Source organism: Pleurodeles waltl, chromosome 6, assembly GCF_031143425.1.
Source record: "Pleurodeles waltl isolate 20211129_DDA chromosome 6, aPleWal1.hap1.20221129, whole genome shotgun sequence".
In the NCBI taxonomy this organism is placed as follows: domain Eukaryota; kingdom Metazoa; phylum Chordata; class Amphibia; order Caudata; family Salamandridae; genus Pleurodeles; species Pleurodeles waltl.
In genome coordinates this window covers 1,034,606,607-1,034,678,695 of record NC_090445.1, presented here as the reverse complement: position 1 = coordinate 1,034,678,695, position 72,089 = coordinate 1,034,606,607, and the positions used below count along the sequence as shown (strand labels likewise).

The 72,089-nt window shown below is 47.7% G+C and overlaps 1 long non-coding RNA gene across 1 annotated transcript; it reads left to right on the top strand.

The window, feature by feature from the left end:
* The first annotated feature begins 12,311 nt into the window (after positions 1-12,311).
* On the top strand, positions 12,312-43,392 carry LOC138300515 (uncharacterized). Its single transcript, XR_011204955.1, has 4 exons — positions 12,312-12,371; positions 21,951-22,019; positions 33,275-33,343; positions 40,391-43,392. It is a non-coding gene; the product is annotated as an uncharacterized lncRNA (long non-coding RNA).
* The last annotated feature ends 28,697 nt before the right edge of the window (positions 43,393-72,089 follow it).

The following is a 72,089-nucleotide window of genomic DNA, read 5'->3' as shown; positions in this document are numbered from 1 at the left end:
ACATTTGTACTCCAGTTGGCCTCTGTGGATGGTAATGTATCATGAAACATCATAGCCTCTGTGCAGACGTAAATGGGTGGTATTCAACACACTACTCATCTTTATCATTTGAAAAAGTGTTACTCAGAGTTTTGAACAGTCAGGGTCCTCATATGTGTTGACTTTTCATGGACATTATCTGAGGTTGCTGGTTTTGATGGAGGCCATTTACACCATCATACACTATGGTCCTGGTCCACTGTCACACTTTTAAGTTTAGGCATTAATGAAGGTCAGACAACGGAAGAAGGGCCAAGATTTGCCTATTCATGGGCACTGTCACAAATCTGATGCAAATGACAGTCAGATGATGCACTACTATGTATTTGAGTATACATTGATGAGGCTAATGACAAATTATTGTCTGAGGTACAAAAGGTATTGGACAGCATGTGTGGTCCATAGGTGGACCCTAGGTATCTGTAGAGTGACCCACGGACAGGTGCCAGTCAGGCTGACAGGATGCTGGGTCAATCAGGTGTAAGCTCTTTCAGCAATCACAGGATCACGTGTTCTGACTAGGACTGGTCAGAGGGAGCATTAGACAGTTGAGATGTCACACTGTGTATGTCCTGTGTTGCTTTGAAGGTGATACATGAACCCTGATAAAGTGTTACACGGCAACATTAGTGTCAAAGCTTAATGATGTAATGGCTCACATTCAAACATGTATGCAGTAGGAGGCATCTGCAGGGACAGGGCATGTACATTTGGGTGGTGTGCATGGAGGGGATCACAGGTGTGGCCTCCATCTGTGTCTCACTAGTCCTGTCAGATGGGATTAGCTGATAAATAGCCTACAGTACCTTTCACAGAAGAATCAATCTACAGGTGATACCAGGCCTTATGAACTCCAAGGCAGTATATTATATGAGCTGTGTTCCATGCAGTGAGATGGTAGTATGACAATGGTCGGAATAGTAAAGGGTGTGGCACACTGGATGACTCTTGTGAGTGTGTGTGTGTAAATGAGGGAATCTGAGTGTACACAAATCGGACTTCCAGGGACCTCTTCAGACAGGTGGGGTGTGAGCAGCTGCAAGTGTGTGTATTGTTTTTAGAAAAGGCCTGACATGTAGATGGGATGTGATGTGCTGGATGCTTGTCATAGGTGTAGCACTTGTGCTGTGTATGTTCTGCTTATGTGTAACTCTAGTGACAGATAGTCCTTGCAATGATAGTAAGTAGTTGGAATTACTGTTGGCAAGAGTCTAGTACTACATTCCTGTTCCTGAAGCATTAGCATGTGAACTGGCTGATGCATGAGGCCTGTTTTCCCCTAGTTGAGTGATGGTGTTTTAGTTGTGTGCCATCTGCTGCGATGATCCATGTTTCCTACATGTATGTGAGTCATATGTGTGGTCCTCAGCTATTGCCCTTCAAAGGTGAACTGTACAGGATGTCTGTCATTTACATGGTGTGTGTATTTGACCATTGTATGGTGGCCATTACATTTGTTGTGTATATTTTTTGTGTGATGATTGTTATGTCATTATTGCTCAATGAGACGACATTCTTCTTCAGCTATTTCAAACTAAAGGTGGGCAGAAATGAATAGGTCAAACCATGATGTGGTGTTTGTTATCTGTGTTTATTTCCAATTGTGCATTAAGTGGTGATAGTGAAAATTAAGAAAATAAATTATTTACAATCTGTTGGCGCCTACGCACTCCAGCAGCCGTGTTTGGTTGTTCCCCCTCCTGTTGCAGGCCAGCATCCTCCTCTTCGTCGTCTTCAGGCATGTATGGGTCTCGTTCGAGGAGGGGAATGTTCCTTTTTACACAAATGTTGTGCAATATGGCACAAGTGAGTATGATCCTACAGACCATCTCTGGGGAATATAGTAGGCTACCGCCAGTGTTGTCAAGGCAGCGGAACCTTGACTTTAGGATCCCAAAGGTCCGCTCGACAATGCTGCGTGTCCTCTTATGGGCCTCTGCAGCACTAGTCGGGTTCCCAAATGGTGTCATTAGCCACGGCTGGATGCCATACCCCTGATCAGCTGAAAGAGAAACACAGAATGGGATCATGTAGATGTAGCTGGCACTATTGAAAAGACCTTTAATGGCAGTAGTTGTCTTGTGTTGTCTGTGACTCTTTTGTGTACTAATGTGACAACCTTTACTTGTAGGCTATACCTTCTGCATTGTGTTTTTTCCTTGGCTGAGCAAGTGTTTGTCTGCTAACCGTTTGTCAGCAGTATGTTTTGGAAATTGCAATAGAGTGTGTCCTCCCTAGCATTGTGACTTGTGATACAGGTGTCCGTGTGTCTTCACTGGGGGTGAGATGATAGTTCCATGCAGAGTTAAAATTGAAAGTGTTGTTAACACGTTCATATCAAAGTACCCTGGACATCCCATCCCTTTGAAACTTATGCAATGTATTCATGTAAAGGTTATTGTGACACTTACAATTTGCAAGGTGACATTTAGGCAACCACACTCATTGATGTCTTCACATTAAGCTGTAGAGTAAATTCCAATGTGTGACAGGTTCAATGGTGAGTTAAGAAACATGGCTAGTGATGTGAGGACCTCAGCGTGTTCCTGTCTAGGTGTTGCTGTTGTGGTGTATGTGTTGTGTGTCCTAGAGGGTTGCTGTGCAGTGCGTATATATGTAGGTTTCTGTACTTACCAACAAGTATTCCATTGCCATACCGTCCATCCTGGAAGTGTTGGTTGATGGTGCTGTGACGGAAGATGAATGAGTCATGTACACTCCCAGGATATTTAGCCACGATGTTGCTGATCAATCCCTGGTGATCGACTATGGCCTGCACGTTGATTGAATGTGTGTGCTTCCTGTTGCGGTAGAGGTGTTCTGTTGCAGCAGGTGGCACAAGGCGTATGTGTTTGCAGTCGATTGCACCAAGGACGTGTGGGAAGCCACTGATGGCGCAGAACCCCTGTTTAGTTTCCTGCTGCTTCTGCAGTGTGTTAGGGAAGCAGATGTGGAGGGGTGTCAGGCGAATGATGGCATCCAGTACTTTTGGCAGAAATGCGGAGAATGATGGTTGTGATATTCCGCCAACCAGGGCACCAGTTGTTTGAAAGGAGCCACTTGCCAGCAGGTGTAGTACGGCAAGCAGCTTTGTTTCTGTTGGGATAGTGCGGGGTGTCACCAAAGTGGGGGCCAACTGCTGTTCAATGTTTCGCAGCAGCTGCTGAATGGCCTGCCAGTTCAACCGGTACCTCTGTATGATGTCGTGTTCCCTGAGGCCATGCAGGGTTGTTCTTGGGTGGAATATCCTCTCCTGCCTTCTGCGCTGCCTTTGGGGTCCCTGCTGTTGTTGTTGTAGCTGCTGTTGTTGCTGCAGGGCTCTGCGTCTACGTGCACGCTGGATAAAAATCACCTCCATGTCTCCCTGTTGCTGCTCTGCTGCTCTGTTGTTTGTTCTGTGTGTTCTGATTCAATAAAGGTGTGTTTGCCCCATTTTAACGCCTGCCCTGACCCAGGCGTTAAATTTTGACGCACATCGGGCTTTGCGTCATTTTTTTGCTCCGCCTCCCGGCCGAGAGTCATTTTTGCCCGGAAGCATAAATACGACGCACGGCCGAGTGCGTCGTTTTTTGGACGGGAACGCCTACCCTGCATATCATTAACGCAGGGCGGGTTGCCGCATCCAGAAAATGGCGCACACGGTGGAGTTTTGTCGTCCGCGGGCTCGGGCGTCAGGGTTTAAATATGGGGCAACGTTTGCGCTGATTGAATCGGCGCAAACGGAGTATAAATATGCCCCTAAGAGACAACAATTATTTGTTTTTGCGTTCTTTCTTTCTTCCCCGTCTTACTAACCCACACTAAGTGAGTGCTGTGACAACAACAGGCTCCGAAATAAAACACACAGAGAAGCTATAAGTCATTTAAGAAAGCACTCAAACACCGTGATGAGAATCTGAGCACCTTTTTTTTTTGTATTCTTTCATTTCCGCCACCCACCACTCCGCACCTTCCCTCCTAACACTTAGACAAACCATAAGAGCAACTCACTTACCTTGTCCTCTTTTCTGGTAATTTTGTTTCCTGAGCACCAACCCCTGCTGACCACTCCGGACGCCGGAGAGTCTCCAATCAAAGCAGAAGATCCCCTAAATAAAAAAAAAGAAGAAAGAAAAGAATAAGAAACAGAAGGACTAAAAAAGAAAAGGAAGAACAGAGAGATCTAAGGCTAACAACCAAAGGAGAAGAGAAAAAAGACTGTTTAGGACATTTAAGATTACAGATTACGCTAACATACTAATAAAAAAATGTTTTTACAAAAAGTATTGGGGTTCTTCCAGAGTTATTCCCATTTCCTCTTCAGTAACGCTACTCCCCACCCTCTACACACACACTCGGCCATGCAGGGTTATTTTTGGCACACCCGAGGTACATTTTCACGCTAACAGTTTTAATGTGTGTTTAAAACTACATGAAGACTCTTTTTGCTTTTTAATTGATAACTTGACTTGTGTATTGTGGATTTTTGTCATTTTGGTCTTGTTTTGTTTAGATGACTATTCTCTAGTTTTCTAAACCTGTGTTGTGTCATTTTGTAGCGTTTTCATTAAGTTACTGAGTGTGTTGGTACAAATACTTTACACCTAGCACTCTGAAGTTAAGCCTACTGCTCGTGCCAAGCTACCAAGGGAGTTAGCAGGGATTAGCTGAGGGTGATTCTCTTTTACCCTGACTAGAGTGAGGGTCCTTGCTTGGACAGGGGGTAACCTGACTGCCAACCAAAGACCCCATTTCTAACAAATAAGCACTTGCCAACTGGGGTAAAGGCATTTCAGCATATATAGTGTAAGGGCGTAAGAACAATGGCACTGAGGTGTGACAGGCCTCAGTGCCCTCTCATAGTCGAAAACCCAGCAGCCGGCCTATAGTCCAATGGGGGTCAAAAGTGGGGGGTTGGTGTGGGGCCCGCAGAGAGCCTGTTTCCTTAGAGTAACTCAGAGACACAAAACCTAAATAAACTGAATCACCCATTCTGCCAAATGTTTAACTTCAATCAATATACACCATTAAATAACATTAATGCTTTGAAGCTTTGAAGAGGTTAAAATAATAAAACTTGTTTTGGGCAGTGTACTGAATGATGCAGTTTTGCTGTTTTTTTTTAACATTATAAATAACAGGTGTTATTGTTGCCCAATTCAATGGTACTAAATTGCTGAAGGTTAAAAGTCAAGTTTGCTTTGCCAAGTCTCAACTTCGTTTCGTGCTCATCTCTTAAATTATCGGGTGGCTGTTGGATGGGAAGGGATATTATATACATAAACTCTTGGAGTAAATAGACTGCTATAAAATCTGCCAGCATAAGTATACTATTCAATAAGGAAATCAGAATATGAAATTCGTACTTAAGGTAGTTTGAAGTTAGTGATTACATTGTTTTATTATTTCATAAACGAAGCATATATTTCTATTTGAATATTTAGAATATTACAATAGTATATTCATGTGTTTATATTCATTGTTTTCAGTGCCTACTCTTTTATTAAGGAAAGGGAAGAACCTGAACACAACTTAAAAAAATATTTTATTTTGAGTATTTGTAGCATACTTTAAATAGGTCACATCCTCCCAGGTTCAAAAATAAATGTGTTAAATTTGCATATGACAAGTGAAGTTGGGCGTCATTGCTTTCCCCTTGGCTGTTATTGGAAAGCTTTCAGAAAAGCTATTAATAGATTCAGCACATTTAAATAAAGAACAACATGCTTTATAATTGACATGTGATGTAATGTCAAGAATCCGTGTTAATGTATCAAAAAAACTGCATAAAAACCGATGACCTAACCGTCCTTGAGCGTATTCCGATAAGCATCATGCTCATACATGTATGGCACCTGTCGGGTTATATCTAACGTGCACCATGAATATGTTTTGCATGGCATTTTATTCAAGATTTGTAATGTACTGTCTGGTGCCCAGAGGCACCTTCCGGGTCCGTATTTTGATCGGATAAACAAGATGATCAGATGTGAGACGCAGAGGAGCACATCGGTTTTGACACATTTGCTAAATGTAGGTCGCTTATCAGATGATCGTGAAAGAAAGTCAACGTTGAATAAAAATAACTTTTTCTATGGCGTTTCACATCACACTTCTGACGCTTCTTAGTAATTTAAAAAGCTGGTGTTACTATTACCTAATATAATGTTCCTATTTTACCAGCCGTATGTGGCCTGCAGATCATGTCGGGTTATAAAGCCATATTGTGGACTTTCACTCATGTAGACATTTGTATCGAGTGACAGACTTGTGCGTTCATTCAGAGCATGGTGGGCGGTCTGCCAGGGTCGCCGCTGTATTGTGAGCTCCTTGTCTCCCTAGCAGGAATCTTACTATTCTTACAACAGTTTCGGTGCAACAGTTGTGCAGAAGGCAGACTGGTTTTATGACAGGGCGCCATATTGTTATTACCCCTCTCGGCAAACTCTTTTTGAGTTTCAAAACATTTATCAAAGAAGGATAAAAAGATCACTGACCCTACACGAAGGGATCAATGATTTTTCTGCTCACGTCTGTCATGCCTCAAGTAGTAGTCCCAGACAGGGATATCCGGTAAAGGCATAACCTTGCCAGGCTGGGAAATCAAGTTACAAATTACCTTCGCTAATGTTGTGTAGTGTAATGGTTTTTATCAGTCGCAGACTTAAACACGCAGGCCCGTATTTATACTTTTTGACGCTAAACTGCGCTAACGCAGTTTAGCGTCAAAAAGTTTTGCGCCGGCTAACGCCATTCTGAATCGCCATGCGGGCGCCGTATTTATTGAAGGGCGTTAGCCGCCGCTAACAGACCGGTGCTGCCTGGTGTGCGTGGAAAAAAACCACGTACACCAGGCAGCGCCGGCGTTGGGGAAAATGGCGTTAGGGCGTCTTAAAATGGTGCAAGTCAGGTTGACGCCAAAAAATCGCCTCCACCCGATTTGCGCCATTTTTAACGACGCCCAGACGCCATTTACATGACTCCTGTCTTAGTAAAGACAGGAGTCATGCCCCCTTGCCCAATGGCCATGCCCAGGGGACTTATGTCCCCTGGGCATGGTCATTGGGCATTGAGGCATGTAGGGGGGCACAAATCAGGCCCCCCTATGCCAAAAAAAATATAAAAAAATTAAAAAATTATACTTACCTGAACTTACCTGAATGTCCCTGGGATGGGTCCCTCCATCCTTGGGTGTCCTCCTGGGGTGGGCAAGGGTGGCAGGGGGGGTCCCTGGGGGCATGGGAGGGCAGCTGTGAGCTCATTTTGAGCCCACAGGTCCCTTAACGCCTGCCCTGACCCAGGCGCTAAAATCCGGCGCAAATGCGGGGTTTTTTGCCCCGCCTACTCCCGGGCGTGATTTTTGCCCGGGAGTATAAATACGACGCATTTGCGTCGCAGTCATTTTTTTAGACGGGAACGCCTACCTTGCATCTCATTAACGCAAGGAAGGCATTCACGCAAAAAATGACGCTCTTTCCTCATACTTTGGCGCTAGACGCGTCTAACGCCAAAGTATAAATATGGCGTTAGTTTTGCACCGAATTTGCGTCGAAAAAAACGACGCAAATTCGGCGCAAACGGAGTATAAATATGCCCCGCAATGCTTGAAGAGTATTGATCCAAGGCATCAAATGATGGAGGGAGGACGATCCAAAATTCCAATCTTTATATTGTTTACTTTTGTAACGGCATGATTTCATGCAAACAGCAAAAACTCTGCAGCCAGGCCTGAGAACAGGAGCAACTTACATGCCAACTCAGTGCGAAGTGATAAATGGGCTTCTCACACTAGTTCTTACTTATTCATATGCAGGACTCAGATGCACTGAGAACTGTATCTGGTCTCAGAATAATGTTAATAATGTGAGGAAATACAGCAGTAGAAAACATACAAAATGGGCACCTGGTCAGTACATGACTTTCCTCTGGTTGTATGCCATGACCATGGGAGGGCTTTGATAAAAATGTCTCTGATGGGCCCATGGCTAAAAGGTAGAAGGCATAGGAAAAGAAAGGTATTTGCAGTAAAGCAATTAATGAGGATGAAATGTTTGATTTTTTTTTAGGATGATGTGGTTTTATAAAATTATTTCCCCAAATGTATACAAAAATACATTTTAAAAACGCACTCGCGCTGAATGCTTACATTAATCATTTTGTTGCATTTTCTGTCTTAAATTTTGATAACTTCTAATTGTAAACATACCTATCTTTTTCCCTTTTTAAGGATCAGGGCGGTCATTCTGACCGTACCGCCGCCCGCCATGCGGTCACCGCCATTTGGCCGCCCCGCGGTCAAAAGACCGCGGAGGCCATTCTGGCTTTCCTGCTGGGCCGGCAAAGGAGCGCCCGCCGGCCCAGCGGGAAAGGCCCTGCAACACAGATGCCGGCTCCGAATGGAGCCGGCGGTGTTGCAGGGGTGCGACGGGTGCAGTTGCACCCGTCGCGATTTTCACTGTCTGCTATGCAGACAGTGAAAATCATGCTGGGGCCCTGTGAGGGGGCCCCTGCACTGCCCATGCCAGTGGCATGGGCAGTGCAGGGGCTCCCAGGGGCCCCACGACACCCGTTCCCGCCCTCCTGTTCCTGGCGGTAAAAACCGCCAGAAACAGGGTGGCGGGAAGGGGGTCGGAATCTCCAAGGCAGCGCTGCTTGCAGCGCCGCCATGGAGATTCAGCCCAGACAGGGGAAATCCGGCGGGAAACCGTCGGATCCCCTTTTCTGACCGCGGCGGTCAGAATGGGCAGGAAAGCACCGCCAGCCTGTTGGCGGTGCTTTCCGTCGTTCACGGCCCTTGCGGGTTTTACCGCCAGGGTCGGAATGACCCCCATATGTTTACCGTGCTATATATAGTGATGTCCTTTGCCCTGAGGAATCATCTGTTCTCTATAAAATATTCAATTAAAATAAAGTAAATGAACTGTGTAATGTTGTGAAGAAGGAAATAAATGAGAGACAACGACTGGGATTACAACTGTGTAGAAACAAGCACATTTCACCAAATCAGGTCACAATGAAGAAGAGTCACAGGCACATATTTATACTTTTTGACGCAAAACTGCGCTAACGCAGTTTTGCGCCAAAAAAATTAGCGCCGGCTAACACCATTCTGATGCGCCATGCAGGCGCCGTATTTATTGAATGGCGTTAGCCGGCGTTAGCCGACCGGCGCTGCCTGGTGTGCGTGAAAAAAAACCACGTACACCAGGCAGCGCCGGCGTAGGGAAAAATGGCGTTTGGGCGTCTAAAAATGGGGCAAGTCAGGCTGAGGCAAAAAAATCGTCTTAACCCGATTTGCGCCATTTTTTTACGACGCCCATCCCCCATTGAAATGACTCCTGTCTTAGCAAAGACAGGAGTCATGCCCCCTTGCCCAATGGCCATGCCCAGGGGACTTCTGTCCCCTGGGCATGGTCATTGGGCATAGTGGCATGTAGGGGGGCACAAATCAGGCCCCCCTATGCCACAAAAAAATAAAATAAAAATACTTACCTGGACTTACCTTAATGTCCCTGGGGTGGGTCCCTCCATCCTTGGGTGTCCTCCTGGGGTGGGCAAGGGTGGCAGGGGGTGTCCCTGGGGGCAGGGGAGGGCACCTCTGGGCTCATTCTGAGCCCACAGGTCCCTTAACGCCTGCCCTGACCCAGGCGCTAAAATCCGGCGCAAATGCGGGTTTTTTAGACCCACCCACTCCCGGGCGTCATTTTTGCCCGGGAGTATAAATCCGACGCAATAGCATCGGAGTCATTTTTTAAGACGGGAACGCCTACCTTGCATATCATTAACGCAAGGAAGGTGTTCACGCAAAAAAATGACGCTAATTCCAGGAACTTTGGCGCTAGACGCGTCTAACGCCAAAGTATAAATATGGAGTTAGTTTTGCGTTGAATTTGCGTTGAAAAAAACGACGCAAATTCGGCGCAAACGGAGTATAAATATGCCCCACAGTTTCTAAACATCTGCTGTTGTACAAGTTGTGAAAATATTTTTGTGGTTGGAGCTGTGGTTTGTGTAAGGAAATGCCTCTTTTTGCATGTTCACCCCCACTTTTGTGGACTGATTCTGTTGGTTTTTTAGATGTGAGACTTCATTGAGGCCTGCTAACCAGATCTCAGTGCCAGTGTTCTGTCCCTATACAAACTGCATGTTGAATTGGGTACACCCATTTGGCAAGGACTGACTTACTTCTAAGTCCCTAGTGTATGGTACACAAGGAATTTAAGGCAGATTGTCCACTCACAGCTGCAGCCCTGGCTGTGCCACATTGTGTGTGAGAAGGTACAAAATGGCCCCAACTTGCACTGCTGACTGGAAGGGCAATATTTTCATTGCCAATTTGACTTTGCCATGTACTCCAATAGCAAACCCACCCTATCCCTTAACATTATATGTAACTCCCCTCTACAAATGTCCATAGTGCAGAAAGCTGTATTTTGTTAAGTACCCCAGCACCCACTCTGGAAGCCGTTGCAACCTGGATGAGAGAAAGCTGCCTCAAGCTCAACTCCGACAAGACTGAGCTCATCATCTTCGGAAACACCACCTCAGCTTAGGACGACTCCTGAATGAGGATGCCCACAAATGAGGCATCATCAGTGACTCCTCCTAATCCATGACCCACCAGGTAAAGTCAGTCGCCTACTCCTGCTGGCTCACACTCTGCAAACTTTGGAAGATCTTCAGATGGATCCCAGCAGACTGCCACAGGACAGTTACTCATGCCTTAGTCACATTCAAGCTTGACTCTGGCAACACACTCTTTACCTCGACTAGAAACATAAAAAAACTACAACTCATCCAGAATACCGCTGCCAGACTCATCCTGGACCTCCCACGCCGAGAAAATATCTCTCAACACCTGAGGACCCTCCACTGGCTCCCGGTCAAGAAACAAATCACCTTCAAGCTACTTATCCACACATACAAGGTCATACGCAACGCAGGACCAGCCAACCTGAACCACCGCATTTCCTTCCACACCTCCGCCAGATTTCTCTGCTCTGCCCAGCTGGCCCTGACCACCATCCCTCGCATTCGTAAAACCACAGCCGGAGGACAATCCTTCACCTATGTCGCAGCATAGAGCTGGAACAACCTCTTCTGCACCTTAGACAAAGACCATCGCTCATCAACTTCATGAAGAACCTCAATACGTGACTCTTTAGATGAGGTCCCTCCCCCCCAGCACCTTGAGACACTCACGGGTGAGTAGACACGCTTTACAAAAACTGCTTGATTGATTGAAGACAAATTCTTTGACATCTCTTAAGAGCAACACATCCAAATTGTTGTTTTGCTGTGGATAGTTTTATCGCTGTAGGCATAAAAGTGACCATATGTGATGTCATTTTGCCATTCCTGGAAACATTATGACTATGCCTACAATAGTTGAGGCCCATTATTTACACATATTGAATATTTTGGTAATGTCCTTACCATCCATGGCATAATACTCATCCATAACTGATGTGCTGAGTGCATTATTGGTAAAATTACGTCCTAACACCAGCCATTCCTTTGCTTTTATATATGCATTTGTGATGTTCTTGAAATTGTAGCTGTGCATTTCACAAGGTTTGCACTCAGAATTGTGTTCTTCCTGAACTATTTTGCTACCAATATGGCTATCATTACTTCATGATGCTGCTAAATGTATATGCAAGGCAGACGCTGTCAATGTGTAACAGCCGTGCAATTTAGTAGTTGGTAAAATTGGCAAACTGTTAGTTCTGAACCACTGAACAATACATGTATTTACAAAAATATATGCAAAGCTGATAATTGAGAAACAATTTATGAACAATTTGGAAGGGATATTGTAGAATTCTTGTGGCGAGGATTACCCGAGGCATTTATGGCATAGAAAAATAAGCACTTCCTAGGATACCCCTACTGCTACCTGGGGTCTGCCCATGTAATATTGGTGTAACATATCTCTTATTTCAATATGTAAGCTATATGTAATTGAACAGTAACAATGCTGTATGAACGTACAGGATGTATCTAGTGATTTGTATACATTTTAATGTAATTTCTGATGTTTCCCCTTGTCCTTTCCTTGGCAGCCGTAACATATCATGAAACATTTCCTTGGAAGAGGGAACGTGGAAAACGAAGTAAATGCTATGCGCATTTTAAAACCACGATCAATCACATGAAATCAAATAGCCAGACTTTTTAGGGGCAAATACAACTAAATTATTGGAAACCTTTATTTCTACTTCCTCAAAATCTCTGTAATTGAAATTAACTAATTGGAAAAAGTAATAAATTACAACACTTTTCCCTTTTTATTCTTCAGATAGAGCTGTCACAAAAGCTATGCTGGCCTTGCTCACTCTGTCACAGTCAAGGTATGTATGTATACAACCTAATTTTTAAAATTCGCTAGTGATCAGACATAGGCCCTCATTAGGACCTTGGTGGTATATACCGCCTACTGCCACTGCGACGGCCGCCAAAAGACCATCGCCGCACCTACCAGCCATCCACCATATCATGACCACAGACGGATTTCCGGCAGAAGGAAGGTGGAAATCCGGCTGTGGCCATGGCAGCGGATGGCGCCAAGCAGCACCATGCCAGTAGACCACCGCCGGCTGTATTATGAGAATTAATATGGTCTGGCCGTGTTCTGCTGGCGGACGCTGCTGCTGGAAGCAGCGTCTTGTCTCCTGCCGGAGGACCCCCTGGATCCAGGTAAGTGGGTGCTCTGAGAGGGGGGGGTGGGGGGTGTTCTGTGTGTGTGTGGGAGGTGTGGGAATGTTTGTGCATGTGTGTATGCAGGTGTGTGTTGCGTTTTGTATGTGTGTGCATGTTTGGGGGTGTGAGTGCGTGTATGTTGAGTTGTGTGAATGCATGTCAGAGTGTATGTAGATAAGTGTGTGGATGTGTGTGTGAATGGATGTATGCAGGCGTGGATGAATGTTGGAATGGGTGTGTGTATGCGTGTGTGCGTGTGTGATGGGAGGGGCGTGTATGAAGGGGGGGTCTTGAGAGGAAGGGGGGTGGGGGGGAAACCTGGGGAGGGGAGGGGGATGGGGAAGACCCCTATCAGTGACAGGGAAGGGATTCATGGCGGTATGGATCCCACAAAAACCATGGTGGTAGGCGGGGTCATAATCCCGCAGGCGGGCAAGTGACAGCCGCCGGGCTGGGGATTGAAGTCTCCAGCCCGGCGGTTGTTACCGCCGTGGCTGTCGGTGTGGTACATCGGTGGTTTGGCTTCAGCCAAACCGCCAATGTCATAATATGAAGGAAATTACCGCCAGCCTGTTGGCAGTACATTCCTCCATATTAGCGCCGACCACCGGGGTCATAATTACCCCCATAGTCTGTACATTTATTTTGACCTCAAAATGACCTTGTCAGTGATCCTTTGACATTTAAAATATTTTGATTCCAATGCTTCAAAACTAAAAGCTGGCTTGTCTTTCAGTAACCTTCTGTACGTGGCATGCCAATTTATCTTGATAAAGCCACACATTGAATATTTCTGGTACTTTTACAAAGAAGAAATTCCTTTTTCCGAGTTCCCTGTGATGAGTGTGTGACATGTTTCAACAGACTTCACCTTGAGAGGGATGACTGCAATGTGAGAAAAGTCAAATGAGGTAATATTATAACTTGACTGAAAATCTCATCTTGTTCAGGCTAGGTTGAAGCGACAATCATATAACAGTCTTTTCCCTCCTGAATTACGTGGCAGTGTTATTGTAAATGTAATAACATAAAATAGGCACACAGTTGGGACCTAGTTTCCATAAGATTTTTTTTTGTTTTCCTAATAATTTTGTCACCATTTGATAAATTTCACAAAAGTTTCAAAATGAATGAGCCAGTCACTTCAGCTGCTCTATGGAAAGTTTCAGGGTGATTCATTGAAATGAGGCTGGGAAAAAGAGGGAGTGCTAAAACACATTTTCCCAAAGCAATTTCCCATAGGGATTTTAAACATGACTACAGAAAGAACTGCTGAACAGAATTACACCAACTTTAGCAGAAAGCTTGATTCAGAAATATCTCTTTTTGATATTTGGTGTAAATCTGTTCGGTAGTTTTGGAGCTTGTAACAAAAATAAATTTATGTATATCCTGAGACATGGATCCACTGTGGTGGATCCGTAGATCCACCCGCCTAGAACCATTCTATGATTGGCTGGCAGGAACCTGAGAGAATAATTGCAGCAGCTACTTTGTCAATCAGGACATGGTTCCTGGGTCGGAAATAAAGATAAAATAGTATTGAAGGAGTCAGGATAGAGGTATTCTGACCGCATGGGGTTGATGGAGGGTCGCTGCTCATGTGCAAGAAACTACCCAAAAACGTTTATTTCGGGGCGTGTGAGGATCCTCAGATCCTCCATGGCACTCAGTGCAGCCCCCTTCATGTGAATCTGTGATTGATCAGTGGACCCAGACCCCAATTAAAAAAAATACATCCAGGCACAGACCCACTCACACACCCATTCACATACTCACACACCCACTCTCAGAGCTACTACCACACCCAGTCACAGTATAACTTTACACTCACCATGCATTGCTATATACCCCACATATTACATCAGTCATGACATCTTCTATGACATCATTGATAATATCACTGCAACATTTGCAATAAAATTATTAATGAGAAAACCGTGCTTGGCGGGGATGTGAGTTGTAGTTACCTTAAGGCATGAGTTATAATTTCTTGGGATAAGTATAACTATAACTTCTGCATTTCTGTGGTTTTGTGTGTGTCCACAATTGGCATATTTATTTTACTTCTAAGTCCCTATAAAAGTGAACTATATGTGCTGAGGGCCTGTAAATTGAACGCTACTAGTGGGCCTACAGCACTGATTGTGTTGTCCACTACCCATGTCTTTCAAACGTGTTGCAGGCCTGCCACTGCAGACACTGTGTGTGCAATTTTAAACTGCCATTTCGACCTGGCAAGTACACCCCTTTGCCAGGCCCAAATCTTCTTTTTTATTACATATATGTCACCACTAAGGTAGGCTCTAGTTAGTCCCAAGGGCACAATGCTATGTATTAAAAATGTTGGACATGTACTTTTAAATTTAACATGTCTTGGTAGTGAAAAACTGCTAAATGTGTTTTCCACTACTGTAAGTCCTATCTCTCCCGGAGGTAAACATTGTGATTACATTGAAGCATCCTTTAAGTGTAACTTTCAATTGGGTAAAAATAGAAATATGGAATTTGGTATCTCTGGACTTATGGTGAAGTCAGATTTTGAATTGTAAGTCTGAAAAAGCAGATTTTAGAAAGTTGTCATTTTCTTACTTTAACCATGCTATACCTCTGCTGTCACAAAATACACATCTGGGGTGCATGACAGCTGGGCTTTGTGCATTCATTCTAGACAGTCACACACAACAGGAGCTGGGGTGTGACATTTGCATCCTGATGGCCCATCACGAGGCTGATGGGCCATTAATTGGCTTGATGGGGTGGAGCTTGGCACTGCCTCACTCACACCTGAATAGGGCTGTGCCTCTCCCCACACAAAGAGCTGCATAATTCCCTGAAGAGTGTCTGGAGAAGGGAAGAAAGGGCAGGGTGATCTTCAAAGGCCTCTTTGAAGTCTGCCCCCCCTCTAAGGCACATTTGAGAATAAGAACTAGAACCCAAAGCTCACAACATCAGAATTCTACTGGGAGCAAGGTCACTCTTTTAGGGAAAATGACTGCTGTGCTGCTAGGAGGGACTTCCACTCTGCAACTGCATTGCTGTGTTGACCTATGGTTTGCTGTATGCTGTGCTATAGAAGGGACTGCCACTTTGTTCCTTGCTGTGCTGTGTTGGCTTGCTGCCTGCTGCTTCTTGCCTGAAGTGAAAAGGACTGGACTTGTTCCCTACAACCTTGCATCCAAGATTCTCATAGGGCTTGTTTGCTTGACCCCTGGTCTCCTGCAGGCTCAGGGACATCAAGACTGACTGCATCTCTCCTGGAACTTCTGGATTCTGCCATCTATGAGTCCTAACCTTGACTGAGGTGCTTCCCTCCAGTCCTGGTCTTCAGAAGAGGATTTTGCAGCTGATTCCTGCAAAACCGACGCTTTACCTCTAGTGCAGGAGAAATTCCAATGCATCTGTCCCTCAACGACAATGCAGAGGCTGCTTGATGACAGTGGATTCACAGCCCGCATGACTCAATGATGACGCTCTGTATGGCTCAACTACAATATATGACAATTACTTCAGTGGAGGCAATTGACAAAGCAGTGACACTACTGCTTGGAAAATACCAGCACATAGTCCCCTGCTCTGTCAAAGGTACTGTTTCAGCAGACCTTGCATGGATTCTGTAGCAGCCTAACCACTATCATGGTTGGAATGGACTTTGGATTTAAACTGGTCCCTTGCGACCTCAAGTAAGCTTTTGACTGCTATTGACTTCTAAGCACTGGTTTCACATTTATGCCCTCATTACAACCCTGGCGGTCGGTGTTAAAGTGGTTGTAATACCACCAACAGGACGGCAGGAATTACTGCCAAATTAGGACCATGGCGGAAAGACATCCGATAGACAGCTAATGTACCACACCGACCGCCAGGGCAGAAACAACAGCCACCTCGGCAGTAGCCACCTACAGCTAGACAGAAGTCAATGTTACGCCCACCATATTAAGACCAGATAACCCACCACCTTTTCCGGGGTGGTACCAATGACATCAAAAGCCTGGCGGAAACAGACCTCAGAAGGGAAAGGACTCACCATTGGAGACACAGGGAAGTAGCACGCCGCCATGAAGCCTGAGCTGTATGCCTTGCCCATGATCTTCTACGTGCTGCTCCACCATGAACACCAACGCCAGCGAAGACGACGACAGTGAGCACAGCCGCCTAGCACACAAGGGAGGGAGGGAGGAAAATGAGAGTGACACACACAAGCAGCAACCCCCCCAACACGATACACACAATCAGCTGCATTACTAAACTTTTACCCTGCAACTCGGATAAATAATGCAAGGACAAAAGGATTTGAAAAAGTGAATGCAATGAGAGCAACACATCAAGAAAAATAACAAAAAGGGACACAGCCCAGTCCACAATGTTCTTAGGCTACATGGCCACAGGCCAAACTCCAAGGCCACACATGTCACCTGCCTCAACACGGAGAGAACACTGCAGGGGTATCAGTTGGTAAATAAGCAGACACTTCAGGTGGGATGGGGGATGAGTGGCACCTCAGCCAGGAGATGGAACAAGATCACTGGTTCTGGAGGGGGCAACATGCCCTGTGCTTGGTCCTGGGGAGTGCAAGGCCACAGACTCTTGAGTGGGTGACTTGCCCACTTGCTCTGGAGGGGGCAACATGCCCTGTGATTGGTCCTGGGGAGTGCAAGGCCACAGTCTCTCGTGTGGGTGACTTGCCCACTGGTTCTGGAGGGGGCAACATGCCATGTGCTTGGTCCTGGGGAGTGCAAGGCCACAGTCTCTCAAGTGGGTGACTTGATCACTGGTTCTGGAGGGGGCCTTGTGTCCTGTGCTCTTGATCCTGGGGAGTCTTGGGTATGTGGGTGTCCTACCCACTGGTTCTGGAGGGGGGCAGCATGCCCTGTGCTCTTGATCCTGGGGAGTCATACGTATGTGGGTGTCCTACCCACTGGTCCTGGAGGGGGGCCTCGTGCCCTATGCTCTTGATCCTGGAGAGTGCAAGGTCACAGTCTCTCAGGTGGGTGTCTTACCCACTGGATTTGCAGGGGGCAGGTGGCCCACGGAGGCAGGATTATATACCATCTGCCTGCAGTGATGGCTGCTCAATGGAGGTGATGGTGCTGCTGGTGGGGGGAGGCTCCTGCCCATCCCCTGCAACCTCGAAAGGCTGCCCACTGGAGGTGGTGGTGCTGCTGGGAGGAGGCTCCTGCCCATCCCCTGCAACCTCGGATGGCTGCACAACCATGGTTGGTGGTGGGGGCTCCATCACAGTTCCTGCCCCATGCCAATTGCTCTTCCTGCATGCTGGTGCAGGCTCCTTGCTCTTCCTGGCAGCTGGGGAAGGCTCTCTTCCCTTCTTAGCAGCTGCTGCAGGCTCCTTTGTCTTCCTGGAAGCTGGGGCAGGCTCATTCACCTTTTTAGCAGCTGCTGGGGCAGGCTCCTTGCTCTTTCTGGCAGCTGTGGCAGGCTCCTTTCCTTCTTGCCTGCTGGGGCAGGTTCCTTGCTGTTTCTGGCAGCTGGGGAATGCTCCTTTCCCTTGAGGCTGCCTGGTGCAGGCTTCTTCACCTTCAGGACATGTGGCCTGGATCCTTTTCCACCATGAGTGGGTGTGGTGACGACTGGGCCCGTGGACTGAGTGACTGATGTGCTTGGCTGGGTTCTTCCCCCCCGGGCCATACATGCAGGATGGGGGAGGGGTAGGGAAGAGGGCAATGGTGAACAGGAACAGTTTTTAGGGACATTGGGGTGGGAACAGGGAGAAGGAATGGGAGTGGAGGAAGAGTGAGTGGTTGTTGAAGGTGTCTGCTGATTTTGGGTGCAGGTGCATGGGCTGGATGCTGTTGTGAGATGGATGGCTGTTGGGTGTCTGTGTGCTTGTGGCTGTGAACATTAGGAAGGGGGGGACAGCCACAGTGGGAGAGGACACATGGGAAGTGTGCATGGCTGTTGTGGGGGTGTCTGCCAGTGAGGTGTGTGTTCTGCTTGGTGTGGTGATGATGCTGGTAGTGGATGATGTTGTAGTGCATGCAGGTGTAAGTGTAGATGGAACTGGGAGGGAGGTGGAGGAAGAGGAGGGGGAGACAGTGAAAATAGTGGATGTTGGTGTGTCTGTATCTGGATGGTGTTTGTGTGAGTGCCTGTGGGATGAAGTGCTGTGCTTGTGTTTCTCTGTACCACTCTTGTGTGTTGTCTTGTGTGCATGCTCATCTCCCTGGGTGTTTAGGATAGGTTGGGGTTGAGGAGAATGGGACTGGGAAGAGGAAGTTGAAGGGGGAGGGTGGAAACAGGGACAATGGCTGCCATCAGAGAGGAGGCCAGAGCCTGGATCAATCTCTGTTGGGCTGCCAATCTAGTGTGAATGGCCCCCAGGAATGCATTAGTCTGTTTCATATGGGCTGCCAGCCCCTGGATGGCATTCACAATGGTTGACTGTCCTACAGAGATGGATCTCAGGAGGTCAATAGCCTCCTCATTCATGGCAGCAGCGCTCACTGGGGCAGGGCCTGAGGTGCCTGGGGCAAAGGAGATGTCCACCCTCCTGGGTGAGCGGGCACGGGCAGGAGGCGGCTGTACCTGTAGCTGGGGTGGTCACAGAGTTGTCTGTCACCACCAGGGAGCTTCCATCGGAAGTGGTATCTGTGTCAGATTTATCGTCTCCAGTTTCCACTGTGGTGCTCCCCTCACCCTCCGTCCCACTGTGACCTCAGCGTCAGTTGACTCTGCCTCCTGGGTCCTGTGGGATGCAGCTCCCTCTCTCACTGGTGCCTCTGCTCCTCCACCAGATGATGCTAATGCACATAAGGACAGGGTGGCAAAGCAATAAGAGGGGGAAGAGACAAAGGATACACTTGGTCAATGGCTGCACCAACACCACCGTTGGCGTACACAGCACCCTCACACACAGGGAACAGACCTACGCAATATGCCATAGCACTACCAGAGAAACAGTTAGCAGCCAAGGCATGGGAAGGAGCACACTCTGCCAAATGCAGCACACCTGGAACCCACGCAGCCCTGACCAGTAGTGGATGCCTACTAGCTAGGTTGCAAGATTTTTCTTCTGAACCCTAGCCACCAGGGAACCAACGTGCAATGTCAGGCCTGGCCTAGGGGCACCCACTGACACACATTCCCCACCCGGATACCACCCTACGATGCGCAAGTTGTAATGGTGGGCACTGTACTCACCTCCTTCTGACTGCTGTGAGGCCCTCAAACGCCCATCCAGCTCAGGATAGGCCACACCAGTATGTGGGCCATCAGGGGGGTCAGGTTTCAACGGGCACCCCTTCCTTGTTGGGAGGCCATCCCCAGCTGGGCCTTCGCCATCTTCTGTGCCCAGCGTCTCAGGTCCACACACCGTTTGTGACAGTGGGTGCTCCGCCTGACGTAGACCCCCAGGGTCCGCACGTCCTTGGCGATGGCACACCATATACCCTTCTTTTGATGGGCACTGACCTGCAGAGGAAATACACAGGAAAATAGAATTAGTCAAACAATCCTGCCTGTTACACTTATGGCCCACTATACCCCTTCACATCACCATTTACACACACAAGGCCCAGCACACAACCAATACGCCGCCCAGAGGACATCCACCCACCCCCTTACATGAGGCCTTCATACACACCACTCCAAGCATTCATGACACATGCATGTATACTCACCTGTTGGTCTGGAGGCCCATACAGCAGTCCATTCTGGGGTAGGACCCCATCCCCCAGTCTCTCCAACTCTGTGAAGTGGGGGGCCCTTTCCCCAGTCAAACGGACCATGGTAGGTTCCAGACACAGGTCACAGCAGCACATGAAGCGTAGGTCCTTTCCTGTTGAAGGTCAGGTAGCAAGTGAGGGATGAGATAGAAAATGGCGGTCATGTCTGCGGCGGTGTATACCGTCACCGCCGGTATAGATCACCATTGGCCACTGTAACCCATAAGGCCCCATGTTAACCAATGAGGAGTTGCACAGCAGTTCCCGACCGCCTCCTGCAACGGTGCACAACGTCAGCGGAATTACCTCACTTCTACCTGTCCCTCCACACAGGACAGGCGGATGCCATTTCAGGGGGAGTGGCAGGCTCTGGGTAATTGCTGCGTCACTGGTGAAATTAGGACATACTGTACTAATCGCACTTACCCATTACAAGTTACCTGCATGCAAAGTTCTGTTGTAGCCCCATTGTTCAGTTTTGTGACCAGCTCCTCACTCTTTTGCTCCATAGATTGCTACCGCTGTGGATGAATAGGAGATGGAGACATAGCCCTGTGTACAGACCCCTGGTGGACTTGGCAACAGTGGAGGACAGGAACATTATCCTCACCAATAGACTTGATAGGGCCACAATCACAGAACTGTGTGCCCAATTGGAGCCTGACCTGATATCTACTATCCGACACCCCACTGGGATCCCTCCTCTTGAGCAAGTTCTATCAGTTCTATCAGTGCTCCATTTCCTGGCAAATGGTTCTTTCCAAGTGACAGTGGGGGTTGGCAGCAGGAATGTCACAGCCAATGTTCTCAATAGTGTTAACAAGAGTGTTGTCTGCCCTCATTAACACGTGCAGCTACATTGTATTTCCCCAGGTTGAGGATTTGGCCACAGTGAAGGCAGAGTTCTATGCAATGGGAAATATCCCCAACATAATTGGGGTGATTGATGGAACACATATTGCATTTGCCCACCCCCATCAGAATGAACAGATGTTCAAAAATCATAAGTTTCCACTCTATGAATGTACAGATGGTGTGCATGGCGGACCAGTACATCTCCCACGTCAGTGCATGATGCCTTTATCCTGAGGAATAGCAGCATCCCAAATGTGATGGCCCAACTATAGAGGTACAGGGTGTGGCTAATAGGTGAGCCCTAGTTCACACCCCATAGATGTTGGAGTGTGGAATTACGGTTGACCAGCGATGTGAAAAATAAAGTACATAAAACAATGTTGGAATGGAAGAATGAGGGATGTGAGAAGAGTAAAAGGAGTGAAAAAAGGGAAGAGTGGAGAGAGAAAAGAATGGAGGTTTTGGGTACATTCCAGTGTGTTCCTGTGGTAAGTGCATGTGGCAGGTCGAACAGTATGAAGACCACTGAAGCGTTGTTTAGTTAGTGGTAAGTGGTTTATTGTTTTTAGTTATACTGGAAGTAGGGAATGTTAACAAAACCACAAGTGTTATTGTCTTTCTGAGTCGCATTGTTCTTCTTTCGTATCTTTTCCCCAGGTTCGTGATTGTATGTTCATGCTCCTTGTTTTACAGGTAACCCATCTGCCTTGCTCGCTCGTCGTAGTCCAGGGTGATGCCGGAAATAGAAGGGAGAACACTAAGGTAAGTATTGAATTTTAATTGGGGTTCTTCCCTTTCTCTTATCTCTGGACTGGGAGGCGGTAAACACAAAAGGAGGGGGTTGGTGCCGGTGAGGAGTGATTTAGGAAATAGTGTGAACACATCTATTCTTAGTGTAACAATAAGTGACACTGGTGATATAATTGTAGTGCCCTTTCTTCCACCTCCCTTTCCAACCCTCCTCTATGACCCCTTCCCAGTCCCCTTTTCTCCAATTTCCCTTCTTTTTGTCCAAAAGGACCGTACCTTGTTTAGCCACGACCCTCCAGGGTCGTGGCTGGCTTGGTAGTGTTCCTCCTGCTGGTCCCCTGGTTCCAGGCTCTGGGGCTCTTCTTCTTTCTCTCCTCCCTCCTGCTCCTCGTCTGCTTCTCTCCTCGTCCTCTGTTCCTCCTTGCTCTTCTTCTGCCTCGTGGTCTCCTTGTTCCTCTCGCTCTCCCTTCCTCCCAGCGCGTCTCCCTCTTGTGTGTGTCCAGCCCGGGAAACCGACGTCGTTTCCCGGGCAACGCCGTCCCGCCTGCCACGCTCGGGCCGCGTCTCCCCGGCAACGGGAAGACGCGGAAATGACGAATCGGCCGCGGCCGATACGTCATCCTCCTCACTTGTAGCCGGGATCGCCCGGCTACATACCTCTCCCCATGAAAGGTCCTGCTCGAGGACCGTAGCAGAGTCTGGGAATCGAGATGAATAATCAGCCGGGGCCTGTTGGCGACCTGGGATGTGACGGACCTGAAAGGAAAACGGTTGCAGTTCAAGGAACCATCGTAGAATCCGAGAATTGGTATCCTTATGGGCAGACAACCACGTGAGGGGAGCATGATCCGTAAAAAGGATGAAGGGTCGGCCTAGAAGGTAATATTGTAAGGTATCCACGGCCCATTTTATGGCCAAACATTCTTTTTCAATAGTCGGATAGTGTTGTTCCCGGGGAAACAGCTTCCTACTGACGTATACTACTGGATGATCCCTACCGTCCCCGTCGGGTTGGGCCAATACTCCCCCTAACCCCACATCTGAGGCATCAGTATAGAGATGAAAAGGTTTCGAAAAATCCGGGCATCGGAGTATTGGGTCTTTGGTTAGGTAGGATTTTAGTTGGTCAAAGCTGGTTTTCTGTTGGTCCGAAAAGGGTGCTAGTCTATTAGGATGGGATTTAGACAGAAGGTCCGTGAGAGGGGCGGCCAATGTAGAATAATCAGGTATGAATCTTCTATAGTAGCCTACTAACCCTAGGAAGGATCGTAACTCTTTCTTTGTTGTCGGTTTAGGTGCATTTAGGATGGCCTCTACTTTTTGTGTTTGAGGTTTTAGGTTCCCTTGACTAATGTTGTAGCCCAAGTATGATATGTCGGGTGTGCCTATGATGCACTTTTTAGGATTGGCAGTTAATCCAGCGGTGATAAGAGTGTGGAAAACCTGGTGTAAATGTTTGAGATGATCGTTCCAGGTTTCACTAAAAATCACTACATCGTCTAGGTAGGCTGCTGCAAAAGACTGAAAGGGTTTTAAGAGTTTATCCATTAACCTTTGAAATGTAGCTGGTGCTCCATGGAGACCAAATGGTAGCACAGTGAACTGATAAAGACCGGACTGGGTGGCGAACGCTGTTTTCTCTTTATCCTCTGTGGCTAAGGGAATCTGCCAATACCCTTTTGTCAAATCTAAGGTAGTCATATATTTGGCTTTTCCTAGTTTCTCTAATACGTCATCAACTCTGGGTATAGGATATGTGTCAAACATGGAGTTTTCGTTAAGTTTCCTAAAATCAATACAGAATCTAATAGTACCATCGGGTTTTGGCACCAAAACAACCGGGGAGCACCAGGGACTATTTGACGGTTCAATCACCCCTTGTTCTAACATTTTCTGTATTTCAGCCTCCATAATCTGTTTCCTCGCCTCAGGAATACGATACGGCCGTAACCTCACAATTTTCCCTGGTGTGGTTCTTATTTTATGGGTTATCAAGGTGGTTTTACCTGGTACTGCTGAAAAAAAATCCCGGAAGTTTTCTAGTAAGCTGTATACCTGTTCCTTTTCTGATTTTGTTAAAGTTTCCTTTACTGTGGGTAGATCTTCCCCGTTACTGTGTTTGGTTGGACAGAACTCAATACTTGATTTATTATTTGGACATAGGAATCCTGCCAACACTCCGGCAGTGTTCGAGGGGTCTGGTTCTTCCCATTTTTTAAGGAGATTTATGTGATAAATCTGTGATTTCTGGGGAGTGTTTGATAATTCAACCAGGTAGGTAACCGGAGATACTGCTCTTATTATCTTATAGGGCCCCTGCCATTTGGCGATTAGTTTTTGTTCTGAGGTTGGACGCATTATTAAAACCTTATCTCCTGGTTGTAAAACCCTTAACTTGCTCCCTCGGTCATAATATTGTTTTTGAATGGTTTGAGCTTGTTCCATATTCACTTTGACCGCGTCCCATAGACCTTGTATCTGCGACCTTAAATTGTGGGCATATTCTAGAAGGGGCCTCCCCCCTTCTTCTGCCTCTTCCTCCCAGGTTTCGATGGCCATGTCAAGAAGAGATCTCGGCTGTCTTCCGAACACCAGCTCGAATGGGCTGTGACCAGTAGAGGACTGTTCATGTGTTCGAATAGCGTATAATACTAAGGGTAATTTTTGATCCCAGTCTCTCCCTGACTCTTCCATCAATTTTTTTAGTAAGGTTTTTATTGTTCGGTTCTATCGTTCCTCTAGTCCATACGTCTGTGGATGATATACCGAGGTATGGATTTGGGAAATACCTAAGGTCTTACATACTTGATTCATGAGAGTGGACATAAAAGGAGTCCCCTGGTCGGTGAGTATTTCATGCGGGAACCCAACTCGGGAAAAAATGTTTATCATTGCCTGGGCCACTGTCTTAGTTGTCATACTTTTTAAGGGAACAGCCTCAGGGTATCGTGTGGCATAGTCGACCAGGACTAGGATATATGTGTGACCCTTTGTGGACGGTACTACAGGCCCAATCAGGTCCATTCCTATCCTACTGAATGGGATGTCTGATGGGTAGGGGCATCAGAGGTGCTTTCTTAGGTCTACCGGGTTCAGTGAGTTGGCATCTGGGACATTGGGAACAATATTTCCGTATGTGGGCAAACACTCCCGGCCAATAGAACCGTCTAAGGAGATATTCTTCTGTTTTTTCCCTCCCATAATGACCTCCCCCGGGTTGACAATGTGCCATCGTTAGGACCTGATTTCTATAATGATCGGGTACCACTAATTGTCGTTTATGTTCTCCGGTACCAGTAGTGGTTATGCGATATAAGAGGTTTTTCTTAATGAGGAAGTAGGGACCCACCTCTTCGGTTTCTTCTTCTCTGGCCGACTTCCAGGCGTGGGCGAGAGAAGAATCTTCTCTTTGCTGATGGAGAAAACTGACAGGGACTTCATGGGTTTCTGCAATAATGCCTGTGTTCGATCCTGATCTCTCTTTTCCCAAGTACTTAAATTTTTCTACTCGTTTCTCTCTGCGTGATAACTTCCTACGGATTGTGGGGCTTTCTATACTGCTATCAGAAAAAGGAGCGTCTCTCCACCAATCCTGTGTCAGTTTGGGTTGTCGAACATAATCCAGTATTTCTTGGAAATGTTCATAATCTGTTCCAATGATACACTCCTCAATCAGATTGGTCATTATACCCATCGGTAGGACATCCCGGTGTTTCCCCCATTCTACTGTGACGTCATATAAAGGGTATTGCTCTTTATCTCCATGTATGCAACATATATTCACCCATTGTTCTGTTCCTTTATCTACTATAGGCACTATGGGCCTGATTCTAACTTTTGAGGACGGTGTTAAACCGTCCCAAAAGTGGCGGATATACCACCTACCGTATTACGAGTTCCATAGGATATAATGGACTCGTAATACGGTCGGTGGTATATCCGCCACTTTTGGGACGGTTTAACACCGTCCTCCAAAGTTAGAATCAGGCCCTATGTCTTTTCTCACCACCGACTGGCTACACCCTGAGTCAATAAGGGCCCATACTGTTTTCCCGTTGACTTTCAGAAGCTGTTTAAACTTCTGGTTACCTCTTCCGGTACACAGTACCCGTCGCCTAGTAACTCCGATTTCCATTGGCTCACTACTATCCTGTTTTCTGGGGCACATTCGGGCAATGTGGCCCCATTCCCCACAGCTGTAACATTGGGGTCCTGCTACTGGTGGAGGGTCAGGAAATGTCGCGCCGCGTGGTGCGGCTCGAGCCAAATGTTCGGCACAAGCCGGGCGTTCGGCTGGGGCCGCACAGCGCGTTTCTAAAACGCGGCGCCCTCCCAGCCTTTCATGCACTTTTCGAGGCCCCAGGCATTGCATGGGGCCTCGCTCTGTCGTTTTCCACCGCCTTGCTGGGGTCTCCTGACCCCCCTTACCTGTTCTTCTTTCTTCCTTCTTATCCTCTTTCTTTTCTTCTTTCTGGGGCCTTTTTTGTTGTACCTTTTTTATGTCTTCTTCCCTTCCCAGGTTACCTTTCTCTTCCCAGCATTCATTGTTCCCTATTCTCTATGGTTTCTATTCTGTTTTGTTCTATGTACCTCTCCCTGTCTAATATGGTGTCCTTTTACTTCCTGTGGGTCACTTCCTGTCTTTTGGTATATAAGGGCTGTGTTTTCTTCATTTCCTTGCGCTGCAACACTTTCTGCTCAGTTAGTGTCTTCGCTCCTGATTTCCTCCCCTTTTTGGTTCTGGATTTCAGCATTCTGTGTTTCCTGACTTTTGCTCCTTTTGGATTCTTGTTTGTTTGTTCTTGTTTTTTCCAGGAATCTTCCTGTTGGAGGTTTTTCCCCCTTTTCTAAGGGTTTTTTTCCCTCTGGCGCTATTTTCTGAAGGGCACGGTCTGTTCTTGGCGTCTCCATTGCCTACAGCACCGTGGCTATCAGAAAGAGTCGCCCCTTTTTGGGCCAAAGTCGAACATTGAAGATCCACGCCACCAGATCTGCAAATTCCAGGCGCAAGCAGCACGTGAGTCGTGACAGATTGCAGCGCCCAACCATTCCGACGTCCTCAAACACCATGGATGACTCAGTGGCGGCTGCTGCAGATCCGGAACAATCTCTTTTGACCACGATTCAGCAACAAGCTCAGGAATTGCAACAACTACGCAATGAAAATGCTGCGTTACGACAGGCTTTGGCTCTCCGCACCAGTGATGTTCCAACTATCTCCGCTTCCACCCCTTGTTTCTCTGGTGAACCAACCAAGCTTCGCGAGTTCCTGGATGCATTAACAGTGTACTTCGCCTTCCGACCTACCCAATTCTCCCACGACAGGACCAAGGTGGGTTATCTTATCAGTACCTTATCCGGTCCAGCCTTGGCCTGGGCAACCCTGATGGTGTCCTCCAACGACCCTGTATTGTCGGACTATTCCACCTTTGTGAGTCGCTTCAAACAGATGTTTAGCCGTCCTGGATTGGAAGCCTCTGCTGAAGAAGCCCTATGTGACATCCAACAAGGCTCGCAAGACGTCCTGCAATATATAACCCGTTTTCGTCAGCTGGCGGCAGAGACCACTTGGGTGGAACGTACTCTGGTAACTTTATTTCGTAGAGGACTCAAAGAAGAAATAAAGGATGAACTAGTACATTCTACCAGAGCAGAAGAGCTTCGTGGCCTGATGGATCAAGCACTGTCCATCGAATATCGTCTTCAGGAACGGAGATCGGAAAAGAAAAGGAGTAGAGGGTTTTCCCAGCCAAGTAGCTCACGAGCTTGCCTGCAGCGTTCCGAGGAACCTCGCACTCCTGCTAGAGACATCGAAGGGGAACCCATGCGGGTGGATACTACCCGAGGTCCGCTCTCTGCTAGTGAACGAGAAGACAGACGCAAGAGAGGGTTGTGCCTGTACTGTGGTTCTGCTGGTCACATGCTTCGTACCTGTCCTGTACGTCCGCCCAGGCCTTCGGGAAACGCCACCTCCCGTCCTCTGTAAGAAGGGAGGGGACGGGATCTACAGCTATACCTTCCATCAGCTCCTTTAATGACAATACAACCGCCTTGTTCATTTTTCCTGTCCTGTTACAACTTCCTGACGGTCGTCAAGAAAAGACTATGGCATTACTGGATTGTGGTGCTAGTGGTATATACATGGACAAGACGTGGGCTGCTGCTCACCAAGTTCCTACACAAGCAAAAGAAGTACCCGAACAGGTACACACCGTGGATGGATCCTTGATATCCTCGGGTCCTGTAGACACCACTACCCTGATGTTAAGTCTACAGGTGGGAAACCATCAAGAACACATTTCCTTCGATCTTATCACGTCCCCCAACCATACCATCATTCTTGGAATTCCGTGGTTCATCAGACATAACCCGTATATAAATTGGGTAACCCGGACAGTTTCTTTGTCTTCGCAATTTTGTCATGAGAACTGTTTTACTTCCGACAAGTATTGGTCTCCGAAAAGATCCTTAGATACTGAAGGTGCCACTGGTATGTCCATTAATACGGTCCAAGGGGTCCCAGACCACTATTTGGAGTTTCAGGATGTTTTCCAAAAACCGTCGAAACCTGTGCTACCTCCACATCGAGAATATGATTGTGCTATTCCATTGGAACCCGGCACAATTGTTCCTTTTGGGAGGATGTACTCTCTCACGGAACCCGAAAGAGAAGTTCTAAAAGAGTATCTGGACGAAAATATACAGAGTGGTCTTATTGTTCCATCGTCGTCTCCGGCTGGGGCTCCTCTCTTTTTTGTGCCCAAGAAGACAAAGGATCTTCGTCCTTGCCTGGATTTTCGAGGTCTGAATAAAATAACAATTAAAGATCGTTATCCTTTGCCTCTCATCAGGGACATACTAGAAGCTATCAGAGGGGCTCAACGTTTTACTAAATTAGATTTACGAGGAGCTTACCACCTTTTACGCATAAAAGAAGGCGACGAATGGAAGACAGCTTTCAGGACTCCATTTGGCCATTTTGAATATAGGGTTATGCCGTTTGGTCTCACTAACGCCCCCGCAATCTTCCAGAGATTTATGGACTCAGTGTTTTCAGACCTTCTGAATCAGACAGTCGTGATCTACCTAGATGATATTCTTATTTATTCTAGAAATCCTGAACTCCATTCTTCCCATGTGAAACAAGTTCTTCAAAGACTTCGTGCTCATCAACTATTTTGCAAACCAGAAAAATGTGAGTTCGACATGACGGAAGTCAAATATCTGGGCTATCATTTAAGTCCCACCGGCATAGCTATGGATCAAGAAAAGGTACAAGCTATCCTAGAGTGGCCTTCTCTTTCTTCCATAAAAGAAACACAATGTTTCCTAGGGTTAGCAAACTTCTATCGACAATTCATTCTAGACTTTGCCAGACTGACTAGCCACATAACTCACACCTTAAAAAAGGAAAATTTAAAGAAAGGGTTTATCTGGACTGAGGCGGCTGAAGCAGCCTTTCAAGAATTAAAGAGAGTCTTCACCCAAGCCCCCATCTTGAGACATCCAGATACCACCAAACAATTTATAGTCGTAACTGATGCTTCTGAGAGAGCCATCGGAGCTGTCTTACTCCAACGACAAGAGGATGATGGTCTTGAACATCCTGTTTTCTACTTGTCTCATATCCTTTCCACAGCTGAGCAACACTATTCTGTACTGGAAAGGGAATTATTGGCTCTGAAAACAGCCTGCCTTGAGTGGAGACAGTTTCTGATGGGTTCCAAGGAACCATTTGAGGTGAGGACAGACCACCGTAACCTACAATGTTTACGAAATTTTGTATGCCAGAATAGTCGTCAGGCCCGCTGGGCCTTTTTCTTCAGTCAGTACGATTTTTTTATCACATATATTCCTGGATCTCAAAACATTCTGGCTGATGCTCTGTCTCGCCGATATCCAGAGTGTACTCCTTCCTTATCTCAGTATCTTCTGGAACCCCGTAAGATCATTGGAGTGGCTCAGTCTTTCCTGGAAGAAGTACAACTGGAATACGCCAATCTATCGGACCACGACATTGAAGAACTAAGAACATTAATACATAAGAAACAAGGATATTTTTATTATCAAAACCTGATATTCCTCCCCACTAACAAGGTGCAAGAAAAGGCATTACAAATGTGCCATGATTCACCTGTAGCTGGTCATAGAGGCATCAAGGCCACACAAGAACTTCTTTCACGATTTTTCTGGTGGCCTACCTGGAAGCTGGATGTGGAAAGATACGTCCAGGCCTGTCCCATATGTGCCCAAATCAAGATACCCCATACCAGACCGGCAGGATTACTACAGCCTTTGCCTGTTCCACCGGCCCCATGGCATACCATCTCTACTGATTTTATGTGTTCACTCCCACCATCAGCGGGAAACCGGGTCATCATGGTCACGGTGGATTCTTTCACGAAGATGGCTCATTTCACTGCCCTGAAAAGGCTACCTACTTCTCAGGAACTAAGTCAAATATTCATTGATCATATCTTCCGTCTCCATGGACTTCCACATACCATAATATCTGATAGAGGACCTCAGTACATTTCCCGATTTTGGAGGCATTTTTGTAAAACACTAAATATTAATAGAGCCCTGTCTTCAGGATTCCATCCTCAGACCAACGGCCAGACCGAGCGTCTGAACCAAGGACTAGAGCAATATCTTCGATGCTTTTGCAATTCTACCCAAAGTAACTGGAACACTTACCTCTCTATAGCAGAATTTTCCTACAATAACTCAGTCCATAGTGCCTCCAAGGTCACTCCCTTTTTCTGTTCATATGGTTTTCATCCTACCTCTTTTCCTACTTCTCCACAATCCAACTCTCCTCTACCCGCTATTACCTGTTTCTCCAAACGCCTTCTCCAAATCCATAGACTAATTCGATCTAATTTGTTACATACCAAGAGATATATGAAGAAGGCTGCAGACAAGAGACGTGCTACCAATCCAGACTATCATCCGCAAGATAAAGTCTGGCTCTCCTCCAAATTCTTACCCTCACGTCTTTCTCAAAATAAGTTCACACCTCGTTACTATGGGCCTTTCCGTATTCTTCAGTTGGTCAATCCTGTCACTGTCCGTCTTCACTTACCTCATACATGGAAGATTCATCCGGTCTTTCATGTTTCTCAGCTTAAACCTTATGTGCCTGACCCTTACTCACGTCAGTTTCCTTGTCCACCTCCTGTACTCGTGGATGATGTTCCTGAATATGAAGTACAGGAAATTTGTGACTCTCGTCTTTTTCACAAACGCCTTCAGTATCTGATTCATTGGAAGGGTTATCCTCTCAGTGAATGCTCTTGGGAAGATGCATCTTCTGTTCACGCTCCTCGCCTGATTCAACGCTTTCACCGTTTATTTCCTCTCAAACCTGGACCTTCGGGAGGGGGACCTACTGTCGCGCCGCGTGGTGCGGCTCGAGCCGAATGTTCGGCACAAGCCGGGCGTTCGGCTGGGGCCGCACAGCGCGTTTCTAAAACGCGGCGCGCTCCCAGCCTTTCATGCACTTTTCGAGGCCCCAGGCATTGCATGGGGCCTCGCTCTGTCGTTTTCCACCGCCTTGCTGGGGTCTCCTGACCCCCCTTACCTGTTCTTCTTTCTTCCTTCTTATCCTCTTTCTTTTCTTCTTTCTGGGGTCTTTTTTGTTGTACCTTTTTTATGTCTTCTTCCCTTCCCAGGTTACCTTTCTCTTCCCAGCATTCATTGTTCCCTATTCTCTATGGTTTCTATTCTATTTTGTTCTATGTACCTCTCCCTGTCTAATATGGTGTCCTTTTACTTCCTGTGGGTCACTTCCTGTCTTTTGGTATATAAGGGCTGTGTTTTCTTCATTTCCTTGCGCTGCAACACTTTCTGCTCAGTTAGTGTCTTCGCTCCTGATTTCCTCCCCTTTTTGGTTCTGGATTTCAGCATTCTGTGTTTCCTGACTTTTGCTCCTTTTGGATTCTTGTTTGTTTGTTCTTGTTTTTTCCAGGAATCTTCCTGTTGGAGGTTTTTCCCCTTTTTCTAAGGTTTTTTTTCCCTCTGGCGCTATTTTCTGAAGGGCACGGTCTGTTCTTGGCGTCTCCATTGCCTACAGCACCGTGGCTACCAGAAAGTGTCGCCCCTTTTTGGGCCAAAGTCGAACATTGAAGATCCACGCCACCAGATCTGCAAATTCCAGGCGCAAGCAGCACGTGAGTCGTGACAGGAAATCGGTGAGGTACTGGTTCCTCCGAAAAGGTTCTTGGCGTGATTTTAGGATTGGAAGGCCCTGGCTTTAGGCTGGGTCGGGTTGACATATTTCTTACATCGGTGGAGCGATGATAAGCACATGCTAGATCAATTGCCATGTCAGTGGTCACCTTTGGATGTTGACGGATCCAGTGCTTAGTGGTGGTAGGCAGGGACTCTAAATATTGTTCAAGGACAATTGTTTGAATCACTTCCTCCCTACTATTTCCGGAAGAACCTAACCATTTTAAGGCCAAATCCTTTACCCGATAATAAAAGGTTCGGGGATCTTCATTCTGTCCCCATTTGATTTTTCTAAATTTAACCCTATAGTATTCCGTGTCGTGTCCCACACGTTCTAAGATACTAGTCTTTATCTCTTGGTATGGCGTGGTTCCACCCAGGTTTGCTGCTTGATACGCTGTTTGTAATATCCCTGTAAGTAAGGGGGCGACATACTGACCCCATCTATCCTCAGGCCATTGGGCGGATGACGCCACTCTCTCAAAATTAGTAAAAAAGGCTTCGGGGTCTTCTCCGTCTTGATATTTCTGTAACACGGAACTTGGGACATTGGGGTGCACTTTACTACAAGCAATAGTCTCAGTCAATTTTTTCATGGCCGTCTCATGGACCAGTTGATTATTCGCAAGGATGGTCGCCTGACTTTTCAAAGCCAACTGTAATGCTTCCCTGTCCTCTTTGGCTTCTCGCTGGTGTGGCTCCCACACCAGTTGTAGATGACGTTGGCCCTCGGCCAATTGCTTTATCATATCCTCCAACGAGGGTTTGTCACTCATTGTTATACTGTTCGATTACTGCGAGGAGGCCGCACAGGTTATAATCCCACTTCTGACACCACTGTGGCAGGTCGAACAGTATGAAGACCACTGAAGCGTTGTTTAGTTAGTGGTAAGTGGTTTATTGTTTTTAGTTATACTGGAATTAGGGAATGTTAACAAAACCACAAGTGTTATTGTCTTTCTCAGTCGCTTTGTTCTTCTTTCGTATCTTTTCCCCAGGTTCGTGATTGTATGTTCGTGCTCCTTGTTTTACAGGTAACCCATCTGCCTTGCTCGCTCGTCGTAGTCCAGGGTGATGCCGGAAATAGAAGGGAGAACACTAAGGTAAGTATTGATTTTTAATTGGGGTTCTTCCCTTTCTCTTATCTCTGGACTGGGAGGCGGTAAACACAAAAGGAGGGGGTTGGTGCCGGTGAGGAGCGATTTAGGAAATAGTGTGAACACATCTATTCTTAGTGTAACAATAAGTGACACTGGTGATATAATTATAGTGCCCTTTCTTCCACCTCCCTTTCCAACCCTCCTCTATGACCCCTCCCCAGTCCCCTTTTCTCCAATTTCCCTTCTTTTTGTCCAAAAGGACCGTACCTTGTTTAGCCACGACCCTCCAGGATCGTGGCTGGCTTGGTAGTGTTCCTCCTGCTGGTCTCCTGGTTCCAGGCTCTGGGGCTCTTCTTCTCTCTCTCTCCTCCCTCCTGCTCCTCGTCTGCTTCTCTCCTCGTCCTCTGTTCTTCCTTGCTCTTCTTCTGCCTCGCGGTCTCCGTGTTCCTCTCGCTCTCCCTTCCTCCCAGCGCGTCTCCCTCTTGTGTGTGTCCAGCCCGGGAAACCGACGTCGTTTCCCGGGCAACGCCGTCCCGCCTGCCGCGCTCGGGCCGCGTCTCCCCGGCAACGGAAAGACGTGGAAATGACGAATCGGCCGCGGCCGATACGTCATCCTCCTCGCTTGTAGCCGGGATCTCCCGGCTACAGTGCACAACCACAGGAAGAAAGGGAAAAGGGAATGACAGAGGAGGAGGTTGAAGACCCACTCATTGAAGACCTCCTAACAGGGAGAATAAGTAGAACAGAAGCGCGTGCGGAGGAGCCAGCGCAGGCAGCAACAAAAATAACAGTAGCACAACCCCAGGAGCTATCACTGGCACAGAAAAAGGCACAGACAAATGAAGCACGCCAAGTGGCACTGAGGTTAATAAGAGAGGAAATAACAAAAGTAGAATTAGATGGGCTAAATGAGCATGAAATATTGGAGGAAGTGAAAAATGAAGTGGTACATATGGCATTAAAATTGGATAAAGAAAATGAAAAACTAAAGGAAAAAGTAGAAAAGAGAAATAAAAAGATTAATTTACTGAAGACACAATGGAAACAGCAGTTTCAGGATACAACGTTAGATAAGGTTAGAAGCGTAACAGACTTGCAGGAAATAATATGGGATATATGTGTTTTAACTCACAAAACCAAACACAACTCCAAAATGTTAGAAGCAGCGCAAAATGAGGATACAAATGGAGGAAGGAGAAGAAATAGCTTATCAGGAAACATGTCACAAGGAGGGACGCCAAGTAGCTCCCCCAGCATGTCAAGAAAAACACCCAGTAGTTCCCCTGGTATGCAAAGAAAATAAAAAAATAAAAAATCAGATGGGAAAGTGTGTAAGTCTTTAATGAAAGACCTGGTAGATGGGAGGCAAAAATTGGTGGACTTAAAGGACGAACTGACTAGGGCATACAGGGAAGAACTCGTGACCTTAGCACGCACAAAATTAATAACCAGGGGCCCACAAGTACACCAAAAAAATACACAACAAATGTCAAAAGACCTGCCCGCAGAACACCATTGGGACACCTCGCGAATGAGCTTTACTAATGAGGAACTTCAAGGGTGGGAGGATGAAAAATTGTACGGAATATTACAAAATGCTATACTAAAGTTACAAAATTGGGACACACTGCTACAAGGGCTAAATACAGCACAGATACTACAAGAATTAGAGGAACAGAAAAAGATAGTGCATCAGATGCCTCTGAGAGAGGTGCCCACAGCTACCATAGGGGAGGAGGGCCACATAACAACATACGTCTACGTACCATGGCTTCGCAGCGACCTGTATGCCTTCACCAAGGACTACCCGAAACTACGTGAAGAGCCACAGAAATGGTACACAGAGTTGAACAGGATAGTGGCAATGGGGGAATTTCTGTGGAAGGATTTACACATGTTGTTCAGCATAATAATACCACAGGATCTCTGGGAGGATTATAAGAAAGTGGTACAATGGCCAACAGAGGAACCAGAAAGGGGTAAAGTAGGGGCACCAGGAAAAGCAGTGGAGAAAGCAAGAAAGAGGGTAATTAAATACATCAAAGAAAAGGTACCAGAAGAAAAGACAGACTGGTCAAAAATAATACATACAAAACAAGAAAAGAATGAAAGTGTAACAAGTTACTATGACCGGTTACTCCAGGTGTACCAACAGAGCAGTGGGATGAAGAACCCACTAGGAGAGGCGATGCCTGCATTTGTAACTAACTTTGTCTATGGATTACAGCAACCCATACACAGTCACTTACAAACTTCACTTATGTGCTTGCAACAAGAACCAATTGACAAAGTGTTAGCAGCAGCTAGGTACTGCACTGATTACCAGGAAAACATACAAAAAACAGAGGAAGAAAAGGTAAAAAAGGATAAAGTGAAACTTATGGTGGCACAGGAGAGGTTTTACAACAACAGCCAGGGAAGGGGTAGCGGAAGAGGAAGGGGCAGGGGACCAGGGGAAAGAGTACCTTTCACGCCCCCGCCAGGCACTACCTGTTTCCACGGCAATCAACAAGGACACTGGAAGGCAGATTGCCCACGGCTAGCTGGAGGACAAGGGGGCAGAGGGCAACAGAGGCAGCTGCAGGAAATAGCACTACCACCCCCACCCTATACCAACAACGCATACAATGCCTACCCCTATGAACAGGCATGCGCTGGGTGGGGCACGCGTCAAGACACACCACAAGCACCACAAAGAGGACATGGGTTTCCTCCTCCTCCCCCAGAGGCAAACTTTATGGGACCGGTATTATCAGTAGATCAAGCCGGCCCCTATGTGGAGGGGACGGTGATGAGCAAAACAGTGCCATTCCTAGTAGATACAGGGGCCACTAGATCAATGCTGAGAGCCTCCGATACACCAAATGCACCACTTTCAAAAGTACAAATTACAGCAGTGGGGATGACAGGGCAACCCATGGACGAATTCCTTACACAGCCATTAACACTCACGGTAGGTCCTATCACCGTTAACCACCAATTCATCTTCACTAGATACTGCCCTGTAAATTTGCTAGGTAGGGACCTCCTATGCAAGCTACAGTGTACTATTAGAAGCTCACCAGAAGGCATCTTCCTGGAAAGTAAGGAGAACGGGATAACATTACAGGCATTCACCCACTGCACCACAGTCAAGCAGGAGCAGTCACACACTCTTCCCCTTGAACTACAAGAAGTGGTCCCCAAAGAGGTATGGGCAAAGGGGCCAAATGATGTAGGAAGAATTCTGGACTACCCACCAGTGAAAGTGTTGCTGCGCCCTGGTGCAAAGTTACCACAGGTACCACAATACAAATTGGCAAAGGAAGGAGAGGAGGGTATAGCTCCAGTAATAGAAGATCTCTTGAGACAAGGAATATTGCGAGAAACTAGAAGTAGCCCATGCAACACTCCGATACTCCCTGTGAAAAAGGCAGCTACAGGGCCCAATTCAGCCCCGATATATAGGTTTACTCAGGACCTTAGAGAACTTAACAAGGCAGTAGTACCATCATTCCCAGTAGTTCCAAACCCAGCAACCATATTGTCAAATATTCCAAGTACAGCCACCCCCTTCACCGTCCTGGATCTCAGCAATGCGTTCTTCTCAGTGCCTCTACACGAGGATTCCCAAGATCTTTTTGCGTTCTCATTCAGGTCGAGAAGACTCAAGTGGACACATTTGCCTCAAGGCTTCTGTGATTCCCCTTCAGTCTTCTCGACGCTCTGAGGTCAGACCTTGCATCACTACATCTAACGGGAGGATCTACCCTGATACAGTACATTGATGACTTGTTATTGGCCTCACCATCACAGACGGCTTGCATCCAAGACACAGTGGCCCTCATTCTGACCTTGGCGGTCTTTTCGCGAGACCGCCGAGTTACTGCCGCGGTGAAGACCGCCGACCGCGGCGGTATGCCGCTATGCGCATTCCGACCGCTGGGAGCGTTCCGCCGGGAAACCGCCAGCAGCCACACTGGCGGTCGGCGGAAAAGTGGAGACTGGTCAACCTCCACTGCCACGCCAGCAGAACACCGCCCACAGAATTACGACCCACATATCTGTGTGGCGGTCTTCTGTTGGCGGTGTTCTGTTGGCGGTCACCTCCCCATGGCTCCCGTCGCCTCCCGGAGGACCAACGCACAAGGTAAGTTGACCGTCCGTGAGGGGAGGGGGAGGGGGGGTGTTGTGTGATGTGGGCGTGCATGGGGGTGTGCGTGTGAGTGTGTAGAGGGGGTGTGTGAGTGCGTGTATGCGGGCGGGGGGTGCTGCTGTGTCTATGGGTAATGTGTGCTGTTCGGCAGGTGCGCATGTCTGCATGTATGTGTGCGGGTATGTGTCCCCGTTGTGTATGTGTGTGTAGGGGGTGTGTATATGTGCATGTTGGGGGTGTGTGCATGTCGGGGTGTATGTATGTGCATGTCGGGGTGGGGATGGGGAGGGGGTTCGTACCACCTCTGGGGGGTGGCAGGGGGGTGGAGGGTGTGGGGGGAGGACTCGGGTGGGTAGTGGGGGGTGGGGGAGACCCCTATCAGTGCCAGGGAAGGAGTTCCCTGGCCCCGATAGTGCTTACCGCCATGATTCGCATGGCGGTTCCCGACCGCCAGAAACCGCAGCGGTAAGCAGGGTCATGATACCGTTGGCGGTCTTGGGACGACCGCCGGGCCGGAGTGCGCAAACTCTAGCCCGGCGGTCATGACCGTCGTGGCGGTCGGAGTGGGGAAGTGGCGGTCGATCGCGGCGGTGACCGCCGCGGTCAGAATGCCATTTTTCTGACCGCCGGTCTGTTCGCGGTCCGACCGCCGCCTCTCCGCCGACCGCCAAGGTCAGAATGAGGGCCAGTGTCTCTACTGTGCCACCTAGTTGCAGTTCTGTCAAACAAAAGTGAAGTACCTGGGACACGAGCTATCCCAGGGAGTTAGGAAATTGCTGCCTGATAGGATAGCCACCATAACACAACATCCAAGACCAAAGACACAAACAGAGGTTCGTGCATTCCTGGGGGTGGCAGGCTACTGTAGACACTGGATACCAAACTTCTCCCTGATTGCAAGACCATTGTTAAACTTAACTCACAAAGATGTGCCAGACAAGGTACCCTGGCCGGAACAATGTGAGGAGGCCTTCCAAGAGTTGAAGAAAGAATTGTGTGCTGCACCAGCACTAGGTCTCCCAGACTACACCAAGGACTTTCACTTGTTCTGTCATGAAAAGGGGGGCTGCTCACTAGGGGTCCTAGCACAGAAACACGGTACCTACTACCGTCCGGTAGCTTATTACTCAGCCACCCTAGATCCAGTGGCAGCAGGCCTTCCCCCATGTATAAGAGCGGTAGCAGCAGCAGCCCTTGCAGTAGAACAATCAGAGAACATTGTCTTAGCACACACATTAATATTACACGTTCCCCACGCAGTGGACACATTACTTACCACCACCAAGACGCAGCACCTGACAAACGCCCGCCTCTCACGCTATGAGCTAACACTGCTTGCGCCACATATTAAAATAAAGAGGTGCACTACTCTGAACCCCTCCTACCTGCTACCAACTGAAAGAGATCACAATGACCCAACAATAGACAATTCCTTCCATGATTGTGTTGCAGCAACAGAGAGATATACCAAAGTTAGGCCAGATTTGAGAGACACCCCATTCCCTGAGGCAGAAGGCGATCTATTTGTCGATGGTTTATGCATCAGAGGCCACACTGGAACAGTACAGGCCGCCTATGCTGTAGGAACGGCTAGGAGGTTACTAAAAGGAGGGAGGTTACCATCAGTAACAAGCGCTCAAGCGGCAGAACTGATAGCACTGACTAGAGCATGTAGATTGGCAGCGGGACGGACAGCAAACATCTACACAGACAGTCAATATGCGTTTGGTGTCACACATGACTTTGGTCAGTTGTGGGCAATGAGGGGGTTCCTCACCTCAGCAGGCCAACGGATACAACATGCATCACTAATAGTTGACTTGCTACAAGCTTTACTGATGCCCAAGAAAGTGGCAATTGTAAAATGCGCAGCACACACCTCAGCAAAGGACTACGTTTCAATGGGAAACGCATTTATTGACAAGGAAGTACGCAAAATTGCACTTAGTGGGTGTGAATACGAAATGGTTCAGGTAACGTCTGACATAAGAAGTAAAGAGGAAAACACACACTTTGACCCAAAAAGCGTGCAACTACAGGCACAAGGAAAGGAATGTGAAGAATGGGAGGGGGCAGGTTGTAAGAAAAATGAACAAGGCATTTGGGTGGGACCAAATGGGAAGATATGCTTGCCCTCCCTGTTCCTGACCTCCATGGCACGGCTCTTCCATGGCCCCTCACATGTGGGAAGGGATGGAATGATACGACTGTTTTCACAGTGCTGGTTCAACCCAAAAATCAGAAAATGTGCAGAACAGTTGTGTAAAAGGTGTTCCGTGTGTTCACAATATAATACAGGAAAGGGCACCCCAACAGCACCAGGCCACTTTCCACCACCACACGGACCCTTTGAAAGTCTCCAAATGGATTCCATTGAAATGCCTCCGGTGAATAAAATAAGATATGTTCTGGTAATAGTGTGCATGTTCAGCAAGTGGGTGGAGGCATACCCAACAAAAAATTGTGATGCACAAACTGTCGCAAAGTGTTTATTAAAAGAGCTGTTACCGCGTTTTGGGGTGCCGACTCTTTTAAGTTCAGACAATGGACCAGGATTCATCTCCCAGGTTATTCAGGGCCTTTGCAAAGGCCTAGGAATAACTCAAAAGTTACATTGTGCATATCACCCACCGGCAGCGGGAGCTGTGGAAAGAAGGAACGGGGTATTGAAGAATAAGATAGGGAAGATATGCGCAGTGACAGAGTTATCATGGATAGACGCACTCCCATTGACACTCCTTGCCATGAGGAGCACACCTGACCGCGTCACAAAACTGAGCCCACATGAAATTATTTTTGGTCGCCCCATGAACATACCAGGACACTTGTCAGTTGCCCCATTGGCTCTAACTGATGATTTCTTGTTACAATACTGTAAAAAAATAACTGAGACACTCCGTTATCTTCACCGCCAGGTGTTGCAGGCCTTACCAGAAGAAAGTACACCACCAGAACATGGACTGCATCCTGGAGACTGGGTGTGGACAAAGGCCCACACCAGACGTCACTGCCTTCAACCACGGTGGAAGGGACCACACCAAGTCTTGTTGACAACAGCCACGGCAGTCAAGTGTGAGGGCATCACATCCTGGGTCCATACCTCACACATCAAGAAGGCCACTGGACCAAAAGACGACCAGCTGCCAACAAAGTTGCCGACAAGAGTAATGCCAACTTCACCACAGCGGTACAACCTTCGTTCAACAAGCGCCACCAGCCAACACTGACGGAACTGCTCGTGCTACACTCCCACAGGAGTCGGAGAGTGTAAGCGGGTTCCCCAGTACACCAGAACATTGTTCTTGGACTGGTCATGCTGCAACCCCACAGGAGTTGGATTGTGCAAGCGGGTCCTCAAGACACCAGGATATTCTTTCAGAACTGCTCGTGCTACTCTCCACAGGAGTCGGAGAGTCAAGCAAGGCCACTTAAGTATTAAAGACATCAGGATATAAATGAACAGAATACAAAAAATCTGCTAGAAAAATTTGCACCAAGAGGTACAGATCCCAGTCCTACGGAAGCGGCTGGTCACTAGGATCAGTGCGGCTTGTAGCCCCATTGGGAGGTGCCTCTTCCAATTAGGAATACAGCAAAAATAGGACAAAAGGGCCATCCCTCTGGTCAGTGGACTATCGCACCCAACTCCCTTAGAACTGGACATTGGGATTCATCCCTTTATACTCTGCATAACTACAAGTGTCAAATAGCATTCGACGTCGCCCCGAAAATATACAGAAGGAATAGACTACTAGTGTGGCACTCCTACAGGAATAAGGAGGTACCAAAGGTTACATACCAATAGAACTGGTTTCAAGTGCTAGACACATCCGACCACACCCTATAAGGCGACATGGATTTCAGATTACAACATAAAAAAAAGGAGCAGAAGAAGTGGCCCGTGGTGGTCACAGCATTACTCACCCCGGTAGCGGCTATAGTACTAACAACAATCCTGATAGTATATAAAGACGACATACATATTCCATGGCTCGACCAGGAACACTACATCCCCAAAAATGGCCAAGGTGAAAGAACAACCGGTGGTGAGAACAACAATATCTCATAACAACATGAGAGGGTGGAGGATAAAACAAAATGGGTGAAATACACAAAATGGAAAGAAGATGGAGAATATTATAAGGACAATACATTTGTACAAATGGTATCAATGTACAAAGAACTAGCAAATGTGGCTGATTGTTATATATGTACCCACCTACCGACCACTAGCCAGGAGAAAAGAAATTACACTCAGATGCCCCTCACAGAATTCGTGGCATGTAACATATTAGATAATATGTTAGGGGGAAATTTAAAAGAAATGAGAACAAGGAAAATGGAAATGGAGAGAATAAGAGAAAATATAAAGATAGGAGAAATGAGGAGAAAAAGGGATGACTATGGGTTGGAAGACGAACCTTATGTAGGAAATATGCAAGAAAAATTGGTAGAAAGAGTGTCAAATAAATTGAAGGAAGAAGATAAAAGGAGAAGAAATAAGTGTAGGAGATTAGATCCGAAGAAAGGAGAAGGGAATTTATTGAATGCATTTACAACAGAAAGAGGGAAGGGTTACACTGAAAGGGATCATGGCTCAGAACAACGAATACCATGCCTGGCCCTAGATACAGAAATAAAGGCACCATGGTGTTTCAAATACTCAAGAGGTAACGCAGACACTAGCAACAACGGAATTGATGTGGGACATAGTATTTGCAATACAACATTGAGCCTGGACTACAAAAGAAATGACACAACAGGCTTGTCCATCGGCATTTTTTAAATTGCCAGCAGGATGGCAAGGTACCTGCTACCTAGCATTCGTGCTACCAAAAATGGCGCATAGAACAGAATTACAGAAGGGGGAAAAGAGAACACTTGGCAGGGTGAGCAGGAAGAGGACACCAACATGGGTGGATGAGGTAATAGCAATAGAGGGGATCATAGTGACGCCATTAGGGATAGCACACTCACAATATGAAATTCACAGATTGGCTGAATTAGTGGAAGGGCTAGCCAGCAACACCGCAGCCACCTTAGGGAACATCACTGAGGAACTCACAGACATGAGGGCAGTTGTAATCCAGAATAGGCTTGCACTAGACACCTTCCTGGCAAAAGAGGGAGGGGTCTGTGCAGTGATCCATCAGGAATGCTGCGTGTATATACCAGATAACAGTGGGAATATAAGAAAGGAAATAGAGGAAATAAAAGGAGGTAGAAGAAGGAGCTGGGAAAGTGGCAGATGGGACAGACGTTGGAGGAATGCTGGATCGAATAGCAGCATGGTTCAGGGGTTGGGGTACCTGGTTGGTAGAGGTACTAGCGATAGGGATCGTGGCACTGATAACGATATGTGTGCGCATACCAGTTTGTCCATCCTTCCTGGCCATACTCTTGAAAAAAACCTGTCACCAGAAACCCACACATTACCGAAAAAAAAGATATAAGGATGACAACAGGGATGAACAAGAGTTAGAAATGAGAACAATATACCATGACCCTTAGATTTGTCATTGAGTATCAGAGGGCGAAATGTGGAATCACATTTTACAGTTCTTAGGTATGCTATGCCTGGTGGCCCCTGTGATACACAATGACAATCTCTGCACAGGCCTATCATTAAATAAAGAGGCCTACAAATGTAATTCGCTACTGCTAGGAACGCATTATGTTGCAAGGCTTGCTCTCCGAACAACCATCATGAAATATCATCGTCATTGCATGCTAGCTGAAGCAATCTCCCTTCTGGAAAGCACCAGTCTGAGTATGTAATGTTCTCAAGTTCTGTCACAAGATGGACCATGTGATATTAGGCACGTAGGCCACCTTGTGTAAAATCCTTTTCTATGCTTTTTGTTACTATAGGGGTGATTCAGACCTTGGCGGACGGCGGAGGCCGTCCGCCAAGGTTCCGCCGCCGAATGACCGCACCGCGGTCAAAAGACCGCGGCGGCCATTCAGACATTTCCGCTGGGCCGGCGGGCGCTCTCCAAAAGAGCGCCCGCCGGCCCAGCAGAAATGCCCCTGCAACGAGGACGCCGGCTCAGAATTGAGCCGGCGTAGTTGCAGGGGTGCAACGGGTGCAGTTGCACCCGTCGCGTATTTCAGTGTCTGCAAAGCAGACACTGAAATACTTTGCGGGGCCCTCTTACGGGGGCCCCTGCAGTGCCCATGCCATTGGCATGGGCACTGCATGGGGCCCCCAGGGGCCCCGCGGCACCCCCTACCGCCATCCTGTTCATGGCGGGTTTCCCGCCATGAACAGGATGGCGGTAGGGGGTGTCTGAATCCCCATGGCGGCGGAGCGCGCTCCGCCGCCATGGAGGATTCAATGGGGCAGCGGTAAACCGGCGGGAGACCGCCGGTTTACCCTTTCTGACCGCGGCTGAACCGCCGAGGTCAGAATGCCCTCGGGAGCACCGCCAGCCTGTTGGCGGTGCTTCCGTGGTCGGTGACCCTGGCGGTCACCGGCCGCCAGGGTCAGAATGACCCCCTATATATGGTATGATAGGAAAAACTACCTTCAGACATTATGGAGAAATAGCCATACGTCAATCATACGTCAATGCCAAAGAACCAATAATACGCTGAATTATGTTTGTGGTTTAATACTATAAAAGATCATGTATTACTTCCTTGTATTGGGCTGCTCGTGTACATTAGTACAGAGCATCCTCCATGTACATGTCTTTCTATTTCTATCTCTAATAAATCCTTTATGTTTATCTAGAAGAGCTGGCTAACGGTCGTTTGTATCTGGATGGGTGTTGAATAATTAGGCTTCTACAGGAGTATGGGTATGGTGTGGGCCATATGGGATACTGTGTGGCTAAATGTTGTCCCTTAAAATTTGCAGGTGACTCTGGTTACCCAAATCTATCATGGCTGCCGACCCCTGTGAGGAATGCCAGGGCAGAAGAATGTTATAATGAGGCATACAGTTGAACCAGACTTTTAGCCTCCTGAAGGCCAGGTTCTGGTTCCTCCATCCAATAGGTGGATCCCTGCACTACTCACCCAAGAATGTCTGCCAGATAGTAGTGGCATGCTGCATGTTGCACAACCTTGCCCTGAGACGCCATGTGCCTTCTCTGAAGGAGGAGGAGGCTGGGGATGCCGGAGTGGCAGCAGTGGACCCTGTGGATAGTGAGGATGAGGAGGCAGAGGATGAGGATGAGAACAACAGAACATCAATGATCAGACAATACTTCCGACTGGCCCATCGTGTAATGGGAATGTTGATATGCTCCTAGGATCTCTGCAGGTGCCTCCTGAAGAGTCGGTTCCCTGGCCTGTCCTCCCACTGGCACACAGCAGTCCTCCCACTGTCCCTGTTGGCCTGCGCCTCTGTCCCCTGAACCGTGTGCCCACTGCCACTGACCTCAGGGCCCTGATTGTCATGGGTATGAGGTGTGGCCTGGGGTCCTCGTAGAGGTGGACACACTGCTGATTGACATTTCCTGGGGACAGAGGTATGGGTATGCTGGGTGGGTGCTGTGGTGTTGTTTCCTGATGAGGGAGGTTCTGTGGTGGTGTGTGACTGGGCCTGGGTAACCAGCTGTCAAGAGATCCCTGATGGGCCAGGTTGGTCATCCAGATCCTGAAGACCAGAGTTGCTGTCATCACTGTGGCCTCTTCTGTTGGGGGACTGGATATTGCTGGCACCTCCTCTCCGCTGACATTGGCTGGGGTACCTGTGGGGATGTAAATGACATGTATGGTTTCTATATCTGACATATTGTGCATCCATCTTTGGTTGGATTTGCCCTGGCAGCTTTCACTTGTGTACGTTGGTGTTTGGTGGGATGCTTAGTTCTCCATAGTGTGCATGCTTTAGTGATGAGTTCCCATGCAGGGCTGTGAGTGGTGTGCATGCATTGGTAGAGCATGCAGGGCTTGGCATTGGGATGAGTGAGATGTGATGGTGGGGTGTGTGGGTAGTGGTGGAGTGATGGGAGTGAGGGTGGGGGTATGTGATGGCATGCAGGTAGGGGGTAGTAGTAGTGAAGAATTGACTTACCAGAGTCCAGTCCTCCTCCTACTCCGGCCTGGCCCTCAGGATGCAGGATTGCCAAGACTTGCTCCTCCCATGCTGTTAGTGGTGGCGGAGGAGATGGGGGTCCACCGCCAGTCCTCTGTACAGCGAGTTGGTGTCTTGCTGCAATGGAATGTATCCCTCCCCATAGGTTGTTCCACCTCTTCCTGATGCCATCTCTTGTTCTTGGGTGCTGTCCCACAGCGTTGACTCTGTCCACGATTCTCTGTCATAGTTCCATCTTCCAAGCTATCGATATCTGCTGCACCTGTACTCCAAATAGCTATGGCTCTACCCTGATGATTTCCTCCACCATGACCCTTAGCTCCTCCTCTGTGAAGCGGGGGTGTCTTTGTAGTGCCATGGGTATTGTGTGAGGTGTGTAGGTGAGGGTGTGTTGGGTAATTTGTTGGGGGGTGTGATGTAGGGGGCCTGAGTGGTGTATAGGTGAGAGTAGTGTATGGCTCTGGTTGTGTCTGTGGTTTTGCTGTCTCTCTGGTGGCAATGGTTTGTATTCATAAAGGGTTGTGGGTAATGTGGGTGTGTGTTTTATAGTGGTGTGGGTGTGATGTGTGTATGGGTGTCAGATGTGTGTTGTTTGAATTGTCCAATGTGGTGGTGTTCTGTTTGTGTGTGTCCATTTTGAGCGCTGCGGTATGTACCACCAATGGTTTACTGCCTTTGGATGTCCACCGTGGTGATTCATGGGTCATAATGTGATGGCCATTGTTCTGTTGGCGTAACGGTGTGGATTTTGATACTGCCACTTCATCACTGACCTTTGATGTTGCAGATTTGTGTATATGGCTGAATACTGACGGACTGGTGCATGTGTATAATAATATGGTGAATGGATATCCATCGCTGCGGCAGTAAGTTGGCGGCAGTCAACATGGCGGTAAGTTGGATTTACCGCCAATGTCATAATGAGGGCCTTAATATTTAAAAATTCATATCTCAATATCTATTGATTGGATATTTGTAATTTTGGTCTTGTTTTACTCAGATAAATATTCTCTAGTGTCTAATCTTGTGTGGAGTCATTTTGTGTTGTCTTTTGCTATGTTACTGTAATTAAATGTTGCACAAATACTTTAAACATTGCCTCTGAAGTTAAACCTGACTGATCTGTGCCAAGCTACCAGAGGGTGAGCACAGGTTAATTTTGGTTGTGTATATGACTTATCCTGAATAGGATTATGGTCCCTAATTGGACAGAGTGCATACCTCTGCCAGCTAGAGATCCATTTCTTACAGTTGCCCAGTGCCAGTCATCACTGGGTAGTTATGAGTTATAGTTAGGTTAGCATATCAGTAGGAAATGCTTCCTGTTTTGCTAGTAACTTTGGCACCGTTTGATGAATCTTAACAAAACATTTGAAAAAAGTTCTACTTTTTTACTGACTTGTCCTTTGAAAGTTTTGGGGTGATCTCTCAAGTATGGGATGAGAAAAAGAGGGGTTGCAAAATAAAAAATCCCCAAGCATTTTTCATAGACTTTTTTTTAACAGCCTTACCTCAAAAACCCCTAAATGGGATTCCACCAAATTTGTATGGAAGCTGGATTGTGCTTTTTGTGATTTGGTGCACATTCATTCACTAGTTTTTGCTAAATTAATATGCAAAAATATTTTTATATCTGGACAGTTGGGTACCAGGGGCTATCGCAAAAGTCCCTCAAACCCAATTTAGATCATTCTGATTGGCCAGGGAGCTTTTTTCATTTGGGCTTATTTGCTCCAATGAAGACACACTCCCACAGGAGCAAGCTCTTTGATTGGCTGCCAGCAGCATTATGGAAAAATGTTGCTGGCAGCCATTACAGGGCTTAGGGGCTTAGTCCCCTGCCCTGAACAGCAAAATAGAAAATAATGTAAGGGGACAAGGTAGGGATACCCTGGCTCCCTAGCCCTTGTTGAACAACTCAAAGGGAAAAATGCCCCTGGCCAGCTTTATTACTCTGACCTGGGGAGCCCATCCCTGGGACAGAGTAGCTTCCCTGCTTGCATCAAAACAAGGGAAGCTAACGTTTGCTGTTGCCTGGCAGGAGCAACTATAAATCTCTTGCTGGGCAGGAGCAAACTCTATCTTCCCAGACTTCAGCAGGTGATGGATGGAATGCCTGAATTAATCTCAGCCACTGGCAATCACTTGGGGCAACATTCCAATCCATCACAATGGGGCACGAAGATTAGGAATATCTGCTCACACCTGGTGGGAGACTTCAAAATGCTCCCAATGGGTGGGCCATCTCCTGTACTATGCAGGGAGCCGGCTGGGGCTGTGGGGGCCCTGGCAGCCCCCAACTCATGGTTTATATGGGTCCCTGGGTGGGCCCGGGGCACCACCTCTGGCTCTGACAGATGGAGTCCCATGCCTCCCCTTCATTATGCGATTTGGCCCAAAGGGATAATGTTACCGTGGCTTCATAAGGCTCAAGGAGGGGGTCGCACATCCACCTCCCATTTCTATCTGAATTTAGCCCCGTGGGATGGTGTCCCCAGGACAAATAAGGTTTGGGGGACACACCCCTCCCCTTTTCTATTGTGTTTGGCCATGGGGATGGGGTCCCTGGGGCCTAATAAGGTTCAGGAAGGAGGCTGTATTCCCCCCTTTAATAACAACATTTGGTCTTGTTTTATTTTTTGCACTCCAAGCTGAAGCGGTATGCTCTTCAGCTGGATTTTGTGGACCTCTTGTGGTTGGTTCTATTGCTACACTTTGTAACCTGAAAAACGTTTTTTTTTAAACTCAAAGATATGTTGAATTATTTTAAATAAGGCTTTTTAAAAAAATTACATGTCAATCACTTTAATCAAAGATTGCAGTGTGTGAATTTATAAAATATACATTTGATTATAATTGTTGGTGACTTTTTGAGAAAGAGAATAGGTCTGCTTTATGTATGTTGATAAGTTGCTCCATTTATAAAGGCGATAGACTCACTTTTTATATTTTGATATCTGACCCTTTTTAAATGTCAGTAGTTAAAATGACACCCTTTAGATCATAACATCACAGAGTCAGCTCTGCGTGCCCTTGAGGGGCTGGGCACCAGGTGTGGGTTTGGCAGTACATATGGTAATAACATATTACTCTAGATTAAAAGAAAAACAAAGGTAGACTGAGAAAACAGAGGTTAAAGTGTCAGTATAGCTAGGTGAAACTGTCAGTTAAATATATAGTTCTGAAAAAGAAAAAAAATGCTGAAATTCACTATTTATTGTACAACTAACTATAACCCATACCCTAAAGTAACTATAACTTGCACCCTCACCATGCATTGCTTAATACCTCCAATATTATATCACCCTTTTACATGTTTTATGGCACCACTGCTAACATCACTGCAACATCTGAAGTTACATCTTTGATGACAACACTGTGCATGTTGGGGGCACGAGTTATAGTTACTATAACCTGACACACCAGGCCTGGTGGGGACCAATCTGAACTCAAAAACACATTTTTTAAATGGTACCTCAGATCCGTGGTAGAACAGTAGCACAGCAGATCCGTAGTATCATAAATAAGGGCATCCTTTCCAAATAAATGCCCCCTTCGTTGGGCCATTGTCAGCAGGGAGTTGGCTCCACTCTTTTTTGGGAGGGTGTTTATGACCCCTTCCTCTTCTTAAGCAATTTAAAGGACATGCTGACAACATCCTGTGGCCAATGCAATTATTTTGGGGGCAGGGTTTGGGACCTTTCCTGGTCCATTGAAAGGCCAGGGGGATCCCACCACCTCAGGAGCGATGTAATGTTTATGAGGAGAGGCATACATCCCCCTCCATGAGCCATTTAAAGTCTACTGGGACCCCATTCTTAAGGATTACGTAGTTTTATCTGGGAGCAGGACATGGGATCCCCGCCCCTGAGCCACAGAATAACCCTGGGGACTTCAACTCATGGCCCCCCCTCCCAGCCCCTCGCTCTGCCCCGCGCTACTCACCCTCTCTCCTGCTTCTTTTCTTCTTTTTTTCTTCTCTGTTCTTCTGTTCTTCCTCCTCGCTCCTCGTCTGTAATCTTCTTCTGTACTCTTCTTTCCCCCGTCTTCACTCTTCTTCTCTTCTTCCTCATCTTCTTCTGTGGTCTTCTGCCCTCTGTTCTTCGTTTTTCTGTATCTTCTTCTGTGTTCTTCTGTGTTCTTCTGTGTTCTTCTGTGTTCTTCTATGTTCTTCTGTGTTCTTCCGGTCTTCCTTTCTTCTCTCCTTCCGGTCTTCCTTTCTTCTCTCCTTCCGGTCTTCTGTTCTTCTGTTCTTCTGTTCTTCTGTTCTTCTGTTCTTCTGTTCTTCTGTTCTTCTGTTCTTCTGTTCTTCTTGTCTTCGGCTCTTCTGCCTCCTCCGTCCTCTTCTCCCCGCGCCTGCCCTCCTGCCTCATCCCCCTCCCCCACTCGCATCCCCCTCTCTATCTCTCCTATCTAACCCGTTCACTATCTACCTCCCTCACTCCTCCTATCTACCTATCTCTCTATCTCTCTATCCCACTATCTAACTCCCTCACTCTCCACCTCCTCCTATCTTCCTATCTCTCTATCTATTTCCCTATCTATCGATTTCCCTATCTATTTTCTCTATCTATTTCTCTATCTCTCCCCCCTCCCTCACCCCCTCTATTACCTATCTTCCTATCCTCTCACTCTACCTCTCACCCTCACCCACCTCTACAACCCCCCTCCCCTATCTTCTCAACCCTACTCCTATCTTTCTCCCTTATCTCCTAAACCTCCTAACACTCACCCCCTCCACCCTTAAACCCCCCTCCCCGAGCTCTTCTCACTCTACCTGTCCCCCCTCCCTCGCGCTTTCCCGCCGCGACCTCCTGCACGCCCCGCCCCCCAGCTCCCATTCGCCTCCACCTGACCCCTCCCCCCCCTCCTACCTCATATGGCGGCCGCTGCGCGACTGCGCCAGAGGCAAGCCCGTCTGCGCCCGTCCGCGCCTGGCCCACGCCCAGCGCCACGACCCCTGGTCCCCAGCTCTCCCAAGCCCCGCTGACCCGCTACGACCCCACCACCCTCCACGCCCTCAACCCAGGACGCTCCAACACCTGCTTCCAAGCTCACCCCAAACGCACCCATGGACCCTTCGCCTGCAACTCCTGCAAACGCACCTTCCACCACGCAACAACCACGACCACAAGCCCACGCGCCATCAACCACCTCAAGTGCATCCTAGTCAACGCTCGCTCCGTCCACAAACACGCCATTGAACTCTGGGACCTCCTGGACTCCATAGCACCGGATGTCGCCTTCATCACGGAGACCTGGATGAACGCCTCCTCGGCCCCTGACATCGCCACTGCCATCCCCGAAGGCTACAAGATCTCCAGAAAAGACCGCACCAACCAGGTAGGAGGAGGTATCGCCATCGTCTTCAAAGACTCCATCAGCGTCACCACCTCCACCGAAGACACCCCTCTTGCCACTGAACACCTGCATTTTCAGATTCGCACCGATCCGAGGACCACCCTCAGAGGATCCCTCGTCTACCGTCCTCCCGGCCCACGCGCCCCTTTCAGCGACGCCATCGCCGACTTCATCTCCCCGCACGCCCTCGCCTCGCCTCGCCGGACTACATCCTCCTAGGTGACCTCAACTTCCATCTGGAACAAAACAACGACCCCAACACCACCACCCTGCTCGACAACCTCGCCAACCTCAGCCTCAAACAACTGGTGAACACCACCACCCACATCGCCGGACACACGCTTGACCCCATCTTCTCCGCCAGCAAACACGTCTTCTTCAGCCACGCCTCCGCCCTACACTGGACCGACCACAGCTGCGTCCACTTCACATTCCGACGCGAGACCCGCCACCTCCGCACCCAACCCATCCCTCGTCGACAGTGGAACAAGATCCCCGAAGAGCAACTCTTCTCCGCACTTGCCGCCAAACAACCCACCCTCACCACCGACCCCAACGATGCAGCCCTCAACCTCACAAACTGGATCTCCAACTGCGCAGACATCCTTGCTCCCCTCAAACGCACGCATCGACAGACCAACACCAAAAAACCTCTCTGGTTCTCTGACACCCTCAAAGAATCAAAGAAAACTTGTTGCACCCTTGAGAAAGCCTGGCGCAAGGACCGCACCGCTGACAACATGACCGCCCTCAAGAACGCTACCCGCGAACACCACCACCTGATCCGCGCTGCCAAAAGGAACTTTTTCACCGACAGACTGGACAAAAACAGACACAACAGCAGAGAACTCTTCAGCATCGTCAAGGAGTTCTCCAACCCCAGCGCCAACGCCGTCACGCCCTCACAGGATCTGTGCGAATCCCTCGCCACTTTCTTCCATCGCAAGATTAGCGACCTCCACGACAGCTTCGGACACCAGACCCAACCATACACCACCGAACCGGCATCCACGGCCATCACCCTCAACAACTGGTCCCACATCAACACGGAAGAAACCAAATCCATCATGAACTCTATCCACTCCGGCGCCCCTTCGGACCCCTGCCCGCACTTCATCTTTAACAAAGCCGACGACATCATCGCCCCGCACCTCCAGACCGTCATCAACTCTTCTTTTTCTTCTGCTACCTTCCCCGAATGCTGGAAACACGCCGAAGTCAACGCCCTACTAAAGAAACCTACGGCTGACCCGAGCGACCTAAAAAACTTCCGCCCCATCTCTCTTCTGCCTTTCCCAGCCAAAGTAATAGAGAAGACAGTCAACAAACAGCTGACCACCTTCCTGGAAGACAATAACCTGCTCGACCCCTCACAAACCGGATTCCGAACCAACCACAGCACTGAAACCGCCCTCATCTCAGTCACTGACGACATCAGAACCCTGATGGACAACGGTGAAACAGTTGCCCTCATTCTGCTCGACCTCTCGGCTGCCTTTGACACCGTTTGTCACTGCACCCTAATCACCCGCCTCCGCTCCACCGGGATCCAAGGCCAGGCCCTGGACTGGATCGCCACCTTCCTCTCAAACCGTTCCCAAAGAGTTTACCTCCCTCCGTTTCGCTCAGAACCCACCGAGATCATCTGCGGCGTACCCCAAGGCTCATCACTCAGCCCGACACTCTTCAATGTCTACATGAGCCCCCTCGCCAACATCGTACGCAAGCACGACATCATCATCACCTCCTACGCAGACGACACCCAACTTATACTCTCCCTCACCAAGGACCCCGCCAGCGCCAAGACCAACCTACAAGAGGGTATGAAGGACGTCGCAGATTGGATGAGGCTCAGCCGCCTAAAGCTGAACTCTGAAAAAACGGAAGTCCTCATCCTCGGCAACACCCCGTCCGCCTGGGACGACTCCTGGTGGCCCACGGCCCTCGGCACCGCACCGACCCCCACAGACCACGCCCGCAACCTCGGCTTCATCTTGGACCCTCTTCTCACCATGACCAAGCAAGTCAACGCCGTGTCCTCCGCCTGCTTCCTCACCCTCCGCATGCTCCGCAAGATCTTCCGCTGGATCCCCGCCGACACCAGAAAAACCGTGACCCACGCCCTCGTCACGAGCCGCCTGGACTACGGCAACACCCTCTACGCCGGGACCACAGCCAAACTCCAAAATCGCCTGCAACGCATTCAAAACGCCTCGGCCCGCCTCATCCTCGACATACCCCGCAGCAGCCACATCTCCGCACACCTGAGACACCTGCATTGGCTCCCTGTCAGCAAAAGGATCACCTTCCAACTTCTCACCCACGCACACAAAGCCCTCTACGACAAGGGACCGGAATACCTCAACAGACGCCTCAGCTTCTACGTCCCCACCCGCCTCCTCCGCTCCTCTGGCCTCGCACTCGCTGCTGTCCCACGCATCCGCCGCTCCACGGCGGGTGGGAGATCTTTCTCCTTCCTGGCGGCCAAGACCTGGAACTCCCTCCCCACCAGCCTCAGGACCACCCAGGACCACTCCGCTTTCCGGAGACTCCTAAAGACCTGGCTGTTCGAACAGCGATAACCCCCCCCTTTTTCCCCTAGCGCCTTGAGACCCGCACGGGTGAGTAGCGCGCTTTATAAATGTTAATGATTTGATTTGATTTGATTTGGGAAGAGGGTCAAGGGTCCATCCCTCCCCGAGCTATACAATGTCATTTCTCACGTTACCAGTGAGGCTATCAATGATATCAGAGAACATGTCAAGAGTAATGTAACATGTGAGGTCATAGGCAGTGCATGGCAAGACTGTACGGTATAATGACGTCACTTAGTTATGAATGCTGAATGTTAATGTTTTTTAAGTGTAAATTCTATCATTCAACTAACAATTTCACATATTATCACTTCAACCTTTTTTTGATTTCTGTTTTTAAAAATGTAAAGTAAGGTATTACTGTGACTAACTGTAATGTCACTTAAAGCTTTGTATTTCTAGTATTTTTAATTGTGAAATAAGATTGTATTGACAGATCTAACTATCCTAATCACTGCTATGCATGGCAGAAGGCCATGAGTAATGAGTGGGTTGGGTGCCCAAACCCTACCATGCATGACTTTCAGGCTTTGCTGTGTCTGTCATAAGGGTTGGCACAGGGTTTGGTCAGTAGCCAGTCGCTGCGCAAAACCCCACTTGGGTGATCAACTAGGTGATCAACTACCTCTGCACATAGCCTTTAGCCCTGTGTGCATGGGGTTGGCTGCAGGGCCTGGTCTGTGCCCAGGCCATGTGCCTAACCCCTGGCAGCTGACCAACCCCACCCTATGGGTGACCGACCCTGGCATAGAGTTGGGTGGGGTGCAAGGCCTATGGGAAATTGCATGGGGAAACAAGGTATTGGGACCAACCTTTTTTCCACCTCTGCTTAGTGGATCACACCAAAACTTTTCAGGAAGTTGCTGAGATAGATGAAGCTTTATTTAAAAAAAAAAAAGTTTTGTGAACATTCATCAAACGATGCGGACGTTCTTAGCGAAAATCCTTTTCCTATATGCGCACGTTCCTAACTATAACTACACAGTGGCAACCGTCACCATAAAATACACACATACATGTGCTATGTATGTTGACCAGTACACAAAAAATGCACATGAATTTCAGTTTTCAAAACACTAATTTCTGAAACCTGTCATATTCTGAAGGGAAACTTCTGCACCTATGAAGTAACCTTCACAGCTACTTAATTTCCATTTGCAGATCCAAAAGCTTTTAGTGATTTTGGGAATAATGTATTTGCCGCAAAAAGTGCCAAAGTAAACAATGCCTGTAATTTTATGCCCATGTCTTGCATTAGAACACAAAGGTGGTCCTTCCTTGATTTATTTATTGTTTTATTGCATGCTTCCTCAGAGCTCTAAACACATCTCTCTGCTTGTAGGAAAGGCAGATGAATGACGTGTCTTGTTGCTGCATTCCCACCCTCTCAAGACATGCTCTAAATCAGTGGTTCCCAACCTTTTGATTTCTGTGGACCCCCACTTTAACATTGATGGAGCCCAGGGACCCCCACTGAATCATCTTGGGAATCCGGGGACCCCTGCCTGAGTCATTACTGGTATCTGGGGACCTAATTTGTCAATATTTGTTCATATTTTTTTAATTTTCTAGGCTCTGGCGGACCCCCTGAGAAGGCTTCACGGACCCCTAGGGGTCCCCGGACTACAGGTTGGGAACCACTGCTCTAAATGATGTAACTTGGCCTTCCTCTGCTGTGCCTCCTTCTTCCTATTACTAGCGTTTCCTTGTAGAGTGGAGAGCGCAAAGAAACGAGGCCTGTATCCAAACAACATTTCTTTAAGATAGGCATGCACTTTTAACCTATAGTGAGCTCTGCTATATTTTGACTTATTTTTAACTACTCCTCACTTCACACATCCCTCTTCCTACTCCTTGACCTGCCAAATTATATCAAAGAGTACCAGCCTAGGGAAGGTTAAATGAAGAGATAAGCGAGCCAACAAATAAACAAACAGTGAGACAACGGCCAGCCCTGGCCCTAAAAGCCCATGTGTGACCCAAGCCCTGAAAATATTTGGCATGTAAGTCATGCAACAAAGGTATGGTTAGAATATGATAAGGTGTCTTTAAAATACAGAAGCTTTTCACTTTAGGACATCGGTTTAAATATTCACATTGAGAAATATTTGTTCATGTGAGAGCATTTAAACATGAATTAAGAAACATAACATTGTTGCCCAAATGACAATGCAATTAGTGAACTAAGAGCAGGGCCACTGTAATATGCTGCAGGGGAGCACCAAATTATGCAGCAGGGTTTAGTAAATTATGCAGGGGCAAGAAAAAGCAAATTATACAGCATGATGTAGCACATTTTTTATATAATACTTATTTTGTATTTTGTTTACATAATAATACTGTCAGGGAAAATATTGAATATCATTAGTGCCAACTAAATCACCAAATGTACAAATAAACCACTGAAAAATAATCAGTTAACCTTTGCGAAATGCCCTCTACTGCATGAGAACAAGTGTCTTCACGTGTTAGTAACCTTTGATCCGTTTGTGCTAGAAACAAAAACATGTTTTTAAAATCTACAGATTAGGCAAAAGATGAGTATGTGGCAAATGGAGCAAATCCATAATTATGTGAAAAAAGCTGCTTTTGCAGAATCGCATAACTCCAGTCGCCCTGACTGAGACATAAGTCACTTGCCATGTGTACCCTTTATGTGGCCTACATTCTTTTTAAAGATGGAGCAACGTTATATACTATTAAATGAAACACAAGATAGGTTTGTGTACAGTGCACATTGTGAAACCACGTATTTGAAGTACTTTCATATGTTTTAATGAACAAAAAGGAGGCTTAGTGAAAAAGGTTTTGGCTAATATCACACAAATTGGCCATGCAGGAAAGCTGGGATTGATCTTCGATGTTCCAGTTTCAGCTAGGTACCTCTTTCAGGCATCAAAATGCTTTGCCTTCAAGTTTTGGTTGTTGAGTGTTGGTGAGGGACAAAATCCACTTTGTATTTTCTGCAGTTTACATAGCACAAACATTGCCCCAGGACATAAAAGTTATTCACACAATACAGAAACCAGAATACACAGTTTTCTTTTTTTTTGGCACAAGAACGTTCAACTGGATTCACAGGATGCTGATTCGAGGCTGGGACTTAAACCTGGTTCCCCACGTTACTAGGTTACATCACCTCTTTTTAAAGCTTGGCTCATATTTGGCTTGAGATTGCAAGAGGACCTTGACCCAAACCACAGTCAGGCATCTGGCTCAATCTTTCAGTGGCTCACCTACTTATAGTCAGGTGTCCTACCAGCTGCTGTGGCTGTGGAAGCAGACGGTGAGCATGATGTGAGACAAAGTGTGAAAGCATTGCTTTCTGATCCTTTATACAAATGCATTGACTTTATCTAATCCTTTCCTGTCATTGATGGGCAGTTCTTAGCTGTTTTTGTAAAAAATGCTATTGCTTTATCCTCAGTTATTGTTCTCACTGTCTCTTGAATGAGAAGATGGTTCAATGGTCCCTTTCACTTTAAAGCACAAACTCTGTTTACAAAGGTCATGATCTGCAGGCCTTTGGAAGCTCGGCTACTCTATTCATGCACAGCGTGGTGTGGTAGGAGAAGAACTCTTCTGTACCTCCTCATCCTCTTGTTGGGGAGCAACCTGAACAGCCGATAGGCACTCAACTTCTTCATCTCTGTGAATCAGAGCTGCAGAGGTAGCTCGGAGCATGATATACCTACTACTCAGATGTGCTTGTAACCTACCTAAAGCCATACATTCCACCCCTATTAAAAGGTACCACTAGACTAATGTACTTTCTGCATGTACAGAACCTGTAGATAAATGGTCCTGCTTCAAGTGCCATAGTTTTTTTAGTTTGGGTAGTGGGTCTAGAAGCCATGGATACCCATAGTAGATAGAACTGGAGTAAGTGCACGGAATGATTTCCTTGAGAGCATAACATTAAACCTAATGATCAACCACTGGAATAAACATTAACTTTTAAATCCTTAGTAATGTGGTACTCATCATAAAGCACTTCAATTCCTTGTCAGGGGTAGTAAACACTATAAAATGCAATTGCAATATAATTAAATTTCAATTGAAGCCAATTGGACTAACACAGCTAAAAACAGTGATTTCTAGAAGAAAAGCCAGTACTGGTGTACAGTGTCCCTGATGGTGTAGCATCATCTGATATCTTTATGTGTGTATAAAGTCCAGAAAGAAGTAAACCAAATATTTCGGACTGCTAATAAACACAAAATACTTTTAGTCAATATGTGTAGTGATATATTATTTATTAATCCACAACACTTTGCCGGGCTATTTCTCAGCATTCTGCTTATAAAATTGTATTATTTACAAAAACTTATAATTGAAAGTGAGTGTCGGTGAGGGAGAGTTGTAGAACTAGAATCTCCTCAACCGACCATCCTGTTTAAAACATAACCACAACCGGTCACATCTACTCAGTCCATTGTCCTTTTTTTGTCAAGGAAATGTGAGCACTAGATTGGCCACCTCCACAGTCCACTATCAATCACAAGCTGAACGTCTGCATAGTTATTGAATAGGACTACAAAGAATACTCCATTCAATGCTCTTCCTCACACCAACACCCACGGTGGACAAGAATGAAATGTGAGATCCAACAGAATGTACTGTTAGTAGCTTTACACCATTCCTTTTCTCCTCTGCCAATTCCTCTCAAATAGACTTGGACACCCACAACTCAGCTCATAAGATTCTCTTCCAAAAATGTTACACCTTAAGAGCTCTCCTCCACCTGGGTTGTAGCACACACTGCTACCCCAACATAGTTTCAGAGTGAGGAGTTCCCCATGCTATAGTGATTAGGCAAGCATATCCCATATTTTTTTCCTCCAGGTTTTCTTTTTATTAGGACATAACTATTAAATGTCACCAAATAAGGTGCACAAAATTTCCTAATCCATGATTCTGTATCCTGGGTGGTCTCCGTTAGGAGTTGGACGAAGGCTTCTGCTCTGCTGTATGAGTTCATAAAGTTTTCCACGCTCTGCACCTAGTTCTAAAAAACTCTGAGAAGTGGTGCAGAGTTTTTTCTCTCAGGTGGCTTGTCAACATTGAGTTGGCAAGCGCAAGTGTGAGAAATCACTAAGTTGTTACCACTTGCTTTGAGAAAGATGTCGCTCGTGTTGAGGATGCTACCGCTCAAGTAGAAAATCTACTCAAGCAGCAGAAAGAAGTTAGCACCCTCTGGTGCTCCACGTGATGCGGTTTGCACTGGAGAACTGAGGGCAATCAGTGTAATCCACCCAGAATCCGTTGCTCACAGAACTCCACATAGCACGGCAGAGGTTTTTTGGCACTTCGCAGGGTTGCACGTAGCGGAACTCCACCCAAGCCTAGTCTCCATTTGCATTCAGTACTGGGTGTTTGAGTCAGTGTGAAAGAAACATTTTGTGCGAGTACAAATTAGCAACTGAATAACATCAACATGCAGATCTTCTAAAATTCCTCACGACTGTAAACACGTAGCGCCTTCTGAAAATACCAATCTTGTCTTAACAAAATGAGTAGGCTCTTGCAAACGGCACTTGTCCGTCATAAAAACAGCCTAGTTGGCAAGAACAAATGCCATCACTCTACCCATTTATCTTGAAATGCAGTGTAATACAATGAAAAAACATATATATTTGCGCATTCAAATGCATGCCCATTGCTGATTTGGAGAATAACCAGAAATTATGACTTTGTGGATATGCACTTAGCCATATTTACAATGTATTTCTGACCTGAAATGGTAATTTATTTTTTGTTGCACTTTTATTTCAGTATATATGAGTACTGAGTATTTATGATAAATGTAGCACATTATTTTACATATGTAATTGATAAAAGTATTTCAAGATTTATCATTGTTTCTCAATAATACCAAAAATTCACATATTACATATTACAAAGTTCCATTATATTCTATGGAACTTATAATACAGTGGGCGGGATATCCATCACTTTTGTGACAGAGAATCCTATCCGCCAAAATCGGAATGAGGCCCTATGTCTAAACTTGTAACTAAAGTGAGCCAACAGTTAAACCACAAAGGGAAGGGTTACACAGAAAATAAATAAGGCAAAAACATTTTAGAACAAGAAAAAGGCAATATACAATTGTGAGTTGGAAAAAAGCAAATGGATGAAGAGAATAGAGAGAAAAATCTCTCTGCATATCAGATCCAAGCAAAGAGCAATAGAACAATGAAAGAACAGAAAAGAAAAAGAAGCAACAAAAGACATAAAGATTGGCGAACTTGGTCATAATACTATTGGACGTCACTTTAATCACTATGCTACTCTTAAAAATAAGAATGACTATAGAAGTAATGTCTGCTTTATTTCTACAAAGTTTCAATAACAATGCTTCACATCTAAAAAAATTCTGTTTTGATGCTTACAACAGGTGTTTTGAATGAATGAAACATGGTTCCACAAAAACTTTCAAACTATTCGGTATGATTCTTTAGTTATTTGCTTTGGACTTCATTTATTGACTAGAAAATGCGTTTACATTTGCTCTGCATTCCAACTAATCCATGGAACAATAAAGACCAAGAAAATGCAGATTTCTTAAATTGAAGATTACAGGTGTTTTCCTGCCACATTCCCACATACACTGATGTATACTAGATCTTGCCATCAGTTCTCTCAGGGAAATGACCCTAAGTGAGCAACCTTTGACTGTGGGTTGCTGAAGAAACATAGGCCCTCATTACAACCCTGGCAGTCGGTATTAAAGCGGCAGTAAGACCGCCAACAGGCCGGCGGTAAAAAAAATGGAATCACAACCATGGCGGAAACCGCCAACATAGACAGCCACTTTAACACTCCGACCACCACGGCGGTAACCGCCAACAGACAGGAGGAAGACAATGTACCGCCCACAGTATTACAACAGGCCAATCCGCCACCTTTTCTGGGGCGGATTCACTGCGAACAAAAACACGGCGGAAACAGGACTTGGAAGGGAAAACGCTCACCTCAACACACCCCACGAGGAACCAGGACGCCATGGAGGCAGAACTCCATATTCTACATACCTTTGTCTTCCTGCTCCTCTACCAGGAGCACGAACGCCGGCGGCGAAGACCACGGTGAGTACTGCACCTATGACACAGGGGAGGGGGAAGGGAAAAGAGAGTGACACACACACACGCAACACGCAACACCCCCACCCTCACCCACTACAACACACACTAATACATGTTGATACATTACAGTTACACCCCCCAACCCCCTGGAAGAATGCAAAGACAAAAGGAAATGATTGTAACTATTGTAATCAATTAAAATCTAGTACTCAAAAATATATATACACTATTAACAAATATATACACCCAAGAATACAAGTCCAAGTACTGCACCATTGATAGTCCATGAACCACTGGGCCCAAAATGCATGGGCGAAGCCCACACAAGATACCCAATCAAAACAGAGAAAACACTGCAGGGGCAACAGATAGAAATACAACAGGCACCTCATTGGGAAGGGAAGGGGGGCACCTCAGACGGATGAGTGCACGATGCCAGATCCACGAGGGGGCTCCATGCCCACTGCTGTATCCTGGGGAGTGCAAAGCCACAGTCTCTCAAGTCTCTCCAGTGGGTGGGTTGCCCACTGCTTTATCCTGGGGAGTGTAAAGCCACAGTCTCTCAAGTCTCTCCACTGGGTGGGTGCCCACTGCTGTATCCCGGGGAGTGCAAAGCCACAGTCTCTCAAGTCTCTCCAGTGGGTGGGTTGCCCACTGCTGTATCCCGGGGAGTGCAAAGCCACAGTCTCTCCAGTGGGTGTGTTGCCCACTGCTTTATCCTGGGGAGTACAAAGCCACAGTCTCACAAGTGGATAACAGTATCCACTGGTTCTGGAGGGGGCTTTATGCCCAGAGTGCTTCATCCTGCCAAGGACAGAGGTGGTGGATGCCTTTCTCCACTGGTTCTGGAGGGGGCTTTGTGCCCAGAGTGCTTTATCCTGTCAAGGACAGAGGTGGTGGATGCCTTTCTTCACTGGCTCTGGAGGGGGATTTGTGCCCAGAGTGCTTCATCCTGTCAAGGACAGAGGTGGTGGATGCCTTTCTCCACTGGTTCTGGAGGGGGCTTTGTGCCCAGAGTGCTTCATCCTGCCAAGGAAAGAGGTAGTGGATGCCTTTCTCCACTGGTTGTGGAGGGGGCTTTGTGCCCAGAGTGCTTCATCCTGCCAAAGACAGAGGTAGTGGATGCCTTTCTCCACTGGTTCTGGAGGGGGCTTTGTGCCCACAGTGCTTCATCCTGCCAAGGACAGAGGTAGTGGATGCCTTTCTCCACTGGTTCTGGAGGGGGATTTGTGCCCAGAGTGCTTCATCCTGCCAACGACAGAGGTAGTGGATGCCTTTCTCCACTGGTTCTGGAGGGGGCTTTGTGCCCAGAGTGCTTCATCCTGTCAAGGACCGAGGTAGTGGATGCCTTTCTCCACTGGTTCTGGAGGGGGCTTTGTGCCCAGAGTGCTTCATCCTGCCAAGGACAGAGGTAGTGGATGCCTTTCTCCACTGGTTGTGGAGGGGGCTTTGTGCCCAGAGTGCTTCATCCTGCCAAAGACAGAGGTAGTGGATGCCTTTCTCCACTGGTTGTGGAGGAGGCTTTGTGCCCAGAGTGATTCATCCTGCCAAGGACAGAGGTAGTGGATGCCTTTCTCCACTGGTTCTGGAGGGGGATTTGTGCCCAGAGTGCTTCATCCTGCCAACGACAGAGGTAGTGGATGCCTTTCTCCACTTGCTCTGGAGAGAGCTTTGTGCCCAGAGTGCTTCATCCTGCCAAGGACTGAGGTAGTGGATGCAATTCTCCACTGGTTCTGGAGGGGTCTTTGTGCCCAGAGTGCTTCATCCTGCCATGGACAGAGGTAGTGGATGCCTTTCTCCGCTAGTTCTGGAGGGGGCTTTGTGCCCAGAGTGCTTCATCCTACCAAGGTAGTGGATGCCTTTCTCCACTGGTTCTGGAGGGGCCTTTGTGCCCAGAGTGCTTCATCCTGCCAAGGACAGAGGTAGTGGATGCCTTTCTCCAATGGTTCTGGAGGGGACTTTGTACCCAGAGTGCTTCTTCCTGCCAAGGACAGAGGTAGTCGATGCCTTTCTCCACTGGTTCTGGAGGGGGCTTTGTGCCCAGAGTGCTTCATCCAGCTCGTGGCAGCCTCAGTAGCAGCGGTGCTTGTGGCACTCATTGGCATGCAGTGCTGGTGGGTGGCTCAGTGAGCGTGCTGCTGGCGGTGTCCTGGGCAGCGGTGCTGGTAATGATGACGGTGTCCTCGGCAGTGGTGCTGGTGGCGGTGGTGTCCTTGGCAGCGGTGCTGGTGGCGGCCGTGTCCTGGGCAGCGGTGCTGGTGGCAGTGGTGTCCTTGGCAGCGATGCTGGTGGCAGCTGTGTCCTGAGCAGCGGTGCTGGTGGCAGCAGTGTCCTGGGCAGCGGCGGTGTACTTGGCAGCTGTGCTGGTGGCGGTCTTGTCCGCCGTGCAGGTTGGTGGCGACTTCCCTTACTTTCTGTGCCCCTTCCCCACCTTTGATGCTGGCTCAGCTGTCTTCCCACTCCCAGCTGTAGTCCTGAGAGAGCCCATGGTGGCAGGTGTTTTGCCCTTCTCTCTCCGGGCAGTGGCCAACTTCTTATGCTTCTGAGGTGGGGGACTGTCCAATGTCTGGCTCCTTGGCACACTGGCTGCCCTGCTGCTTGGCGCACTTCAGTAGCTGGTTACTGCTGGTACAACTGTTCCCGCTGATGTGGTGGCTGATGTGCTGGGTTGGGACCTGGAAAGGTGTGCCCTAGGGGACAGAAGGGGTGGGGGAGGTGAGGGGAAGAGGTCAAGGTTGGACAGGGAAAGTTTTTTAGACACAATGGGACGGATAGATGGAGGGGGTTTGGGAGTGGAGGAATAGGTAGTGGTTGTAGGAGGTGTACGTTTACTGACTTTGGGTGAAGGTGCATGGGCTGGAGGCTGTCGTGAGGTGGATGGCTGTTGGTTGGGTGTGTGACTGCGTTTGTGTACCTTGGGAGGTGGGTTCACAGACACACTGAGAGAGGACATAGGGGATGTGTGAATGGTAGTGGGGGTGGTGAGTGCGCGTGAGCGGTGTGTTGGGATGGGTGTGCTGTTGATGGACGTAGTGGCTAAAGATGTAGTGAATGCAGGTGTGAGTGGAGACGTGACAGGGAGGGAGGAGGGAGACGAGGAGGAGGGGGACACAGTGGAGGCAGTGGCTGTTGGTATGTCTGCATGGGTATGATGCTTGTGTGAGTGCCTGTGGGATGTGTGGTGCTTATGTTTGCCAGAGCTTCCCTTGTGTGTTGAGGTGTGTGCATGCTGGTCTGATGGTGTGCTTGGGATAGGCATAGGTACAGGAGGTTGGGTCTGGGAGGAGGAAGTTGGAGGGGGAAGGCTAGACACAGGGACAATGGCTGCCATCAGTGCTGAGGCCAGAGTCTGAAAAGCTCTCTGTTGGGCTGCCTGACCAGAATGAATGCCCTCCAGGTATGCATTGGTCTGTTGCAACTGCCTCTCTACACCCTGGATGGCATTCAGAATGGTAGACTGACCAATAGTGAGGGATCTGAGGAGGTCAATGGCCTCCTCACTGAGGGCAGCAGGGCTGACAGGGGCAGGGGCTGAGGTGCCTGGGGCGAAGGAGATGCCCACCCTCCTGGATGAGCGGGCACGGGCCACACGCTGAGGGGCTGCTGGGAGGGTGGTGCTGGTGGGGGGGTGGCAGCTGTACCTGTTGTTGCGGTGGGCACAGAGGTGTCCGCCACCGCAAGGGAGCTCCCATCAGAGGAGGAGTCGCTGCCACTGGTGTCTCCTCCTGTCCCCGTCGTGGAACTCCCCTCGCCCTCCGTCCCACCCATGCCTTTAGACTCTGTGCATTCACCCTCCAGAGCCATGCGGGTTGCAGCTTCCTCCTGCTCCGGTGCCACTACTCCTCCGCCAGATGATGCTAATGCACACAAGGACAGGGTGACAAAAGAAAAAGGGGGGAAAGACAGAAGAAAGACATGTTGAGTGCATGCAATACCGCTACCGTTGGTAGACACTACAGACACAGAAGACCTCTGCACTATGCCGTGCACTTAGAGTTCCCTAATTATTCACAGGGACATGGGGTACAAGGCCTATGCCCGATTGCTGCACACATGGAAGTCACACCAGCCTGACTAGGTGTAGTTGGCTCTGAACACTGGTGGGGTGGGGTGCCACATGGCCTGCCTTACGAATGGACCTTGCCTACTAAACTTGCCCTGGCCTAGGGGAACCCACAGCCCACCTCCCCTACCCAGACACCTCCAATGCGTGCTGATTCAGCTGAATGAGAGTGTACTCACCCCCTTGTGGCTGCTGTGATACTCTCAAGCGCCCATCCAACTCCAGATACGTCACCGCCAGGATCCAGAACATCAGGGGGGTCATGGTGCGACGGCCACCCCTCCCACGCTGGGAGGCCATCCCCAGCTGGGCCTCCGCCATCTTCTTGCTCCAGCTGCGAATGTCCTCCCATCTTTTCCGGCAGTGGGTGCTCCGTCTGTGGTGGACCCCCAGGGTCCGGATGTCCTTGGTGATGGCACGCCAAATATCCTTCTTCTGGTGGGTGCTGACCTACAGGAATAGTACAGGGGAAAAGGAGAAGATATAACCGTCCGGATCGTCACAGTCATTAGCCTGCATTCCTACCCTTGCCATGATGCACATGCACTCACCGTCATTTCATGCACGCCTCATTCTCCCCCCCTATTTTCCATCCACACCACTCCACACAGGCATTGCCCATACAGCATGCTCACAGTGTACTAACTGTTTGTCTGGAGGACCGTAGAGTAGCGTGTACTGGGGGAGGACCCCATCCACAAGCTTCTCCAACTCCTCCGATGTGAAGGCAGGGGCCCTTTCCCCAGACACTCGAGCCATTTTCTCTTCCAGACCGAGGTCACAGCAGCACTTGCAGTGTAGGTCCTCTCCTGTCGAAGATCAGGTATCAACTGAGTGAACAGATAGAAAATTGCAGTCACGTCCGCGGCGGTGCATACCTTCACCGCCGGCGTAAATCGTCATTGGCTCCTGGGACCCATAAGGTCCAATGTTAACCAATGCAGGATTGCGCCGCGGTCTTCGACCGCCTACCGCGACGGTGTACAACGCCAGCACAGTTACCTCATATCCCTTTGTCCCACATTACAGGTCAGGCAGCCCCCATTTCAGGGGGCCACATGGCAGTATTTTTAAATGCATCACACATATCTAGGTTTTGCATACACATTAAGACAGGGACATCGCAGATTGAAAAATTTGTGCAATAAAGTTGTGTTTTCGTACCTCAGTGTTGGCTGACCCTCTGCTCGCGGTTCTCCTCCATAGAGCACGTCCGCTGGGGCAGGTGAGGAGATGGTGGCATTCTCCGGTGTACAGACCGCTGGTGGACCTGTTGCCAATGGAAGAGCGACATGTAATTGTCACCTACAGACTGGACCGTGCCACAATCCAGGAAGTGTGTGCCCAGTTGGAGCCGGACCTGTTGTCAGCTATCCGTCACCCCACAGGTATCCACCCTCTAGTGCAGGTGCTGTCAGTACTCCATTTCCTGGCAAGTGGGTCTTTTCAGACGCCAGTGGCCATAGCATCAGGGATGTCCCAGCCTATGTCCTCCAATGTGTTGTCCAGAGTGTTGTCTGCCCTGCGCAGCTACATCGTTTTCCATCAGGTGGAGGATTTGCCTACAGTGAAAGGTGACTTCTATGCCCTGGGGCATATCCCCAACATCCTTTGTGCCATTGATGGGACACATGTGGCCTTGGTCCCCACGCAGGAGTGAACAGGTGCACAGAAACCGGAAGAGTTACCATTCTTTGAATGTGCAGATGGTGTGTTTGGCCAACCAGTACATCTCCCATGTGAATGACAAGTTTCCTGGCTCAGTGCATGACGCTTACATTCTGAGGAATAGCAGCATCCCTTATGTGATGGGGCAACTCCAGAGGCACAGTGTGTGGCTATTAGGTAAGGACATGGACCGTATACAGTGTGACTAGGTGTCTGGGTCTGGGGTTGTCCCTAAGGGTTAGTGTGTGTCTAACAGTTGTCCCTCGACATTTGCAGGTGACCCTGGCTACCTGTCATGGCTACTGACCCCAGTGAGAAATCACAGGACAAGGGCATAGGAACGCTACAAGGAGGCCCATGGGCAAACTAGGAGGGTTATAGAGAGGACCTTCGGCCTCCTGAAGGCCAGGTTCAGGTGCCTCCACATGACAGGTGGTTCCCTATTCTACTCACCAAAGAAGGTGTGCCAGATCATCGTGGCCTGCAGTATGCTTCACAACTTGGTTTTGCGACGATAGATGCCTTTTCTTCAGGAGGATGGTCCAGATGGAGGTCTTGTGGCAGCTGTGGAGCCTGTGGACAGTGAAAACGAGGAAGCAGAAGAAGAGGATATCGACAACAGAAACACAGTGATTCATCACTACTTCCAGTGAGACACAGGTAAGAAGACATCACTGCCTGCTACATCTGATACACTTGTTCTACCTCTCATCTGTCTGTCACTTTCACCCAGTGTATGGACCCTGAGTTGTCACTTTCCCTTTCGATTTCACAGCAGTGGGTCCCACTGTGTGACATCTGCTTTGTGTCCTCATGGACTAGAGCTGTGTGACATAGGTATGTTGACAATACAATGGATATTGCATTTTGCCTCAGTTATTGCAAATACACATTTTCAAAAGCACAGACTGACTCCAGATAGTTTTGTGATTTAAGGGTGTTTATTTAAGTGCTAAATAAAGGAGGGGGTTGTAAAATGGTCAGGGGTGATGGTGGAGGAATGTCCATGGCAGAGTCCAGTCTATTAGTCTCACAGGTGCATTGTCAAAGGGTCATAGGAAGTGCAGCTGGGGCAGTTGATGGATGGACAGGGTGACAAAGTGGGACAAAAGGATGACAATCAGGGTGGTCTCATTTCTTGGCGGGGGTCTTGGAATTGTTCTCTGTCTTTGTCCTGGATCTCAGGGACCGCTTGCGGGGTGGTTCTCCCTTTGCAGGTGGTGGGGTGCTGGTGTCGTGGTCCTGTGGTGGTGCCTCCTGTCCACTATAGCCGGCAGAGGTGGTGGCCAGTTCATCGTCCTGGCTAGTGTCAGGGGCCCCTTGTTGTGCCACAGTGTCCCTCCTGGTATTCACGAGTTCCTTCAGCACCCCCACAATGGTGCCCAGGGTGGTATTGATGGCTTTGAGTTCCTCCCTGTATCCCAAATACTGTTCCTCCTGGAGCCGCTGGGTCTCCTGAAACTTGGCAGGGTCCCTGCTGTTGTTGGGGTGGTGGGTTAGCCTGCGTTCCCTGTAGTGGTGGACACTCTGCTGCTTGACGTGTCCTGGGGACAGAGGTATGGGCCCGCTGGGTGGGTGCTGTGCTGGTGTTTCCAGAGGGGGGAGGATCTGTTGTGACTTGTGCCAGTGTGAGGGGAACCGACTGTCCCGAGGTCCCAGATGAGCTGGGCTGGTCATCTAGATCCAGTTGAACAGAGCTGCTATGATCACTGTGGGCCTCTTCTGTGGGGTGAGTGGACACGCCTGGAACCTCCTGTCCGGTGACGTTGGATAGGGGTCCTGCAGGGGTGTAAAGGCACAATTATTGCATCTGTGTGTGCCACGGTGTGCAATAGGTGGGTGACCCTGTACCCCAGTGCTTGCATTCTTGTGTAGTACCTTGTGTGCTAATTGTTTAGGGGTGTGTGTGGGAATGTCCAGTAGCCATGCATTGGTGATGGGTGTCCATGCTTTGGTGTTGCATGCAGGGCTTGGTGTTGGGATGGGTGGTTTGTGAAAGTGGGACATATGTGAGGAGTTGGAGTGATGGGGGTTAGGGCGAGGGTGGGGGTATGTGATAGCATTCAGGTAGGGTGGGGGATGAAGTAGTTAAAGATTTGACTTACCAGAGTCCATTCCTCTAGCTACTCCTGCGAGGCCCTCAGGATGTAGTATAGCAAAGACCTGCTCCTCCCATGTTGTTAGCTGTGGGGGAGGAGGTGGGGGTCCACCGCCAGTCCTCTGAACCGCGATGTGTTGTCTTCAGACCACGGAACGTACCTTCCCCCGTAGGTTGTTCCACCTCTTCCTGATGTCATCCTGTGTTCTTGGGTGCTGTCCCACTGCGTTGACCCTGTCCACAATTCTTCGCCATAGCTCCATCTTTCTAGCTATGGTGGTGTTCTGCACCTGTGATCCGAATAGCTGTGGCTCTACCCGGATGATTTCCTCCACCATGACCCTGAGCTCCTCCTCAGAAAACATGGGGTGTCTTTGTGGTGCCATGGGGTGGTGTGGGTGATGTGTGAGGTGTTGTATATTGTGATGTGTGGGGTGATGTTTAGAGGTGTGTGGTGTTTTGTGCGTGAATGTGTATGTGTGATGGTGTTGTGTGCCTCTGTATGGTGGGGTTGTCTTTGCTGTGCTGTCTCTCTGGCCTTAGTCTAAATTTCTGGTCATAAGGGTTTGTGGGTGATGTGGGTGTGTGTTTTATATTGTATTGAGTGTATGGGAGTGGTGTGTGTACGTGTATCAGGTGTGTGTATTTGGAATTGTCCAATGTGGTAGTGGTTTGTAAATGTGTGTGTATTTTGAGCGCGGCGGTGTGTACCGCCAATGGAATACCGCAGTTGAAAGACCGCCGCGTGGATTCGTGGGTTGTGATAGTGTGGGCATATTCCTGTTGGCATGACGGTGTTGGTTTTGTTATCGCCAGTTTATCACTGACCTTTGGTGTGGCGGACTTGTGTGGGTGTCTGGTTTTTGGCGGATTCCGAGCTGTGGGGCGTAATAGCTGTGGCAGAATTCCACAGCCGCGGCGGTGTGTTGGTGGTCTTCTGCACGACGGTAAGCGGCATTTACCGCCAATGTTGTAATGACCCCCATAGATTTTAACAGTCATGGTCTGCCAGAGGTCAGGCCGACCCCTAGCCACGAGGCAGCCAACATTTGTAAGCGCATAAGCAGATCATGGTTTCTAGGAAGAGTCTCAGGGGAGGAAAAAGCCCCAGGGCAAAACCCTCCTAAATGAAAGAGAATGCCAACAGGCAGAAAATAACAAGGAGATGGACTGTGTGCAACAATGGAGGTTCTCTGTGCACTGCAACCAAAGCTCTGAGCACTGGAAGACATAGGATTACTTAGTATGCAAGCAAGCCTCATAAGGTACACAAAGATAGCTGTCTCGATCAGTAGTTTAAGTAGGGTCAAAATACTGGGTTGTCTACAATGGGAGTATACCCTTGAATTTTTTAGAAGTGTCCTACTGCATGTTTACTACATTCTGAGCTGAAACTCCTCAAAGCCATTCCATACAAGGAGAAAAACTTTAATCAATGAGCTAAAAGACATGTAACAGTTTATACAAAACTATTATTATATACCATTGGTGATAATGGTCAGAGAAAGGTATTTTAAATGGAAAATTCTTCTGTTGTAAAACTATTTTTAGGTAAGGAAATCAAAAGCAAAATACTGCTACACATTTACACCTTTGTATTCATCGTTTGCAATAGATTTTACTTTCTTACACACTGCAAACAAGGACGTAATAGATGACATTGTGCCTGTTATCTGTCAATATCTTTAATTGATACAACAGTTAAGATCTTGGGAAAAATTATTTATAATTGTATTATGGTGTGGGTTGTGAAAGAGTCTGTTTTGTATAATTGTCGACATGGGTTCAGGCGTAAAATTGGCACTACTGAACAATGTCTCAATCTTAACCTGGTCCTCGTCAAGTATACTGCAGTGAAGCAGTTTATGGACCTCTTGCTGGCATTTGAATGCGTGAATTGAGCTAAACTATGGCACTCAATTGCTGCCAGAGGCCTGGATATAACCTTAGTTCTCTTCCTAATATATATGCATTCAGATATAAGGGACCGGGTTCACATTAGTAAGGAGGGAGCTGTATCAGGGGACATTAATATATACCACGGAGTGAGACAAGGGTGTGTTTTAGCTCCTCTTTTGTTTATTTTTTATATTAATGATTCACAGCCACATTTGATACAAGTCACTCTTGATTTCCCGGTTATACAGGTTAAACCATTGCCCACATTATTGTACACAGAGGACGTGGTACTTTTGGCACATTCTAGCAGGGCCCTGCAGCAGTTAGTTAATGCGTTTGTTGATTTTATGACTTTCTTGGCTCTCCATACCACCTTTAATAAGTCTCATATTATGGCTTGTGACCCTAAGCGTTCTTCATTGCAGAATATGTCATTTGTTAATCAACGTATGACAATTAATAATCATTTTCTCTATTTGGATATTATTTTTTCTGCTCAGGGTACCTGGATAACAAATATTGTGCAGGGAGCCACTACCTTTTCTTCAGCAAATGGACCACTATGTAGTATCCCCCAGCCAAAGGGTGGGGGCTCTGTGACATCACTGTTAATAATATGTTGTTCTCAGTGTGTCCTTATGTATGAGGCAGAGGTGGGGGAGATCACAAACTGTACATCTTTACAGCATGAAGAGAATACATTTTATAGAAGGCTCTTAGCAGTTCCTGTTTCTGCCTCCCATTTCATCTGCCACAGTGAATTAGAACTTTCCTATACTGAAGATTTGATAGGGGTGCGGCCAATAATGCTATGGCTTGCAGTTAGACAAAATTCGGAGGCCGTCCTCACCAAAGAGATAATATCAAACTGTCTGTCTTCTGATAAGAGGTTGTCGATTCCCTGGCTCGCCTATGTAAAAAGAGAGCTTAAAAAAATTTGGAAGCAAAACCTTTTCAGTGGCCCGTCATCATGTATGGGAGTAAATTAAAAAAATGTTGCCAAAGCATTTTATGATTATGAGGATTTAGAGTGCCTTAGGGCTGAGGGAGTGAAGACCAGTGTGGACCAGTATCTTGCTTTAGGTGAAGTGAACTGTTCAATAAATTATATCAAGCTGATTCACATGAGTTGGGAGCGTTCCTTGTACTTTCGCTTCAGGTCTGGTACTTCACAGCAACATCTAGTGAAGGATAGTACCTCTTACACAGTGAAATGCCTGGAATGCACTATTCTTTGAGAGTGCTTGGTCAGCAATGTCCAGTGAGGCCAGTATCTCTCAACCCCACAGCGTAAGGGTCCAGCACCATGAAGTGAGAGCCAGTACTTCTATTGTAGTGAGGTGCCTGTAACATGTGCAGTGGTCCTGTACCTCAGCGGGGTGGGGAAGTCTGGTTTTGTGTGGAAATATGCAGCGAGGGCAGAGCTCAGAGTGGGGACATCCTACCAGTGCTCAGCACCTCACCAATTAAAAACAAACATTGAAAAGAGTCTCTATTATAGTCATGTCCTCAGCTTTACTTGTAAAAACTGTGATGTATTTTTTGTTATTGCATACAAGGATCCTAAGTAATCCTAGTCAGCGAGGCAGTATCCTTTATATTACATGCATTTTACCTCAAGTTTGATTAAATATATGGACCTATTTTCTGGGAGTATTTCATTTTCCGAAATGCATTTCTGTTTTGCTTTTCATGCAACGTGTGAATCGTGTTTAGTGCACACCCTAAACTGAGTTGCTTGTGGATATGCACATGGTGTTAATGGGTGATCATCTTTGGATGATAGAGAGCTCTGG